The sequence below is a fragment of the Sorex araneus genome, chromosome 3 (assembly GCF_027595985.1).
Source record: "Sorex araneus isolate mSorAra2 chromosome 3, mSorAra2.pri, whole genome shotgun sequence".
NCBI classification, from domain to species: domain Eukaryota; kingdom Metazoa; phylum Chordata; class Mammalia; order Eulipotyphla; family Soricidae; genus Sorex; species Sorex araneus.
Genome location: NC_073304.1, coordinates 39,412,208 through 39,484,296, shown reverse-complemented (window position 1 = coordinate 39,484,296; position 72,089 = coordinate 39,412,208). Strand labels below are relative to the sequence as shown.

Below are 72,089 nucleotides of genomic sequence, written 5' to 3'. Positions count from 1 at the left end.
CAATTCCCAGCATCCCATTTGGTCCTGCAAGCGTAGAGCCAGGAGTAACCTCTGAGCATTGCCAGATATGAACCAAAAATTAAAAAAGTGACATTGAGCATAGAGCCTGAGTAGTTTCTGAACACTGCTAGGTATTACCCCAAAGTAAAAACAATGAAAATTATAAACATGTTTCTTAATTTTTGGTTTTCTGCTTATATTTCTGTGTTGATTTTTAGTAGCTAGTAAATATGCTATGTATGTTTTTAGCTTTTTAAAATTTAATAAGCCCTGCATTATGACCCAGCAGAAGACCTATCTTTGGTGTACATTTGAAAAGAAAGTGTATTCTGCAGTTGTTGGATAAAGTGTTCTATAAATATCAATTAGGTCACATTGCTTAATAGTGCTGTTTAAATATATCCTTATTGACTTTTTGGTTTTCTTGTTTCTAGTACTGGGAGGTGTGTGTTAAATCTTCCATTATGATTGTGATTTTTGTCTATTTCTTATCCACTTAATTTTTGTTTCATCTCTGTTAATGTAGTATTATGTTCACATAAACGTCGCCTTGTTGGGCCTTCCCATTGTCCTAACCCTTCTACTATTATGATGTGTTTTTATTTATAATGACACCTCTTGCCTGAAAATACATTTTGATGTCATTTAGTAATGCCAAGTTTATTTATTTAAAAAATGTATTGCATATCTGTGAGATAGACCATTACAAAGCTATTCATGATTGGGTTTCAGTTATACAATATTCCAACACCCATTCATGCACCAATGTACATTTCCCACTATCAATGTTCTCTATTTCCCTCCCAGCATCCCCCAATACCCCTCGATGCCACCCCCAGCCTGCCTCTATGGCAGACTCTTTTATTATCTCTCTCCTTTTCCTTTTATGCATTATGGTTTGCAATACAGATACTAAGAGGTCATCATGTTTGTTCAGGGTGTTGAGTATTTTTATCGGGAAAGTTAAGCTGGAGTAGCTTCTTAACTAGCTGGCATCTTTGGGGTATAGATGTGACTGTCAAGGCTTCTGGAAGTACAAGGAGATGGGAGGAGGTAGCCCATCAAGCTTCAAGAAAGCTTGGAGATGTCAGTCATAAAACCTGCGTACCTGAATTTTCAACAGGTTAATATCCCCGTGAGGTCCATCCTGAGATGGTGGAGACTGGCCAGAGGCATGTTGGCGATTTTGGATTGTGGAAGTAATCAGTTGCCCGGGGATCTGCTTGGGCACGTATCAGGCTCGCCCACCCCACCCTGATTTAGCCCAGTCTGTTCAGCCTTCCGCAGTTCTGAAATTAATTGCAACTTTTTTTTGGGTCACACCCGGCGATGCACAGGGGTCACTCCTGGCTCATGCACTCAGGAATCACCCCTGGCGGTGCTCAGGGGACCACATGGGATGCTGGGAATCGAACCCGTGCAAGGCAAATGCCCTACCTGCTGTGCTATCACTCCAGCCCTAATTGCAACTTTTGATCTTTATTTAGATCAACTTTTGAGATTTATTTATGGGCCTCTGAAGCAAGGCTGGTAGAAGAGCTTACATGGGAGCACTAGAGTTGGTTTGTGGGGGTGACTGCCAGTGCTTCCAGGAGTATAGGGAAGTGGGGGTTAACTCAACACGACCCCAAGAAAGCCTGGAGATCTGTCACAAAACTTGCGTACCAGAATTTTCAACAAGTTAGTATCTCCCTGAGGTCTGTCCTGAGATGGTGGAGTTTGGCGGTGATTTTGGGTTGTGGGAGCAAGAGGTTTCCTGGACTCTGCTTGGGTGGGCACCAGGTTCACCTGCCCCCTCCAATTTACCCTGATCTGTTCAGCCTTGCTACGTTGGAGATTAGTAGTGGCTTTTGATCTCTTTTGCTATTTATTTATGGGTTTCTGAAACAAGGGCAACAAATGAGCTTATATAGTTGAGCTGGAGCTGGTTTGTAGGCGTGGCTCTCACAAACCTAACTTCTGTTTAATTTCTTTGAAAACTTGGTCCCAAATTATTGAGGTCCAGTCAGAGGCAAAGCAGCAATTTTGGGGTATCGGAAAAACTGAAGGCAATCAGGCTGCTGATGCACTAGCCCTGTGTGTACAGGTTGACTTGCTGGCAGCACCGCACCCCCTGCCAGTTTTATCTTTATTAGTGTTTTCATGCTGTCTTTTTCCCATCCTTAAACTTTCAAGTTGTCTGCGTGATTTTTGTTTGTTTAAGGTATGTTACTGGGCTGGAGCCATAGCACAGCGGGTAGGGCGTTTGCCTTGAACGCGGCTGGCCCAGGTTCAATTCCTTCGTCCCTCTCGGAGAGCCTGGCAAGCTACCAAGAGAATCCCGCCTGCATGGCAGAGCCTGGCAAGCTACCCTTGGCGTATTCATATGCCAAAAACAGTAACAAGTCTCACTTGGAGACGTTACTGGTGCCCGCTCGAGTAAATCAATGAACAATGTAATGACAGTGATGACAGCGATGTTACTAATATACAGCATAGAATTCAGTCTTTTCTAAAGGACTGTCTATCCATGTACTTTTATTTGGAGGAGAGGTCATACCTGGCAGTGTTCAAGGCTTACTCCTGGCTCTGTCTTCAGGGATCACTTTTGGTGGTGTGCTGAAGACCATATGTGGTGCCAGGATTTGAATCCAGGTTGACCTGTTGTGAGACAAGCACATTAACCATTGTACTATTTTTCCAGACTCATGATGTTCTTTAAGAAATTGGGGCTAGGGGGCTGGAGCAATAGCACAGCGGGTAGGGCGTTTGCCTTGCAATGCAGCCGACCCGGGTTCGATTCCCAGCATCCCATATGGTCCCCTGAGCACCGCCAGGAGGGATTCCTGAGTGCAGAGCCAGGAGTAACCCCTGTGCATCGCCAGGTGTGACCCAAAAAAACAAAAACAACAACAACAAAAAGAAATTGGGGCCAAAGCCCGCTTTCCTTTCCTAAATAGCAAAGTGTAATTTGATATTTTGATTGCCCTGAGATTACTACTGTTTTTTTTTTTTTTTTTGCTTTTTTGGTCACACTTGGAGATGTATAGGGGTTACTCCTGGCTTATGCACTCAGGAGACCATATGGGATGCTGGGAATCGAACTCGGGTTGGCCGTGTGCAAGGCAAACGCTCCACCCACTGTGCTATCTCACCAGCCCCGAGATTGCTATTGTTGATATAGTTTTGATTATTTCAAAAAATTTTAGGGGTTTATACCCAGTGGAGCATAGGGCTTATTCCTGGCTCACAGATTACTCCTTATGGGCACAAGACAACCATAAGTGTTGCCAGAGATTGTATTAAGATTTGTCGCATGCAAGGCAAATATTCTAACCACTGTACTATTACTCTGACCCCTCTCATTTTGTGCAAAATCTCCTAGGTTGTTATTACATGGCTTTTAATACACTGGTATTCCAAATTTAAGCTCATTTGGAAATAGTTTTTCAGATATAATAAAAGAATTGGTATAAGCTCCTATGGTACTAGGATATTCTCTAAATGCACAGCATATCCTGATAAGGGACAGAAAAGGGTACACAGCACAGAGAGGAAGAAGATATAACAGAAGTGAAAGTAGAGATTGGAGGAATGATGCAGACAAGGGAGAGAGAAATAGTACAGCTACCAGTGACTAGGAGAGAGTGTGGACAGCATCTCCCTCAGAGTTTATATAACGGAACTAGCCCAACCAACACCTTTCTGTAAGACTAAGTCTTTGGAACTATAAGAGACAAAATTCTTATTTGTTTTGTCAGTTTCTGTACCACAACAGAGGACTGGTGGAGATACTCCTAGCTTGGTGCCCACAGGCCACTCCTAGAAGTGCCAGGGATTAGACTTTGGGGTCCCACGTGCAAAGGCTACACTCCAGCTATTTGAGTCAATTCTCCAGCTCAAATTCCTGTTGTTTTAAGCTATTCAATTTATGGTGATTTATTACAGTAGCCACAGGAAATGAGCAAAACCCTATAGGAAAGTGAAATAAATCACCACAAATTGAATGGCTTAATCTTGTAAAAGATTTTTGTTTGGTTTTTTTGTTTGTTTTTTTTATGTGACCTTGGCAGTGTTCAGGGCTTACTCCTGGCTCTGCATTCAGTGATCACTCCTGGTGGGCTTGATGAACCATATGGAGTGCTGGGGACCAAACTTAGGTAGACCGCATGCAAGGCAAGTGCCCTACCTGCTGTTTACTGCTCTAGCCCCAAATCTTTTAAAACTCCTTATTAAATTTATTCATAAACATTTCATAGATTTTATATATGTTTCATATTAACTTAAATTGTTATATTACTTATAAAATTTTATATTTAAAACATTACATATTTTATAATAAATTTGGGGGTCTTCTATGCAGTGGTTAGGGTGCCCAGGACCACTGCCAGTGAAACTCAATCCAATTATGTAGACTGTTGGGTTTGGTGCTCAGGCCCAACTATACTCTGCTGCTCTGGCTCTGTGTTACTGGGGGCAGTAGGGCTAGATCTGATGGTGCTCGGGAGTCATGCACAGCCAGGGATTAAACACAGGGTCTTGTGCATGCCAGGAATGTGTTCCAGTCCTCTGACCTCTCTCTCCCCCAGCCCCTGTATTAATATTTCTTATTATTATTCTTGAGGAGCTAGAAAGGCTGTCATCATGTCTTTGGGTAGAAGTTATTCCTTAGAGTCAGAAAGATAGTACAAGGGTTAAAGCACTTGCCTCTAAGTGACCCTGGTTCTAGCCCTGTTACTGCATGTCACCCTGAGCACTGCCAGGGAACACTCCTGAGCCCAGAGCCATGAGTATCTCCTGAGTACTTCTGAGTGTGAACCAAAACTACCTTCAATAAGTCAATTAATTAAAACGTGCTACTAGATTTTTCAGGTAGTCAGGCCATGCCTGGCTGTGTTCAGGGATTGAACTCTGGCTCTGATAAGCTTGGCAAGAGCGCTAGCCCTTTGGGTTGTATCCCAGCAGATCAGTTTCATAAGTTTTCTTTATTAAGGAAGAAAAACATAGTCAGTGAAGTAATCATCATCATCATCAGTGTCATTCCATTGCTCATCGATTTGCTCGAGCAGGAACCAGTAACGTCTCCATTGTGAGACTTGTTGAAGTCCTCTTTAGTGAAGTAAAATAAGATAAAATTTTTTGTTGGTTGTGGATTTTGAGTCACATCCGGCGATGTACAGGGACTACTCCTGGCTTGCACTCAGGAATTACTCCTGGCAATGCTGAGGGACAATATGTGATGCTGGGAATCGAACCCGGGTCGACTGTGTGCAAGGCAAACGCCCTACCCACTGTGCTATTGCTCCACCCCAGATGAAATATTTTTAAATAATAGGGATTACAGAGATAGTGCAGCAGACTTGTATTCAATCCCTGGCACCACATATAGTCCCCTGAACCCTGTAAGAAGTGATCCCCAAGGGGTGGAGGAGTGAAGAGACAGTACAGTGGGTAGGACACTTGTCTTGCATGCAGTTGACCCAGGTTTGACCCTTAGCATCTCATATGGTTCCCTGAACACTGTCAGGAGTGATTCCGGAGTGAGAGCCAGGAAGGAGTAACCTTTGAATATCTCTGACTATGGCTCCAAAACAAAACAAAACAAAATGTGATCCCCTGAACACAGTGCCAGGAGCAAGCCCTGACCACCCTCATCCCCAAATAACAAAGTATAGTTTGATACTGGTAGTCAAGCACCCTACTGTTGTACTATCTCTTCAGACTCTAGTCTTTTCCTTTTTCCTTTTTGGATTTTGGGCCACACTACTGCTCAGGGGCTAATCCTGTCTCTGTGCTCAAGAATGGAGGTAGCTCAGGGATTCAAACCAGGTTTAGCCAAGTGCAAGGCAAGTGTCTTACCTCCTGTATTATGTCTCTGACCCCTGTCATGATTCTTTTGGGCCACATTGGCGATGCTCAGAAGTTATGACTGTGCTCAGAAACTACTCCTGGCCATATTGGGGAACCATATGGGATGCTGGGGATTGAACCTGGGTTGGCCGCATGCAAGACAAGAGTCTTACCCACTGTACTATCACTAAGGCCCCATGTCATAATTCTTCTTTTTTCTCTTTCGGTCACACTGGGCGATTCACAGGGGTTACTCCTGGCTCATGCACTCAAGAATTATGCCTGGCGGTGCTTGGGGGACCATATGGGATGCTGGGAATCGAACCTGGGTCGGCCGCGTGCAAGGCAAACACCCTACCCGCTGTGCTATCACTCCAGCTCCTCTTTTTTTTTAATCCCTTTTGGATTACTCCTGGCTCTGCACTCAGGAATTACTCCTTCTGTTGCTTGGGGGACCATATGGAATGTTGGGGATAGAACCCAGGTCAGCAGTGTGCAAGGCAAACATCCTACCCTACCCGCTATATTATCGCTCCAGCTCCCCCTTTTTATTTTTTCGCTTTTTGGGTCACACCTGGCGATGCTCAGGGGTTATTCCTGGCTCTTTACTCAGGAATTACTCCTGGCGGTGCTCAGGGCACCATATGGGATGCTGGGATTCAAACCCATGTTGGCTGTGTGCAAGGCAAACGCCCTACCCGCTGTGTTATGGCTCCAGCCCCATCCAGCTCCTTATTTTTAAAGGCCATAGAGAAATTTAAAAATCTTATAAATCCTCTTACTTTTTTTCTGAATTAAAAGAAAGTTTCGTTATTTAAGTATATGTGTGTGTGAATTAGTATCATATACTGCCTATGATATATAGATAAATATTGAGATAGATCAAATTATCCATACAAGTGTATTGAATATCCATACAACTTTTGGTGGGAGTTTTGGGGCCATACCCAGAAGTGCTGGGGGACCATTTGTGATGCTTAGAATTGGAATTAGCTACATGTAAGGCAAAACTCCTTACTTCCTGTACTATCCCTCCAACTGTCATACCATTTCTTTCTATCTTAATTGTAGTTGTTGGGATGGCCAGGGTTTGCACACATGTCTGATTGTGGCACTTGCACTTTCTGTTGTGCTACTCCCGGTGTGAGATCAGGTCTCAGTGCTCTCATGCATTTTCACCAATCCTTACTGATGAGGATTGCACTCCTTTATTTGTGGTGCTTGCACATGTACTCACAGGGTCTTGCACTGTTAGCTTGTGGTGCTCATGCACATTCTGGTTAGAGAAATCACCAGGGGGCACTACAGTACTCACACAGGTGCTCGCCAAGAGTCACACTTCATGGCTGTGGTGCTCATATATCTTTAGTTAGCAGTGCTAGCCAGGAATTACATCTCCTTTGAACGGTAGTGCTCATACACACTTGATAGCCAGAAATTTCTGTGGTGCAGTTAAAATCAGTTGCAGTGGATCACAGATAGCAGAGCAGCTAGGCACTAAGTTTCCAGGATTGTGCTGGGAATTGAACTTAATACCTATAAGAGAGATATGCTAAGCCACTACACGATTCCTCTGGGCACTTTTTCTTAGAGTTTTAAGAATTTGTGGATCCTTTTTAGGTTTCATTAAGGTTATTCCAATGTTGAGGACTTTAAATTAAGAACCATGGTACAGGGGCCAGAGAGATAATACAACAGGTAGGGTATTTATCTTGCACTCAGAAGACCTGGGTTTGATTCCCCACTACCCCATATGGTCCCTCAAGCACCACAAGAGTTATCCCTGAGCACAGAGTCAGGAATAAGCCCTGAGAGCCATTACGTGTGGCCCCCAAACAAAATGAAACCCAAAAATTCCAATTCCTCAATGGAAACAAACCCTAAGTTATGATGAATAGAACTGTGATCTGAGGATGATAAACGAGAATAGAAGAGGTTTCAGGATAATGGAGGAGAGGTCTTGACACTCTGGTGGTAGGTCTGATAGCTCTACAGTATAAAACAATACTAATTAATACTATAGTTTTTTAAAAAAATATAATTAGAGCAATAGTACAGTGAGTTGGGCACTACCTTGCAAGTAGCCAACCTGGGTTCAATCCCCTGCATCCTCTATGGTCCCCCAAACACTGCCAGCAGTGATTCCTGGGTGCAGTGCCAGGAATAATCTCTGAGCATCTCTGGGTGTGGCCCAAACACCAAAAGTAAGAAAGAAATTAGATATTTTTAAATGCTAAATAATATGAGTACTTTTATTTCTATTTATTTGTTTTGGTTTGGGGGCCAGACAGCTGGTGGTGCTCAGGGCTTACTCCTGTTTCTGTGTCCAGGCATCATTCCTGGTCGGGTGTAGAGGACCTTATGGGTGCTGGGAATAGAACCTGGATTAGCCACAAGCAAAGCATGTACGCTACCCACTGTACTATCTCTCCAGTTCCTGCTTGAATAATTTTAAATAACTAAAGCTAACTTTAGATAACCTAAAATTAAAAAAAATAATAACCTAATGCACAATGCAGGAAAAAGTATCTGCATTCCTATATTCATTGACACGCTATTTAAAGTAACCCAAATCTGGAAACAACTCAAGTGACCAAGAACAGATAAATGGATAAAGCAGCTACGGTATATCTACATAATGGAATACTATGCAGCCATTAGGAAAAAACGGATTCATGGAATTTGCTGGTACATAGATGAACATGGACAGTATAATGCTGAATGAAATGCGTCAGAGGGAGGGGGACAGACAAAAATGCTACACTCATTTGCAAGATATAAAGAAACACAGTAGGAGAATAATACCCAAGGACAATAGAAATGAAGGCCAAGAGGATTGGTTCTTGGTGGAAAATTTGTCAAAATGTGAAGAGGGCAGTTAGGTCACAGAAGGGACCATTAGAACAATAATACTGAGTGATCATTCTAGACAAGAGTGCTGGAAGGAGGCAAAGTGATATGCATGATGGCCACTTAGTAACAGCATTTCGAACTACAATACCTAAAAGAAAAAATAAAATAGAAAAGTGTCTGCCATAGAGGCAGGCTGGGACATGGGAGAGAAACTCAGGAAATCGGTGACGGGAAATGGACACTGGTGAAGGGATAGGTGCTCAACATTGTATGACTGAAACTCAATCATAAACAATTTTAGTAATTTTCTATCCCATGGTGATTAAATAAATTAAAATTTTAAAAAAATAAATAAAAGGTATTAAAAAACATAATTTGATTATTTTTCAATATGTTCATTGTCAATTTTAGTGTTTGAACTATGCTAACACTGAAAACTCTTTTTTTCCCCTTTGGCTTTTCTTTCCTTGCAGATTTAAAAATACATGTATCTGAAGGATATCTTTTTTTTTTTTTTTTTTTGCTTTTTGGGTCACACCCGGCAATGCACAGGGGTTACTCCTGGCTCTGCACTCAGGAATTACTCCTGGTGGTGCTGGGGGACCCTATGGGATGCTGGAATCAAACCCCGGTCGGCTGCGTGCAAGGCAAATGTCTTACCCACTGTGCTATCACTCCAGCCCCCATCTTTTATCTTTTAAATATTTTAATTTATATATCTGTATTCAGGTTATATCTTTCTTTTGAGCACTAACACCCGGTAGCACTCAGGGGCTCCTCCCAGCTTGGTGCTCAATATTCTTCTCTGAGTGCTAGGAAGAACATGCAGTGCTGGAGAACAAACACAGGGCTCCCATTGCAAAGAACGTACTTTATCCCTTTGGACCGCCTTCTTAGTCCCTCAGTCTCATTTGGAGAGTTTGGGGATTAATCACATCTAGTAGTGCTCAGGGCTTACTTACTCCTGCCTCTGCACACAGGGATCAGTCCCAACAATGCTTGGGGGGATCATACGTGGTTCTGGAGTTTGAACCAGGGCCAATTATGGCAAGGCAGGTACCTTCACCACTGTGTCATCTCTCTGGTCCCTATTTTTTTTAAAATCAAGAAAGTGAGATTGAACTCAGCACCCACACACAGACAGGGATACTCTCTCTCTCTCTCTCTCTCTCTCTCTCTCTCTCTCTCTCTCTCTCTCTCTCTCTCTCTCTCCCTCTCTCTCTCTCTCAGGACTGGGCTGGGTAGCCTGTCCCTGAACACCTAGATGGCCCAGTAAGAGAGTTTGATGACTTAGATAATCTGAAGCAACTGTTTCTGGTGCCATTCAATAGATGGAGAAATAATGGTTCCTCCTTTAACTCAATGAAGAGAGGTTTATTTTCCTCAGGAACTATAGCTCTAAAAGTACTCAACTTCCTTCTCTTGGATGGATTTCATATCCCGGATATATGGGGAAGCAGCTAACTCTGTTTCTTGGCTTTTGACTTTTTGGGTCACATCCAGCGATGCTCAGGGGTTACTCCTGGCTCTGCACTCAGAAATTATCCCTGGTGGTACTCAGGGAACCATATGGGATGCTGGGGATCAAACCCAGGTCGGTCATGTGCAAGGCAAATCGCTCCAGTCTGAGAGCAGCAAACTCTTAACTGCCCACCAATACCTGCCCAAGCTAAGGGTTGATTACTACATTTGTTAGGGTTAAATGTCTGGTCTATGTTGAGGGACGATAGTTACTCTGCTTAGAAGAAAGGAAATGAATGATTCCATCAACATTTTGTTGATGGAATTTCCATCAACATTTTGTTGATTGAATCTCTTTGTTGTCTCTTTGTTGTCCAGTTTCTTTCAGAATCAGAAGCAACTTCAAAGTTAGTTTTGTGGGGGCTGGAGTGATAGCACAGCGTATACAGCATTTGCTTTGCACACAGCAGACCAGGGTTCGATTCCCAGTATCCCATATGGTTCTCTAAGCACCGCCAGGAGTAATTCCTGAGTTCAGAGCCAGGAGCAATCCCTGTGCATCGCTGGGTGTGACCCAAAAAGTTAAAAAAAGTTAGTTCTGTGTAAAGTTTGAAATATTCGGATGAAAAAGAATGTGTACTGGAGTGAAGGAACTCAGGCAATCAGGCAGGAGACTGGGATTCCTCCAGCCCAGGGTTTTCCCTAGACTTTGAGAAAGTGTACTTGCTCCCATGTACCCTAGCCCTGCTGCGCGATTCTTCTCGCCTCGAAGGGCAAGAGACCACCAGCAGTATTTTCTCGATAGCAGCTTGAGTTGGGTTTTCTTTATCTTTCCTTGATTAGGGCTAGGTTTTGTGTTGGTGGGTAGGAAAATGGATGGCAGGATTAATTTTGGAATACTGGTAAAGGTGATCAGGTTGGGTCTCTGGTCAAATGCAAAAGTAAAGTGGCTCTTCTCTGGTGCAAAGCCTGACTCTGAATTTCTAGTATGTCAATACACTTCAGACACTGGCTAAATTTCATCGCAGATTGTTTCCATATAGATAGACTTGGGAGCACAGGCCATTGTTACACTAGGGAGAGGCAGGGGGTCAAGGAACCAAGGACAGTAGAACTCCATGTTCAGATTCCATACATCCTGTGACACTGCCTGTCTTTGGGGTCGTGGGGTTGGTGACTTAACGGCAGAATTTGATTTTTTTCAGAAGAGAATCAAATGTTTTCATCTGAAGATTAAGACAAAATCATCAACTTTCCAATACAATAGGCACCTGTGATTCATCCCACTATATGAGTGCATTAGTAAAATATTATGAATGAAGCATGGATGTTAAAAACAAAGAACTGCTTGATGTAGCAAAGCAAACTACATAAAGATCAGTGCTGATCACTGTAGGGAGAACTGGAGGAATAGCCTAGAGATCCATCAGTTTAAACTTGGCCCAGTGCACACAATTTGAGGTTGGAGAGAAGAGGCTGAGAGAACTCTGCAAATCACTAACATCTTAAGCAGAGAAGCAGTAGACTTCATTAGAGACAACTTCCAGTTTCTGATTCACTTAATGTCTTTCCTTTAAAAATGAGCATGAAGCAAATCGTGGGAGGAGTATACTTTGGTGGAAAAAGCATTCAAATTTTATGAAATGTTTGGAGTCTTATTTACTCCATCTGTATCCTTCTCCCCTTGATTTTGTAAAGGTTCTATCCATTTCAAAGGATTTGCTGAGTGCTGACAGGGAAGAAAGTTCTGCCAAGCTGGAACCTTCTAAATAGATCAAGATTTTTCAACATATCCCAAGCATGGCTAGATTTGATGCAGATAACTCTCAACCACATCACAATGTTGATGGAATCATTCATTTCCTTTCTTCTAAGCAGAGTAACTATCATTCCTCAACACAGACCAGGCATTTAGCCCTAACAAATGTAGTAATCAAAATATAGGGTGATCAGCTTATCCAGTTTCCCATCTGCGCTTCAACTGTGATGTTTAATTTTCATTTCCTCCTTTCCACTGACATCCTAACCCAGTCAGGGAGGTCTGATGCTCTTGCCAGGGGATGTTGTTACTTCCTCATTCTCACATAAGAGCCGGAATTCCATTTGGAAAGAGAAATTACATTGGGTTTGATCAATACCCTCAAAGATTTAAGAGAAAAAAATGCCTTTTAGTTGAATTTAATATGTACTTGATGTCCATGATTTGTATTCTTATGTTAAGTGTAGGGTCACCAGAGATTAGATTAGCCATTGTTAATATCTAAAATTGATTTAAATGCAAAGAAGGATCAATACTTGAGTTAAATGTCTAAATGTAACATTAACAAGAGACTGAACCTTCCAAATGGAATTATTCTTTGCTTTCTTCATTTATCTGACACTGTGACTATCTAAGATGAAAAATACTATTGTAAAAGATAGAGTTAAAAGGCAGATATAAAGGCAGATATAAAGTCTGTACCTGGGTTCAATGCCCAGTATCACAAAAACAAACAAATAAAAAGAAGCAAGGAAGATAGCATAAAAGGGCTGAGCTTTGCACAAAGGAGGTCCAGGTTGGACTCCTGGCACTATATGGTTCCTTGAACACTGTTAGGGGCAATCTCTGAGCACACAGCTGGGAAGAGCCCCAGAGCATCATCCAGTGTGTACACACACACACACACACACACACACACACACACACACACACATGCACAAAGAAAAGAAAGATATTAAGTCAGAGGCACAGACGGGTGATGTAAGTATACTTTGCAAAATGCAAATATCTTACAACTAAATTTGACAAATGATGAGTAATTATATACTAGTAATTTTATGTATACACTGTAAGCTCCACATTGTAATATTTTCCCCCATTTAATCTTTTTTTTCTTTTTTTTTTGGGTCACACCTGGTGATACACAAGGGTCACCCCTGGCTCTGCACTCAGGAATTACCCCTGCTGGTGCTCAAGGGACCATATGGGATGCTGGGAATCGAACCTGGGTTGGCTGCATGCAAGGCAAATGCCCTACCCGTGTGCTGTTGCTCCAGCCCCCCCACTCATTTAATCTTTATAACAACCTTGTGAAGGAGAAATATCTGCCTACAGCAGCCCATAGGTTTTGGGTTTTGCTTTTTTTTTTTTTTTTTTTTTGACTTTTTGGGAAACTCTCGAGCTCATTCACCAGTGTGGTTTGGCATGAGCCTCAGGCAACCACAAGCTAATGTCCAAGCTCGCAAAGCTGTGCAGAGAAGGAATAAAGGAAGATCTCAAAGAGAGAAGAGCAGCAGTGTTGGCTGATGTGGCAGAAGCCAGGAAAAGTATTCGCAACACTCGCCTGTCCTTCGCCAACTACAAAACCAAGATGACTACCCTCCAACATCCTGATGGATCTATCACATCTTCCAGAACGGCAATGGAGAGGATTATTCACGACTTCTACTCAGATCTCTTCGACAGCCACGTCCACCTGTCCACATACCAAATTCCACAGGATGGATATGTCGTTCCCAACGTCCTCCCTTCTGAAATCTGACACGCCATTTCGTCAGTAGAGATGCATACAGCACCTGGTCCAGACAAGGTCAGACCCGAACACGGGAAGAATCTGCTGCCAGTATTCGTCAATACACTGGCTTGGCTCTTCACATGCTACCTGTCCGAATGCAAGGTTCCGTCCCAATGGAAAATCAGTAGGACCTTTCTGTTGTACAAGAAGGGAGACATCCACGACATCAGCAACTATTGCCCAATCTGCCTGTTGTCCGTTGTCTACAAGTTGTTCACTCGACTCATCCTGAATAGAATAGGCAGAACACTAGACTAAGGAAAACCATGCGAGCAAGTTGGGTTCCAAAAAGGATTCAGCACGATCAACCATATCCACACAGTGACCAAATTCATCAAAGTTTCACGAGAGTTTAAGATGCTACTCTGTCTAACGTTCATCAATTTAAAGAAGGTCTTTGGAATCACTAAGAAATGATGGCTGGAGAGGCTGGAGCGATAGTACAGCGGGTAGGGCTTTTGCCTTGCATGCGGCTGACCCGGGTTCGATTCCCAGCCTCCCATGTGGTCCCCTGAGCACCGCCAGGAGTGATTCCTGAGTGCAGAGCCAGGAGTCAGCCCTGAGTATCACCAGGTGTGACCCCCCCCAAAAAAAAAATGATGGCTGGAGGAGCCAGTTGGAATGGGAGATGCATGCTGAAAGTAGGTAATGGACCAAACATGATGACCTCTCAGTGTCTGTGTTGCAAGCCATAATGCCCAAAAGTAGAGAGAGAGTATGGGGAATATTGCCTGCCATAGAAGCAAGGGGAGGGTGGGAAGGGGGGGGGCATACCCGGGATATTGGTGGTGGGGAATGTACAGTGGTGGAGGGATGGGTGTTTGATCATTATGAGATTGTAACCCAAACATGAAAGCTTGTAACTATCTCACGGTGACTCAATAAAATTTTAAAAAAGACACAAATAAAGAAGGCCTTCGATTCTGTTGAGACTGAAGCGGTCATCGAAGCCCTAGCCAAACAGGGAGTTCAAACTCAGTATATCAAAATTCTCTGCGAGCTGTATTGTGGATTCACCACCAGGATCTCACCATTCTACAAGGAAGTGATCATTGATGTAAAGAGAGGGGTGCGGTAGGGTGATACCATTTCACCGAAATTCTTCAGTGCCACCCTCGAGAACATCATGCGATGACTGGAATGGGAAGGAATGGGAGTGAAGATAGAAGGTTGGCAATTACCACCTTCGCTTCGCTGATGACATCCTTCTCATAACTCCAAACATTAGTCAAGTGGCACAAATGCTGGCCGACTTCGACCGAGAGTGTGGAAAGGTTGGACTACAGCTGAATCTCAGCAAAACAATGTTCATGAACAATGAACTAGTCCCCTGACTTTCCATTTACTCTCAATGGAATGAACATCTTCGAATATAGCAGCTATGTGTACCTGAGTCAAGAACTCAACATGTGGAACGACTTGGCGCCAGAACTGCTCGGGAGGAAGAGAGCAGCATGGAAAGCCTTCAAGAGCATCGAAGAAGTGTTAAGAGGATGAAGAACCTCTGGCTCCGGGCACATCTTTTCAACTCCACTGTTTTTCCTGCACTAACATACGCCTCAGAGACTTGGGCCCTATGAAAACAGGATGAGACTGTTATTCGGGTATCCCAAGGAATTGAAAGAGCTATGCTTCGAGTATCACGTTTGTGATTGTAACCCAAACATGAAAGCTTGTAATTATCTCACGGTGTTTCAATAAAATAAAAAAAAAGAAAAAAGAAAGAAAAAGAAAAAAAAAGTGAGAGAAGAAATCCGGAGTTCCGACCTCAATCAAGAATTCCGACCTCCGTCAAGAATTAGGGATGCCAAAAGAAATCGCTGTTGGAGAGGATGTGGGGAGAGGGGGACCCTTCTATACTGCTGGTGGGAATGCCGAATGGTCCAGCCCCTTTGAAAAACAATATGGATACTTCTCAAAAAATTAGAAATTGAGCTTCCATTTGATCCAGCAACACCACTTCTGGGAATATATCCAGGAGAAACAAAAAAGTATAGTCGAAATGACATCTGCACTTATATATTCATTGCAGCACTATTTACAATAGCCAGAATCTGGAAAAAACCCGAGTGCCCGAGAACAGACGACTGGTTAAAGAAACTTTGGTAAATATATACAATGGAATACTATGCAGCTGTCAGAAAGGATGAAGTCATAAACTTTGCATATGAGTGGATCAACATGGAAAGTATCATGCTAAGTGAAATGAGCCATAAAGAGAGGGACAGACATAGAAAGATTGCACTGATCTGTGGAATATAGAACAACAAAGTAGGAGACTAATACCCAAGAATGGAAGTATATATTACCAGGATGTTGCCTCCATAGCTTGAAAGGTGGCCTCACATGCTGGGGGAAAGTCATCCCAGACAGAGAAGGGAACACCAAGTAATATGTGACTGGAGATCCTGCACGGGAAGGGAGATGCATGATGAAAGTAGACTAGAGACTGAACAGGATGACCACTCAATACCCCTATTTCAGGCCACAACACCCAAAAGGAAAGAGAGATATCAAATTGGAATGCCTCGCCGCAGAGGCTGGGTGGGGCGGGGGGATGGAAACGGGGGGTGGGAAGGATATTGGGTTCATTGGTGGTGGAGAATGGACACTGGTGGAGGGATGGGCTCTTAAACATTGCATGAGGGAAAAACAAGAACAAAAATGTGTGAATCTGTAACTGTACCTGAGCTGTGACTCACTAATTAAAAAATAAATTAATTAAAAAAAAAGAATTAGGGATGCTGGACTAGAGCAATAGCACAGCGGGTAGGGCGTTTGCCTTGTACCCGGCCGACCCGGGCTCAATTCCCAGCATCCCATATGGTCCCCTGAGCACCACCACGAATAATTCCTGAGTGCAGAGCCAGGAGTAATCCCTGTGTATCACCAGGTGTGACCCAAAAAGCAAAAAAAAAAAAAAAAAAAAAAAATTAGGGATGTTGTCTTGTTTTGCCAAGGCGTCAAAAATCAGATGGGCGGGACACATAATTTGATTCAGAGATGACCTCTGAGCTAGAGCTGTTACCAACTGGATTCCACAGGATGTCAAAAGACCACGTGGCCACCCACCAACGAGATGGTCAGACTTCTTCGTCAAAACCCTGAATTTTGAGGCTCTTCCTGTTCCTGGAGCGAGTAGATATCACTAGGCTACACTAGCATGCGACAAGGACGAATGGAGACGCTACTGGTGCCCGCTTGAGCAAATCGAGGATCAACGGGATAACAAGTGACAAGTGACTTTTTGGGTCACATCAGGGGTTACTCCTGGCTCTGCACTCAGGAGTTTCTTCTAGTAAGAGAAGTAACTTACTAGAGTTACGGAGAACCATGTAGGATGCTAGGGATTGAACTCAGGTTGGCCACATGCAAAGCAAACACCCCACCACCAGTGCTATCACTCTGTCCCCCAGTTTGGTTTGTTAAGTTTGCTAAAGGGGTTTGGAGAAGTAGCACAAGAGGTAAGGTGCTAGCCTTACACATTGCTGACATTGGTTTAAATGCAAGGTACCATATCTAAATCCCCAGTACCACATCTGGTCCTCTGAGCATCTGTGGGAGTGATCCCTGAGCACAGATGTTTGCATGGTGGAGGCCTAAGTTCCCCCAGCACCACATAGTTCCCTGAGTAATACTGGGAGTAGCTCCTTGAGCACTGAATTGGGTGTGGCCCAAAAGGTTTTTTTTTTAAAGTAATTTAAGAAACAATTTAGATGATTCAAGCAGTCTTTATTCAGCTCTTCATGAAGCAGGCAATGTTTATTACCAAGGGTTGAAAGAACTGAACTACAGAATGGGATGGAAGCCAGGAAGCCTTTTATAGGATGAAGAACAAGGAAGAAGAGAAAAATAGAAAATGAATAAGGAGCACAAAAATAAAATCCAGAGTTAGTTCGGTGTTTGGGATTGGCTGACTGGATTTCCTATGTTTTTGATCAAGCACAGAAGTTACAGGGACACAAAGGTTATCTAAGTTTAGATTTCTCATGTGACACTCAGGGCAGAAGCAGCTCTGTTTGGAAGCTAGAAAGCTATTTCAATGGGTTAAAGTTCAGGTTTGCTGACTGCAGATCTAGAACTCATGACTTGTAAACTGTGTTTCAGCGATTGTGATTCTAGATATGATTTTAAACAAATCACTTGTTTTTTTTGTTTTTTGTTTTTAGTTGTATTTTGCTTTGCTGGGGATAGAACCCATATCTCATGCAAACAAATCATGTGCTTTTCACAGAGCTGTATCATCAGCCTCCACATTTGAATTTTCCTTCCTTCCTTCCTTCCTTCCTTCCTTCCTTCCTTCCTTCCTTCCTTCCTTCCTTCCTTCCTTCCTTCCTTCCTTCCTTCCTTCCTTCCTTCCTTCCTTCTTTCCTTCCTTCCTTCTTTCCTCCCTCCATCCTGCCTCCATTTCTTTTTTCCTCTCACTTTTTCTTTCTCTCTTTCTCTGCTGCACTTTTCTTTTTACCTATATAGAAGCAGGGGTAAAATTTGAAGAGTGACAAGGCTGAAGTTTTTTGAGGTTTCTTCAGGAGACTAGATGTTGCCGAGAGGCAGACTAATGTGGAAAGTTGGAAGAACATAAGTATTTGATGGAACTAGAACTTCAGGAAAAGTTGGTATAATAAAATCTGTGCCATGGTGAAAAAGAAAATTGGTATTAAAAATATGTGCTGAATTTCAAAGGGTCCTTCACCAGTCTTCTGTGTATCTGATTATAAAAATGTCATTTTGGGTCAGTTGAATATACTGATAGATTATTTTTTTGGTGCCAAATGTGAATTTGCATTTGAGTTTTAGAGTAGAATGATCATAGCAGGGGGTCTAGGACAGTGAAGATGAATGGCATTAAGAAAGACAGCAGGATAGAAAACTAGCACCAGGGAGATGCATTAAGATGCAGGAAATATCTCCAGTAGTCAGGGCATCCTAAAGACTTTTTTTGTAGAGAAATCTAATTATTTTCTATTTCTCTGATAGCAAGTTACCCTCCCACCTCCATTCAAGTATGTAAGTATGTATACACATATACACATGGTGCAGGCATGCGTGTTTGCAGGAAGGCATTTCACTCTTGAGTTACTATAATTTATGGGTTAAGATTTATAGAAGCACAAGATTCATAAATGGAACAAATGGAGCAGATTTTTATCTTGCATCCCTTCAATTCTCCAAAAGGCCCTCTTACCTTTCAAAAAAGTCACTTATTTTTCCATAGTGCTTTCCTCTCTTACCTCTTCCCTTCCCTTCTCTATGGCATGTAAGTACCAAATTCTAAGAGCCCCTTTGGGTCCTTAGAATTATATATAATTCTTAGAATATATATATATTTCTTAGAATATATATATATTTCTTCTAAGGAAGAATATATATAATATAATATATATATAATTCTTAGAATATATATATATTTCTTCCTTAGAAGAAATATATATATTATAAATTTATGTATATATATATATGTCTTAAATCTTTTCTTTGAGAAAAGTATTTGAAAAATAATAACTTAGGTTTTTGGTTGCTTGAAACCTTTTTCTTTTTCTGGTTCCCAAGGTTTATTCAAAAACTCATGCAAGGGGCTGGACCAATAGCACAGCAGGTAGGGCATTTGCCTTACACGCAGCCAAACCAGGTTCAATTCCCAGCATCCCATATGGTCCCCTGAGCACCGCCAGGGGTGATTCCTGAGTAGAGAGCAAAGAGTAACCCTTGTGCATCTCCAGGTGTGACCCAAAAAGAAAAAAAAAAACTCATGCAAAACATTTTAGTTAACCTGAAACTGCAAAGAGAGTTATGAACTGTGTCACTTTCAGGTTAACTGTGGCCTCTCCCACCCAACGGTTAAACAGGGTGAAAAAGAGGAGGAAGATAAGTATTGACACTCATTTGTCTAAAATGTTTTGCATGAGGTTTTTTTTTTTTCTTTTTGGGTCACACCTGGAGATGCACAAGGGTTACTCTTTGCTCTCTACTCAGGAATCACCCCTGGCGGTGCTCAGGGGACCATATGGGATGCTGGGAATTGAACCTGGTTTGGCTGCATGTAAGGCAAATGCCCTACCTGCTGTGCTATTGGTCCAGCCCCTTGCATGAGTTTTTGAATAAACCTTGGGAACCAGAAAAAGAAAAAGGGTGTGTATGTGTGTGGGGGGGTGGATTATGGGTAGAAGGAGACCGATGGATGGTGTTTCTTATTTGTAATTAAAAAAAATTGGAGCTGGAGATATAGTACAGATAGCACATTTGCTTTGCTAGGGTTCCACCCCAGCATTTTATATTGTCCCCTGAACACTGCCAGGAGTAATCCCTGAGTGCAGAGCCAGGAAAAAAGCCTTAGCACCACCAGGTGTGACCCTAAAACAAAAACAAAAGAAATCTGTCAGTTAAATGAGATGGAAAGAACTTTCCTCAACATAGTTAAAGCCACTTTCTACCAACCCACAAAGAAGTCCTAGCCATAGCAATTAATCAAGGAAGAAATACTGAGGATATCCAGACTGAAAGGAAGACAAGCTATACTTTTTGCAGGTGACATACTATACGGAGAAACCCCCAGGACTCCACAAAAAAACTCCCAGAAACAATAAACTTGTACAGTAAAGTGTCAGGCTACATGCACAGATATCCATGGCTTTCTACAAGCAAACAATGAAATGGAAGAGAGAGAAACTAAAAAGCAATTCCAGCCACTATTGTGCCTCCAAAAACTCAAGTACTTGGGAATCAGCTTAACAAAAGAAGTGAAAGACCATACAAGGACCATACATAACAAAGACCATAAATAACTACTCTAAAAGAAATGAAAGAAGACACAAGGAAATGGAAACCCACCCCTTCTTCAAGGATTGGAAGGATTAATATTGTCAAAATGACAATCCCGCCCAAAGCAGATCCTTACTCTTTTTTGTTATTGTTGTTGTTAACAAGCATCACTAGAGGAACAAACATAGTTATGCAAATATATGTCAAGTAGGCCCCCTGGGTGCTAGGGAAAGTGTATAACAGTGCCTTTTGTGTTTTGACAAAGCCTCCACCAGCCCTGAAAGCCCTTGGGTCAAGCAGAGCCCAGGAGAGGAAAAGGGGGGGGCGGGGAGGGAGGGTCAAAGAAATTCTTCAGAATTCGTATTTTCTCTTCAATGTTTCAACATTGTTCAAATATCTCTGGAAGACTGAGATCCTCTTGGAAGGTGCAATTGGTAGGAAAGGACACCCACATCCCCTAAATGAAGGTTACCGCCACATAAGGAGAGTCTGGCCTGGTGATCTGGGTTAGAAATAACACCCCTGGGGCTGGAGCTATAGTACAGTGGGTATGGCGTTTGCCTTGCACGCAGCTGACCCAGGTTCGATTCCCAGCATCCCATATGGTCCCCCGAGCACCGCCAGGAGTGATTCCTGAGTGCAGAGCAAGGAGTCAGCCCTGACCATTGCTGGGTGTGACCCAAAAAGCCAAAAAACAAACAAAACAAAACAAAACACCCTTGGTACTATGCACTAGAAGCCCCTCTTGATATTTCACCTAGACATAAAGGACTTGCTTAAAAGTGGCTGAACATATGAGGGTAAAACAACATAATTGGGTAACTCAACCTACAATATTTTGTTTTTTGGGGGCAACACCGTGTAGTATTTGAGGCTACTCCTGGATTTGTGCTCAAGAATTACTAGTGGAGGTGCTCGAGGGACCATATGCAGTGTTGGGGATCAAATTCAGGTGAGTGTTATACAAGGCCAGTACATCAATCCTGGGCTATCTTTCCAGCCTCTTGCAATATTTTAGACTGAAAATTGCAGTGAAAGTTTATCAGTAATCTTTTTTAAAAATAATTTTTGACTTCTGATTTATCCAATTCAATCAGTTAATTTTTGATTTGCACTCACATCTGGGGTGGGGGTGGGGAGATGGGTAGTCGTATGGTACTGGGGAATCCAACCTGAGCTCCTATGCAAAGAATGTTCTCCAACCCATTGAGTTATCTCTCCAGCTTCTTTAGTGATTTTTGCTTTGTTTTATTTTGATTTGCGGCTGCATGCAGCAGTGTTCAAGGCTTACTTCTGGCTCTGCACTCAGGGATCACTCCTGGAGAACTCAGAGATCATATGGATTAAACCTAGTTTGGTCACATGGAAGGCAAGCCTTCTACACACTGTATTATCTCTCTCAGCCTAGGTATAGTGAATTTTAAAACAAGTTATTTGTACCCCAAGTTTCTAGAGTATAAATCACTGTATCACTGTCATCCCATTGCTCATTGATTTGCTCGAGCGGGCACCAGCAACGTCTCTCTCCATTGTGAGACTTGTTGTTACTGTTTTTGGCATATCAAATACTCCACAGGTAGCCTGCCAGGTTCTGTCATGTGGGTGAGATACTCTCGGTAGCTTGCCAGGCTCTCTGATAGGGACGGAGGAATCGAACCTGAGTCGGCCACATGCAAGGCAAACGCCCTACCCACTGTGCTATCACTTTAGCCTATACAGTGTAAATAGCAGCAATATTTTACAAGTAGTCCAACTTTATCAAATCTAATATTCAGATATTCCAAATACTCAATTTACATGAATATACGCTGTTTGGATAAAATGGCAACATTTATGACTTTTAACCCAATCTGCTTTACTAAAAATTTTTTTTCAACTTTGGATTCACAAATTCCTACCGTTTTGTAAAAACATTTGTGTTGGGAGATGGGAATATGGCTGAGGGGCAAAGCACATTTTCATGAGGCCCTAGGTTCAATCATCTGCATGGAAAAAAGTTGCATTTCCCCCCATCTTCTTAGAACCTAAAAAACTTACCTAGTTTTTCTCTTTCTGCAGCAGTGTATTTGCATAAATGTTCAGCTTGAATAGCCTAAGAATCACCTAAACCCTAGCTTCTTAAACTTTGGTCCAAAACTCCATAAGGGGCTGCAAAACTGAATGTGTAGGTTAGTTTGAAATCAGTTTCTTTTTTTTTTTTTTTGCAATGCCTTTTATTTTATTATTTTTTTAAAATTTTATCACCATGTGGAAAGTTACAGAGTTCTCAGGTTTATGTCTCATTTATACCATATTCAAACACCATCCCTTCACCAGTGCCCATATTCCACCACCAAAATCCCCGGTATACCCCCCGCCCTCCACCCCAACTGTATAACTGATGAACCTCACTTTATTTTCTCTTCACCTTGATTACGTTCCATATTTCAACAGAAAACTCACTATTGTTGTGGAAGTTATATCCCCAAACAAGATAAACCTAATAAGGAGGCATTTGATAATTAGTTTTCCATTCAAAGATTGTATGTTTACAGGTGTTAGAAAAGGTCACGCGGCCGCGTTAGCGGCCGCGCGGCTCGGATCTGTCCCAGTCCCGAATCCTGGAGCCGTGTTAGTTGCTGCTCAGTGGCGCCAGGGTTCCATCTGGAGAAGGTGTGGTGGCGGCACCTCCTCCTTCCGGCCCCCCGGTGTTGCTGACCCCGATTCGGGTCCGGAGCATTGTCCGGGCCGCGTTGCTCACCAGAATGCCTGCCGCTTCTCTGTGGATTGTGGCATGAAGATGGCGCCGAGGGTGGGTCCTGAAATCAATTTCTTTAGGATTTATAATCAGTTAATGTTTGACTTCTATATTTATTTGTATATTTATTTTGCCTACCTATATACTCAGGGTCACATAAAAAAATTTCAAGGTGTTTGGTTCACAACTAACAGTGCTCAGGGCTTATTCCTGGTTCTGCACTCAGGCATCACTCCTGGTCTCACTCCTGGTCTACCTCTCAGAACCATATGGGATTGCCAGGGATTGGACCCAGGTCAGCTATGTGCAAGGCAAGCACCTTACCCACTGTACTATCTCTCCAGACCCTCATGTAAAAAGTTCTTGAGTGGGTGGGAGCGATAGTACAGTGGGTAGGGCATTTGCCTTGCATGTGGTCGACCCAGGTTCAATCCCTGGCATCTCATATGGTCCCTCAAGCACTGCCAGGAGTAATTCCTGAGTGCAGAGCCAGGAGTAACCCCTGAGCATCGCTGGGTGTGACCCAAAAATAAAAAAAAAAGTTCTTGAGTGAAAGGTTTGTGATCTTTAAAAATATAAGAAGATCTGACCTAAATCATACAGTGAGGGAGACAGTAGAGGGATTCTTCTTGGGGAGTCTCAGAGCCACAGCACTTCAACAAGCTATTCCAGACTGATAAAGCAGCAGGACATTCTCACCCAATGTCATGTTCTGATGATCATTGTAGTTTTCTTCTTCCATTTTTTTTTTTTTTGGTTTTGGGGCCACACCTGGTGATGCTCAGCGATTACTCCCGGCTCTGCACTCAGGGATCACACCTGGTGATGCTCAGGGGATCATATGGAATGTTGGGCAATGAAACTTGGGTCAGTCACAAGCAACATGCTGTATTATCTTTTCATCCTTCATAGTTTAATGAAAAATGTTCCTCAAATAAGAAGCATATCTGAGTTTAAATCCTGAAGATTTTCTTCCTTGGTTGTGTAAGATACTAAACTTTTTAAGCCTTGATGTCTTTTTTTTTTGCTTTTTGGGTCACACCTGGCGATGTACAGGGGTCACTCCTGGCTTTGCACTCAGAAATTACTCCTGGCGGTGCTTGGGGGACCATATGGGATGCCGGGAATCGAACCCGGGTCGGCCGCGTGCAAGGCAAACGCCCTACCCGCTGTGCTATCGCTCCGGCCCCAACCCTTGATGTCTTTATGTGGAGAATGGAAGAAAATGATAGAAAGTTTGCAGGGTTGATTAATGCAGCAAGTTTCTAGTGCCATGCACTATAATATTAGAATCAGAAACATGAACTTTCCTGTAACAACCTCAGGAGCAATAAAGAAAATGATGAGCAGCTGTTAGATCATTAAGCAGTAATAGCAAATACACTGATCAACAGATTGATTCTGACGCTTATCAACCACTAATAGAACTGAGAACTTAATTGCCATTCATTTAACAAATATTGATTGAACATCTATTATATTCTGGCCTTTGCTCTAAGTTCTGGAGAAATAAAAATGGAGGAATAGGACCAAAATTCCTGCCTTTAGAAAGCTTACATTCTGGGACACTCATCTGATACTAGTCATTTGTTTGACTGGTGAATGCTGTGTAATTCAATACCAAAATTAATTATGCATAAATAATACTTGGGGAAAACTCAGCTGGCAGTTGTCTTGCATGCTGCAGTATTGTCGATGAGCACTCATTCCTATTCAGCTGTAGCTGATCAGGTTTGGAAATTTCAAATAGCTTCACTCCTATGCATCCTCATCAGGAGGACAGGAAAGCTGGCTCCCCAGAACCCCTGTCCCCCCTCTGAGAAGTTAGTCTCAGGATCTCTCCATGAAGTTTCTCCTGTAGGACAGTCATAGGCTTCTGAATTCCTGCAGAGAAAATACTCCTGGACCCTAAAACAGAGACGGAAAGACACAAACAACATTACTTCAGCTGCATTTTACTAGTGACGAATTACTATCTGTGGCCAGTGTGGATTCAAGAGTAAAGGAAAAGATAGCAATATCTTTTCATGGGAGGAATGTCAAAAATATCGGCAGCTGCTTTAAGCCATACTTGACATGGATTATCTTTTTTGTCCTTAACAAAGAATCTGTGTGGAAGGTAGCTTTATGTCACAATCATTTTGCAGACTGGGATCTGGCAAACAGCAGTAATTTGTTTGACTTTACCTTGCCAGTAAGTGGTAAAGACAGGATTTTAAAAATAGAACTGAAACAAACAAAAAATACCACCATTACCCCCTCCACCCCCCCCCCCAAAAAAAAAAGACCCAAACAGAATTCTAGGTCCAGAGATCTATTTTTTGTTTGTTTGGGGCCACACCTGATGCTGCTAGGGTGTTACTTCTTATTCTTCTTCTTTTTTTTTTCTTTTTGTGTTACACCTGGAGATGCACAGGGGTTACTCCTGGCTTTTCACTCAGGAATTACTCCTGGTGGTGCTCAGGGGACCATATTTGTGATGCTGGGAATCAAACCCTGGTCGGCTGCATGCAAGGCAAACACCCTACCCGCTGTGCTATTGCTCCAGCCCCTAGGCTGTTACTTCTGGTTTAGTACTCTAGGGCCCGTATGGTGCCAGGAATTGAACCCAGGCCTCCTGCAGGAAAAGTCTGTGTTCCAGGCCTTTGAGCTATCTCCCTGACCCCAGAGACCAGTTGTTAATAACTACACTTTATTCCCAAAATTATATGCATCACCATAGATAGCTAATTTTAAATGACTGGGTCTTGGTATCTTTGCTCAAAAATCAGAAACTAAGAATACCCATTAACTTTCAAACACACACACACACACACACACACACACACACAAGAATAGCAACTATGAGTGAGGATATGGTGCTTCTATGGCACTATTAGTTGGAACCCTTAGGCACCACTGGTGCAGTTGATCTAGGAAAAATATGGTGCTTCCACTTTGGGATATTTATCCAAGAGAATCTAAAGCAGTCTTAGATCATCTGTACGCTCGTTTTCACAGCATCATTATTTACAATCATCAAAAGATAGAAGCTATTCAGGTATTTATTAACATGTGAATGGATCAGCAAAATGCAGTATCTGTATTCAATGGAACATTATTAGGGCTTAAAAAGAAATGACATTCTGACACTACTACAATGTGGATGAAGCTAGAGGACGTTATACTTAGTGAATGAGTTCATTACCAGGAACAAATATTGTACGATTCCACTTATATGAAGTACCTAGAGTTGTCAAACCCAGAGAGCCAGAAAGTAAAAGGTGGTTGCTAGGAGCTATGGGAAGGAAGAATGGGCAATTGTTGTTTAATGGGTGTCGAGTTTCTGTTTTGCAAGATGAAAAGAATTCTAGAGATTGGTTTCACAATGATGTGAGTATACTTAACACTGCTGAATGGTATGCTTAGACATTTATATTGTATGTAGTAAACCTCAATTAAAAATTTAAAAGAACGGATGAGTTTCAGCTTCAACTTTTAAAAATGCTTAGTCATTTTTATCTATCTTCAGTGTAGCAGTAGTTACTGTTGGACTTAAATACAGTTATAATGAGAATTCTCCATTTATGCCTGATCTTAAGACTTTATAGAAAGAAGTAAATTGGAAGCCTGGAGCTAGTATAAGAGTTAGGGTGCCCAGGGGCTGGAGAGATAGCACAGTGGGTAGGGCGTTTCCTTGCACGCGGCAGACCTGGGTTCCATTCCCAGCATCCCACATGGTCCCTTGAGCACCGCCGGGAGTAATTCCTGAGCGCATGAGCCAGGAGTAACCTCTGGGCATCGCCAGGTGTGACCCAAAAAGAAAAAAAGAGAGTTAGGGTGCCTGCCTTTGACCTTTTGTGTACCTACCAAAGATTTGATTCTGGCACCTCACCTACAGCACTGCTGGATATGACCCTGGTGGTCTGGTACCCCAGGGGCCAAACAGCTTCGAATCCTTGGTCTCTACTGTTTAATCATTTGATAACATTGGTGAGAGTCCTTGGGAGTGGACCCCAGCTCCCTGAGCACTGCTTAGGAGGTAGCCTCAAAAAGAAAATTTATAAAAAACAAGAAAGAGAAAAGTGAATTAAGCCATAAGAAAGTAGAACACATTATATAAGCTTTCTTTTTCTCAAAACATTGAAGCAATGAGTCATTAAGAAAGGTGTCTAGCAATGTATACAGAAAGTGACTAAAATACACAATAGAATTAGCAAATCAAACAGTGAAAGGCAAACTCAGACAGAATTCCTTGCCCATCAGGACAGGCCAAATCAAATAAGGGTATTTTGTATTATGCTGTGAGGGTCAATAAACTCAAACTTAGCCAGTTCAGGAGAGGCAGATATGTAGAAATCAGGGCTTTTGCACTCCAGCCTCACCCCAGAGTGAAAAACCACAGTGTAAGACTCAGCTGCAGGCTGTGTTTCCGTTGCCTGGAAAGTGACTTGGGAAAGAAACAAACAACCATATGCTGGATTCCAGAAAACGATTTTACCAGACCACAAAGAATAAGCAAGTTTGATTCTAAATTCTAACTAGAAGGTGAATACAAGTGTTTTCCCAAGCGACTGCAAGGCAAGTAAGGAATTATTCCAAAAGCACCACTAAACCCCAGGGCAAGGGAGAAAAGGAAGATGCCTTCTATGCTGGGGTGTGTAGCGTAGTGGCAGAGCCCTTATCTTGCATTTGTGAGGTTCTGAGTTCAATCCCTGGCAGAAGGAACTATAACTTTACTTTCCTTATTAAAAAAAAAACTTTTTTTGGTTTAGTTCTTGGTTCACAGCTGGCACTGTCAGGCTCTGCACTGAGGGATCACTGCTTCAGAGCTCAGGGCACCATATGGCGTGCCAGGGGTTGAACCCAGGTTGGCTATATACAAGGCAAGCGCCTTGCCTACTATAGTATCTCTCCAGTTTATATGATTCTACATTCACATAATTTTCCCTTGATTATTCAAAGAAAATATCCAATTGAAAATGTTGAGAATGCACTACAATGGACAGTTATTACTTTGAAGGCCCTGCCATTCGGTATTCCTCCTCTCCCTCTCCCTGTGATTGGGCAATGGCTGATCATGTGACTTAGTGGGTCGTTGTAAAATTTTCATTTGGACTATTTCTCCTGCATCTATTCCCTGTCCCAAAGAATGGGGTGACTAGCGTCAAAGTTAGAAAATGTGAATTCAAGGTGCTGCTGACATCATAGATCTCAGTCTGGTGGAGAAGTCAGATCTGTCGTGGGAGACGCTGACCCAAAGCAGAGAGTGGAGCCGAAAGACCTAGACACAGTTCATGGCTGCAGTCTGTCCCACAACGGGCTCCAGGAGCTGACAAGTTTCTTTTTAATTAGGATCAATTTAGGATCTTGTCACTTATAACTAGGAGAGCCCTGTCTAATACTAAAGAAAAAAAATGTATAAGGAGAATAGAGGCCAGGGCATGGATCAGTGGTAGAGCACTTGCTTTGCACATGTGAGTTGAAGCACTTGTTTCAACTCCCAGAACTGCAGGGTATTCCTGAGCACTACTGGGAGTGCCCCCAGAACAAAGAAACAGGGGTAAATTGCTCAGCACTGCTGGGAAAGAAAGAAAGAAAGAAAGAAAGAAAGAAAGAAAGAAAGAAAGAAAGAAAGAAAGAAAGAAAGAAAGAAAGAAAGAAAGAAAGAAAGAAAGAAAGAAAGAAAGAAAGAAAGAAAGAAAGGAAGGAAGGAAGGAAGGAAGGAAGGAAGGAAGGAAGGGAAAGAAAGAAAGAAAGAGGAAGGCAGACAGAAAGAAAGAAAGAGGAAGGCAGACAGAAAGAAAGAAAGAAAGAAAGAAAGAAAGAAAGAAAGAAAGAAAGAAAGAAAGAAAGAAAGAAAGAAAGAAAGAAAGAAAGAAAAGAAAGAGAAAGAAAGAAAGAAAGAAAGAGCTTTGTGGACCCGGCTGTGGAAGGAGCATGATGGAGGGGCCCGAGGGAGCGCCCTCGGACCCCAAGCAGCCCACTGAACTAATTCCGTCCATGGGACCAGAGACCCCACGGCGTGCTGAAGCTGTGGGACCCGGGCATCCCCCTATTCTTTTAAACCTGTCTCTCTCTCAACTCCTCCCTCCTGAGCACAGCGCAGGGGCCGCGGTTTTCCTGAGCGCAAAACGGAGTCGCAGATTCAGCCAAAACAGGACGTGAGCGCGCTTGCGGGAGTCCCCAGGGGGCGGGGGCGGCGACCCCCGCCCACCGCAGTTAGATACTTAAACCCACCTCCCCCACGTGTGCTTCCTTTTGGACCCGGCTGTGGAAGGAGCATGATGGAGGGGCCCGAGGGAGCGCCCTCGGACCCCAAGCAGCCCACTGAACCAATTCCGGCATGGGACCAGAGACCCCACGGCATGCTGAAGCTGTGGACCCGGGCATCCCCCCTATTCTTTTAACCTGTCTCTCTCTCAACTCCTCCCTCCTGAGCACAGCGCAGGGGCCGCGGTTTTCCTGAGCGCAAAACGGAGAGACGCCGAGCCCTCTCTCTAGGTTTCTCCATCTTATGAGCACCATAAAAGGGTAAAAGTTTATAGTGATGTTATTTCTGGTTGTACTTTCCCTGGACTTTATACAGAAACCCAAAACCGCGCGGCCGCTGCCGCGGCCGCGCGACTTAATGTCATCTTAGTATGAGCAATATGTAATGGTTCCTTTCTAATGGGGCGGACTTTTGTGGGAGATCCTAATAGTAAGTCTGTTGCTGAAATATTGAAGGCAATCAAAGTGGTAGTCATCTCACTAGACTGAACTAAGGTATATCCCCACGCCGGCTGAGAAGAAATTTTCTTCTTTCTCGGGAAGAAACGCGGTGTGTCATCAACTACAGTGTGATGTCCATTAAGCAAACAGACTCTGGTGGCGTGGGAATGGGGATATAAGGGGAAAAATTATGTACAAGGAACAGCGGGACGCTGGTGGAATCTCGAGCCGGAGCCGACACCAGCTCAAGACCGTCGGTTCCAGAGACTGCTTGCAGATACTCTACAAGTCTATCAACTAAGCCAGAGCCCCACGCCTGCTGATGACGGGAAATAACCATCCTTTTCGGTTTTTTTCCCTTGTCAGGCAGTCGTGGCGATTACTAAAACAGGCGTGAACTCGGTGGCGCGGGGCAAGGGGGGAAAAAGAAAAACTATGTAACAAACAGCGGGACTTAATATCTCTATATTCTTAGCAATGGAGAACTATCAAATGCCTCCTTGGCAATAGGACTGCTTTTCTTTTTTGGGGGAAACCCCAACAACGGTAGTGAGTTGTGTGTTGAAACATGGAATGTAATCGAAATAAGGGCGTAAACGAAGTGAAACATATCATGGGCAAGGGTTGGGACTGGGGAGGTGGGAGGGGGCGGCAGGTATACTGGGGGGGTTGGTGATGGAAGATGGGCACTGGTGAAGTGAAGGGTGTTTGAGAACTGTATAACCGACATAATCCTGAGAACTATGTAACCCTCCACATGGTGATTCAATAAAATTTAAAAATAAATAAATAAATAAATAAATAAATAAATAAATATCTGTGAGATAAACCATACCATTCAAAATTATTCTCAGTAAAAATAAACAACTACTACTGGTAAAAAAAAAAAAAAAAAAGAAAGAAAGAAAAGAAAGAAAGAAAGAAAGAAAGAAGAAAAGAAAGAAAGAAAGAAAGAAAGAAAGAAAGAAAGAAAGAAAGAAAAGAAAGAGAAAAAGAAAGAAAGAAAGAAAGAAAGAAAGAAAGAAAGAAAGAAAGAAAGAAAGAAAGAAAGAAAGGAAGGAAGGAAGGAAGGAAGGAAGAAAGAAAGAGAGGAAGGAGAGAAGGAGAGAGAGGGAGGGAGGAAGGAAGGAAGGAAGGAAGGAAGGAAGGAAGGAAGGAAGGAAGGAAGGAAGGAAGGAAGGAAGGAAGGAAGGTTGTTGTGCTAATAGGGTCACATACATTAGTTGTGGTGCTTGCACATGTGTTCACTGAGGATTGCACTCCTTTAGTTGTGGCACTCACATATTCTGGCTGTGTTGCTCACCAGGGGTCACTATAATGTTCACATGGGGGCTTGGCTTGATAAGTGGGGTTTTGGTTTTTAGTGGAGTTTACATATCTTTGTTTTTGGTTCATATCCGGTGGTGCTAAGAGCCTATTCCTGGCTCTGTGGTGCTGGGGATTGAACTAGGTATGACCACATGCAAAGCAAGCACCTTAGCTCTCCGAACCCAGGTCCAACTCATGAAAAGGCAAGCACCTAATCTACTATACTACCTCTCTGCAACTTTCTCTATCCTTTTGTTGTGATATTTGCACATATTTAGTAGCTCTGCTACATCAAAGATTGCACACTGTTTTGGTGTCAGTCTTAGATAGACAGCATAGACATGGTGATGAGCATGAAGTCAGCACGAGGTGGCACTGGGGATCCAACTCTTGACCGAATGCATACAAAGCAGGTGTTTTTGGACACTGACATACAATTTAGGCTATCCCTCATTGAATAATTTTCTAGATCATTAAATTTTTTTTAAAGAATCATAGCTTTTTACAACTGTTTCTAAAACATTGGACATTTAAATTATTTTCAATGTTCTGATTCATTTGGGGCATAATTTTTTGGTTATATTCAAATTATTTCTTTGGAACATAGTAATTCAAAGAGAACTAAAGAGTCAGAATACGAAAAGTAACTTTCATGCTTTTTACATTTGGGACTGGCGCGATAGCACAGCAGTTAGGGCATTTGCCTTGCATGCAGCCAACACGGGCTCGATTCCTTCGTTCCTCTCGGAGAGGCTGGCAAGCTCCGCGTGGTGTATTTGATATGCCAAAAACAGTAACAAGTCTCACAATGGAGGTGTTACTGGTGCCTGCTCGAGCAAATTGATGAACAGTGGGACAACAGCGCTACAGTGTTTCTTTTGTTTTATAAAGCGATGTAGTGGGGTTCGAGTGATAGTAAGTGAGTAGAATACTTGTCTTGCACACAGCTAACCTAGGTTCGATCCCTGCCATCCTATATGGTCTCCTGAAACTGTCAGGAGTGATCCTTTAGTACAGAGCGAGGAATAAGGCCTGAACAACCCTGGGTGTGGCTCCCAGACAAATAAACAACAACAAAAAAGTGGTATACTTATGTAATGAAAAGGATGAAACAATCAACTTTATTATTTTTATTTATTTTGAGCCACACACAGCAGTGCTCTGTGGCTACTCCAAGCTCTGTGCTCAGGTGTCCATAACGTTCCTCAGATCAAACCCAGGCCTCCTACATACAAGCCCATATGCTCAACCACTAATCTCTTCTACACAAGAACTACTTTTTTTTTTTTTTTGGCTTTTTGGGTCACACCCAGTGATGCTCAGGGATTATGCCTAACTTTGCACTCAGGAATTACTCCTGGTGTTGCTCCGGGGACCATATGGGATGCTAGGGATCGAACCCTGGTCAGCTCGTGCAGAGCAAGCAAACACCCTACCTGCTGTACTATTGCTCTGGCCCCATATCTTTACTTTTTAAAAAGTACTTGAAGTTATAGTATTACAGAAATTCTGCTATGTACTTTGATTTTCATAATCTTAATATATATTTTAACAGCTGCATGGCATTTTATTGTCTTTACCATTGATGAATATCTAGGCATTTTCTAATTTTTTATCTTTTTTTTTTTTTTTACAAACAGGTCTTCACTGAAAATGTGCAAGTATATTTGTAGACAAATCTCTGATAGGAAGACAGGGATGTAATTCAGTGGTAGAGTACAAACTTTGCTCTTTTGAACCCCTGGATTTGATTCCAGCATGGGAAAATAGCTGAATGACAACAACAAGGATCAGGATGTGAATCAATGATAAAAACATTTGCTTTGCATGTATGAGGTCCTGGGTTTGAATCCTAGAACCTTCAAAAGACAACAACAACAAAGTTCCTTATATATCTAGAGGAAAAGTTATTGAGTTAGGAGACCAGAGCAATGGTACGGTGGGTATGGCTTTTGCCTTGCACGTGGCTGACCCAAGTTCAATCCCCTTCATCCCATAAGGTCCCCCAAGCACCACCAGGAGTAATTCTTGAGTGCAGAGCAAGGAGTAACCCCTGAGCATCGCTGAGTGTGATCCAAAAAGAAAAAAAATATTGAATTAGAATATTTTCATTTTTCAGGAAGGAAAAATTAGATATGCTGGCAGTGCTCAGGGCTTACTCCTGGCTCTGAACTTGGAGATCACTCCACTCCTGGCAGGGGGGTCAAGGTACCATATAAGATGCCAGGGGTTGAACCTGAGTCAGCTGCACGCAAGGCAAAAACCCTGTCTGTTGTACTATTGATCCAGCCTCTTATTTTTGGTGTTTCTTTTTCCAGGAGTTCAATCTGCTTTCTTCTTTGGATGACTTTCTCTGTTTTATCTCTCAGTTAATTTTTTTCTTCAAACTGCCTCTGGTTTAGATTTTTGTTTTGTGATTCCCTTAATATTTGAATCTTTCTATCTGTATCTGAGATGGTCTTTTAATTTTGGTGCTAGTACCAACTTGTCCTTTTAAATTTAAACAGATTATATTCTATTCTTCCTTCTTTTTGATGTAGAGTTCTTGTTCTAATTTTTAAAAATTTTTTTTTGGTAGTTGGTGGGGCCATGGTTCAGGACACATCCAGTGGTATTGGGGCTATTCCTGGCTCTGTGCTTAGGAATGACCCCTTAAGGTGCTCAGGGGACTATACATAAGCTGTGTCAGGAATCAAATCAGGGTCAAGGCATGCAATACAAGTGCCTTACTTCCTGTACTACCTCTCTTGCTCATATTCAAGATTTTATGTCCTTTTGATTTTTCCTTTCCTATAAAACAATGAACATTTTCCAGCAATTCTTGCAGTATAGCAATTCTTGCAGTATAGGTCTACAATTCTTGCAGTATAGGTAAACAACATTACTCTTTGCCAGGAAAATAATTTCTCTATAATACTGGAATGATAATTTTTCAGTATTTCTTAACTGATTTTTTTTTTATCTTTTAAAGTTGTGAATATGTTGCCCCATTTTCTCTTAACCTGAAAATTTTTATTTTTTTGGCTTTTTGGGTCACACCCGGCGATGCACAGGGGTTACTCCTGGCTCTGCACTCAGGAATTACCCCTGGCGGTGCTCAGGGGACCATATGGGATACTGGGAATCGAACCCGGGTCGGCCGCGTGCAAGGCAAACGCCCTGCCCGCTGTGCTACCGCTCCAGCCCCCTGAAAATTTTCTGATGGAGAAATATGATCTAGTCTGATTGGGATACCTTTATCTGTTACATATTTTTCCTAATAGTCTTTAATATTTTTATTTTTATTATTGACTTAGTTTAATAACAATGTGGTCTTAGTTTTAAAGTTTGGGTGTTCCTCAGCTTTCTGTATCCTTGTTTGTTTTCCTTTTTTGGGGGGTGGTGGTATTGAACAACACCAGTAGTACCAAGGGATTTTTTTTTTTTTTGCTTTTTGGGTCACACCTGGCGATGCACAGGGTTACTCCTGGGTCTGCACTCAGGAATTACTCCTGGCAGTGCTCAGGGGACCATATGGGATGCTGGGAATCAAACCTAGGTCGGCCACATGCAATACAAATGCAAACGCCCTACCTGCTGTGCTATCGTTCCAGCCCCACTAAGGGAGTATTTTCACCATGCTGCTTGGAGGTCCCTTCTGGCAGTGCTTGTGACTGACCCAAGTTTCATTGCCCAACATTCCATATGATCCCCTGAGCACTGCCAGGGGTGATTCCTGAGTGCAGAGCCAGGAGTAACCCCTGTGCATCACCAGGTGTGACCCCCCCAAAAAAAACTCAAGAGCAAAAAGTTTTTTCATGAAACTCTTTTTTTTCCTTTGTCTTTTTGGGCCACACCCAGTGATGCTCAGGGTTTACTCCTAGTTCTGTACTCAGGAATTACTGCTGGTGATGTTGGGAAATCACATGGGATGCTGTGAATCGAACTCAGGTCAGACCTGTGAAAGGCAAATACCTTGCCCGCTGTACTATCGATCTGTCCCCTCTGCATGAAACTTATTTTTTGCTTTGTGGCCACACCCAGCAGTGGGGCCTACTCCTGGCTCTGCTCAGGAGTCACTTCTGGTATTCCTCAGGGAACCATATATGATGACAAGAATCAAACCTATGTCAGTCACATGAAAGGCAAACTGACTAAGCACTGAACTATCCCTCTGCCTCTGTATGAGATTTTTTTTTTAAATAGCTTCAGTCTCTGGTGAAGAACTTTTTATGCTCCTATATTTTTCCCTTTATTCATTAATATTTTATTCTTCATTTGTGTAAATTGATGTATTTCATTGATTTTCTTCAAAACAGTTATTTAAAATTCATTATCTATTAAACTCATCATTTTCCAAGTCATCAAGATTGATTTCTAAGGAATGTTCTTTCTCATTCATTCTATCACCAACCAGATATAACTTTTGTTTTTGCTTTTAGTTTGTTTTTCCAGTAGAAAACACTGATCATTGGTTTTGTTTGTTTGTTTGTTTATTTCTTGCATCATACTCAGTGATGCTCAGGGTTTAGTCCTGGCTCTGCCTCAGGAATTACTTCTTTCTGTGCTCCGGGGACCATATGGGATGCTGGGGATTGAATCTGAGTTGGTCTCATGAAAGATAAGTGCCCTACCCACTGTAATATCACTCTGACCCAATTTTAAACCTTGGTTTTAAGATTGCTTAAATTTCAAAACTTTTGAGTGTACTGGAGAGAGCGGTTGATATGTTCAGGTTTTTTTGGGGGGGTTTTGATCTTGGCAGGACCAGCCTAGTATGATATTCTTCACTGTCCCGTCTCCTTTATAATCAGAGACATCCCTACCTGAGTTCAATGATTCTTGGTTCCTGGTCCATCTTGTAGGTCCAATCATGGGTATACCATTAGTGGCTTACCCTGGAGATGGACTTACCTGGGTTTCCAGTGCAACGGAGTGGTTTCAGCCTTCTACACTGTGCCAGTTCTTCCTCTCTAGGACAGGGTTTTGTAGCCTGAGACTAGGGATTTTAAAGGTCTTACTGCACAGTGTTAAGTGGGAGTATGGAAAGGGAGAATGAGGGAGGAGCCCCCCTCCTCCCCCCCCCCCCCCCCCCCCGCCCCGCCATTCTATGTGTGCTAAAATCACTGGGAATTTTGTTTAGCCACAGTTTCCTGCCTTGGCTCTGCAGATGCTTTACTCCTCCACAGAGGGATTTGCTGTTGTTTTGCATATTCTCAAAGTCCAGGCATTTTCTCTCAGGTTGCAAGCCACTCAAATGGGCGGAGCTACAGGGCAGGCTGCAGGGCAGGATTTATAGCCATGGGTTCTGATAGTTATGGAAATTCAACACAAATGGGAAAAGGAGAAGGGTTCTGTCTGTCATCAGCGCACTATGTTAAAATTGCCAATGTATAGGGGCTGGAGCGATAGCACAGTGGGTAGGACGTTAGCCTTGCACGTGGCCCACCTGGGTTCGATTCCCAGCATCCCATATGGTCCCCCAGAGCACCGCCAGGAGTAATTCCTGAGTACATCGCCAGGTGTGACCCAAAAAGCAAAAATAGTAATAATGATAATAATAATAAAAATTAAAAATTTAAAAAATTGGGGCTGCAGCAATAGCACAGCGGGTAGGGCATTTGCCTTGCACGCAGCCAACCCGGGCTCACAATGTTCAGACTAGTGATAGCATGAGTGACTTACACTTGAAGACCTGGTCCCTCAGGGGTTCTGAATTGTCTGCTCTCAAGTTTTGCCCCTACAGCTGAAGGGATAGCACAGTGGGTAGGGTGTTTGCCTTGCACGTGACCGGGCTGGGTTCGATTCCCAGCATCCCATATGGTCCCTGAGAACCGCCAAGAGTAATTCCTCAGTGCAGAGCCAGTAATTCTTGAGTGTATTCCGGAGTAACACGTGTGCATTGCCGGGTGTGACCCAAAAATTAAAAAAAATCAAGTTTTGCCCCTCCATTTCCAAACTTTAATTGGAGATTGCCAAAATTTAATTAATTTTTGTGAATTCTGCAAACATTGCTCAAAGGACTAGTAACACACCCTCATAAGGTACTAATTAAATCTTTAGATTTTTTTTTAAAGGATTCTTCAGGTAGGACTAAATATTACATAGTTTTCATTATGAACATGTTCTCTTAATAGATTTGAAATATTTTGATTTGGGCAGTAGCCTGGAAGATGGAGTGAGGACTGGGCAGATAGTACAGGCATCAAAGCATTTGCCTTGAAAGCAACTGACTCTGATTTGATAACCTGTACTGCATATGGTCCCCCGAGCACCTCCACGAATGATCTCTGAGCATATAACTAGGAATAAGCTTTGAGAATGTCCAGGTGTGGTCCAAGTCTCCCAAAAGGAAAATTAAAGGTAGAGTGAGCTAATGTTGGATTCAATGATTTTGTGTGGGGATGGAGATAGAGGAAGGATGGTCACAGGCTTAGAACTCTGGGTTTACTACAGTCAATATAGGTCACTGGGATATGCCCTACAAGTCTGGCTGTCTTCTTTCTCTGTATACTATTTATTGCTGTAAAAACTCTACATAATAATTGTATCACAATGTCACTGTCATCCCGTTGCTCATCGATTTGCTTGAGCAGGCACCAGTAGCATCTCCATTGTGAGACTTGTTGTTACTGTTTTTGGCATATTGAATACACAATGAGTAGCTTGCCAGGCTCTGCCATGCAGGCACGATCTTCTCGATAGCTTGCTGTGCTCACTGAGAGGGATGGAGAAATCGAACCCGGGTCACCTGCATGCAAGGCAAATGCCCTACCTTCTGTGCTATCGTTCCAGACTATATATATATAATACATTATTATATCACATAATAATAATTATTATATAACAATAGTATAGTGATTACATAAGTTTTTTTCATCCATGGATCTGGGGTTCACCTAGATTGGCTTGTGAATTCTGCAAGTCTTTCATTCTGTAGCCAACAAGAGTGTTATTAGCATCACGAAAGTGCAAAAACGTAGGGACTAGGGGGATAGTTCAAAGGTTGGAGTGCATACTGAAGCCACAGGTTTGATCCTCAGCACCGCATGGTCCCCTCATGGTCCCCTGAGCATCTCTAAAGAGAAACCCCTTAGCTCCAAACTAGAAGAGTACCTGAGCAGTAGCCCAAATCCCAAACTAACAAAACAATGTAAAGTGTAGAATCTCTAATATTACAAGTCAAATCTTTTTTGGGTATAATATCTATTTATTTTCTATTGGCCAAAGCAAATTGGACAATCAAGCCCCATATCTGTAAAATATACAATCACTTCAAGAACAAGGCATTGCAAGAACATCGATAAACAATGGTAAATGAAAACAAACCCTTGGAGGAGGGACCAAGGAACTGAGGCTACCATACAGAGGATAGGATTAGGAGCCTGGAAGGATGGAATGGGCAACATTTAACACTACTATTAAAAAATGAAAAAAAACTGAAAAGAAAAGGGAGATCTTGATTAAAGGAACAACTTATTCCCATCCCTGCTGTCCTGCCCAGGATCTTGCAACCCAGGGATCTATTCGTGGCACTAGATATGGTCCCCTGAGCACTGCCAACAGTGATCCCTGATCACAGAGCCAGGATTAAGATCTGAGCATCACTGGGCATGCATGTCCAAACGGAAACAAAACAAAATGAGAATAACCCCTTTAAAAAAAAAAAAAAGCAACCCAAAAGCAAAAACCAACCTATTCACAGACCAGAGAGATAGTGCAGGGGTTATGTTACTTGCCTTTTACACAGTAATTTGATGCCTGGGACTGAGGAGTGATCCTTGAGCATATAGCCAGGACTAAACCCTGAGCATCACCAGGTGTGGCACAAAAACTAGGGGAAAATAGTTATAATAGTAATAGACTCTGTGTATGTGTATGTATGTATGTATGTGGTCAGATATAAAAAAAATCTCAGTGCTTCCACATACCACTTTACTATTGATCCACATATCTGACCAAAAGGTTAATATTAATAATGATGTGTTATTATTATTATTATTATGTACTTATCATTTTGTGTTTTGTCAAGTACTTTGTGTGCTTAGTTTTGTATATTCTTATAAAAAGTCTATGGGGTGGCTACTCTACCTCTTCCCTATCTACAGATGAGGACACAGATTCACAGGGAAATAAAGTCATCTGTTCAGGGTCTCTGAACTAGCAGGTGGCAGATTGAGATATATAATTTTATTTCACCTTGACTGAGTCCTGGGTGTCCAGTTGTTAATCATTATTCTCTGTGATTCTGTGAGGGTGTTTTTAAATTTTATTTATTTGTTTTTTCTTTTCTTTTGCAGTGCCAAAGATCAAACCCAGGATCCCACACATACAAGGCAAGCATTCTACCACTGAGTCATATGCCCAACTCTTTACTCATTCATTTATTATGGGAGCCATACCCAGTAGTGCTAGATAGGGTAGGTATATGTAAAGATTTGGGTGGGTAGGGATATGGTACTAGAGATTAGATCTTTTCTATTTTTTGCTTTTTGGATCACACCCAGCAATGCACAGGGGTTACTCCTGGCTCTGTGCTCAGGAATTACTCCTGGTGGTGCTTGGGGGACCATATGGGATGCCGGGAATTGAACCCATGTCAGCTGCATGCAAGGCAAACTCTCTCCCCTCTGTCCTATCACTCTAGTCCCTAGAGATTAAATCTATGGCCTTTCTCATATGCTAGGCATGTGCTCTGCTTCTTCAGCCATATATCAGGCTATAAGAGTATTTTTAAATGAATTAACTTTGAAATGAGTAGGGTCAAGATGGGTAGACCTCATCCAATCAGATAAAGGTCTTAAGGGAACCAAAAGAGAGAGAATTCTTAACTGATAGCCTTTTTAACTTGAACTTTGATCTTACTTTTTTTTTTAACTACTGTTTTTGACTCATTCAAATATCAGTTCTTACTGGGTCCAATCAGCCAGCCTACAGATTGAATCTACACAGTACACAGACTTTTTGGCTAGAGTTGGAACTAAATCATTGGTTCCTTTGCCTTTCCAACGTCCTGACTTCACTCTACCAACTTTCATAATTTTAAGTAAGTCCATTTTTTTATAAGTTGCTTTGTTTATACTATAGATACATTATAAATAATAAAACAATATATAATATAAAATATAACAAAATATATAACAATATATAAAACAATATATAAACATATATTCTACTGGTTCTGTATTTTCTGGAAATCCTAACCAAATGTCTGGATATAAACTTATACCTGATTTATTTTGTTGTTGTTAGTTATTGTATTATTTATGGTTGTTAGTTATTGTATTATTTATGGTTATTTCATTAGTTATTGAAGGGTAGGGGAATAAATACATTTTAAAATGAAGAACAGGAGAAAATAAAAGAACACTAAAAAAGAATAGTAGTTTCCTAACATGGCAGAGGAAAAGGATGTTCCATGGGGACATAAAGGATTTTATTTGTTCAGTTAGTTGGCTCTGGGCCACTCCCTGAACCAACGTGTCTTTCTCCTGGCTCTGCACTCAGAAGTTACTCCAAGGAGTGCTCAGGGACCATACGTGGTACTGGGGATTAAACTCAACTTGTTTGCATGCAAGACAAGTGTCGTACCTGCTGTACTATCTGTCCAGTCTGGAGATAAAGCTTTCATAACAGAAAATTTAAACTTTATAGACAATAGATAATCATTAATTTTTTAAATTTAGACCCTACACATGGCTGACATACACGTGGCTGATCTTCAGCATCCCATAGGGTCCTCTGAGCACTGCCAGGAGTAATTCCTGAGTGCAGAGTCAGGATTAATCCCTGAGAATTTCCAGGAGTGGCCCAAACAAAAACAAAAACAAAAATTTTCTGTTAGGGACCAGAGAGATACTACAGGGGTGCTTGTCTTGCACACAGCAGACTTCACTTTGAATTCTAGTACGGTCCTCCAAGCACGCCAGTAGTGACCCTTAGTCACAGAGACAGGAGAACCCCTGAACATGCAAGGTATGACCCCAAGCTCCCACACTCCAATTTTTACTTCTTTTTTTTTTTTGCTTTTTGGGTCACATCCGGCTATGTTCTGGGGTTACTCCTGGCTCTATACTCAGGAATTACTCCTGGCGGTGCTTGGGGGACCATATGGGATGCTGGGAATCAACCTAGGTCAGCCATGTGCAAGGCAAACGCCCTAACCACTGTGAACACTCATTTACTATTGGCGGAAATGACATCTGGTTTACACTCTATGGAAAACATAGAGGACTCCTTAAAAAATTAAGAATACAGCTTTCATATACTCTTAGGAATCTACCCCAGGAGTTCAAAAATATTTATTCAAAAAGATATTTGCATGCCTATGTTCAATGCAGTGCTATTCTCAATAGTCAAGATCTGGAAACAACTAAAGTGTTAATGGTGAGTGGATAAAAAATGGTGATAGGTATAGTTATATAATATCTATGCATCTAAGATGCTATCTACATACACACACAACTGAATGATTGTACTCAGCTATAAGAAAAAAAGTCCTTCACTTTCTTAGTTGGACAGAATTGGAGGGTACCATGCTTAGTGAAGTGAGTCAAAAAGAGGAGGACAAATACTGGATGAACTCTCTCACATGTGAAGTATAAAGAAAAATGGCAAAGGCATATGACAATGGCCAATGATAACATACCTTGGAGTGACCTATAGAACTGAATTCGCTTAAGTTTGGGTGAGGGGGAGATAAGAGGAGGCCTAGAGACACAGATAGAAGGGTGCTGGTATTTTGGTGTGGATGTGATGTAGTAACATTGTATTCCTAAAACATTAATATTAACAGTACTGTAAATCACAGTGCTTAATTTTTAAAAATCTTATTATCTTTCAGTTTCCTTTAAAAACACAACAAAAGAAAAAAAACACACAACAATCCCCCACCTACAGATAAAACAATAGCTAACATTTACTATTTGCTAAGTACTCTTTTATATGTTCTTACATATAGTCTTTCTTCATTCATTAGAACTAAATTATTGGAACTTTATTCATTAGAATCAAATATCCCTGTGAGGGATATTTAATTATAATACCCGCTTTCTGGATAAAGCCCAGAGGATATCATTATCATCACCATGATATTATTTTCCATAACAGTTATACAAGTCTGCCAACAGCACAATAAACATGCCAGTTTCTTTCTGCAACATTTGTCATCCTTCCTTTTTTTTTTTTTTTTTTTGCTTTTTGGGTCACACCCAGTGATGCTCAGAGGTTACTCCTGGCTCTTCACTCAGGATTTACTCCTGGCGGTGCTCGGGGACCATATGGGATGCCGGGGATCGAACCTGGATTGGCTGTGTGCAAGGCAAACGCCCTACCTGCTGTGCTGTCGCTCCGGCCCCATGTCATCCTTCCTTCCTTCCTTCCTTCCTTCCTTCCTTCCTTCCTTCCTTCCTTCCTTCCTTCCTTCCTTCCTTCCTTCCTTCCTTCCTTCCTTCCTTCCTTCCTTCCTTCCTTCCTTCCTTCCTTCCTTCCTTCCTTCCTTCCTTCCTTCCTTCCTTCCTTCCATCCTAATAGGTATGAGGAGTAGCTCACAGCAATTTTAATTGCAGTTCTCTAATGATTAGTGATGAACAGCTGTTCATATATGCTGGCCAATTGTATGTTATTTTTGGAGAAATGTCTATTCAAGTCTTTTGCCCATACCCTTTTGATTTTGGGCCACACCTGCTGATGCTTAGGGGTTATTTCTGGCTCTGCACTCCTAGTGGTGCTCAGGGGACCATATGGGATGCCATGGATCGAAACTAGGTCAGTCATGTGCAAGCCCAATGCTCTACCTGCTGTACTATCACTGAGGTTCCCTTAACCCCTTTTGAAATCTGGTTATTTCCTACTGGAGGTACTTCGCATGCAGGAGACCCTGGTTTGATTCCTAGAGCTGCCAGGAGAAATCCCCAAGACCAATACTTCTGGGTACAGCCCCAAGCCAAACCAAATAAAAGAAATAAAATCTGGTTATTTTATTTTTTTTGTGATTGATCTGAAGATCTTTATTCTGAATAGTAACCTCCTTTCAAGAATATGTTTTGCCAATATTTTCTTGCATTCTTGTCTTTTTCATACTATTAATTTTGTTTTTTGTTGAGCAAAAGGTTTTAACTTTCATAGAGTCCTGCATTTATTTTTGTTGGTGGGGAGCATACCTGATGGTGCTCAGGGCTTACTCCTGGCTCTGTGCTCAGGGATCATTCCTGGTGGTGCGCGGGGGACCATATGGAGCGCTGGGGATTGAACCAGGGCTGGCTTATGCAAGGCAAGTGCCTTACCCTCTGTACTCACTCCGGCCCCTAAAGTCCTGTTTTAAAAAGTGTATTTTTTTTTAGCCACTGTGACATCTAATACTGTTAATTGTAGGATTTCATGCATGTTGTGTTCCAGTACTAGATCCTCCATCAGAGTCCCCTACCCAAACCTAACCCCTAGATAAGCTCAGTTCTGTAGTTCTAGTTCTCAGGTTTTATTGCATTTGACCATTTTTTAATTCCCATACTACGTTTATTAATATCCCACATATGATCACTCTCTATCGGTCCCTCTCCTTCTGTCTTACTTCACTGAGCATAATATTCTCCAAATCTATTCACATAGCAGCAAAGTGCATGGTTTCATCTTTTCTTTTTTTTTTTTCTTTTTCTTTTTTTTTTTAAATTTATTTATTTTTAATTAGAGAATCACCGTGAGGGTACAGTTACAGATTTATACACTTTTGTGCTTATACTTCCCTCATACAAAGTTTGGGAACCCATCCCTTCACCAGTGCCCATTCTCCACCACCCGTAAACCCAGTGTCCCTCCCACCCTCCCCAATCCCATCTCCCCCCCACCCCACCCTGCCACTGTGGCAAGGCATTCCCTTCTGTTTTCTCTCTCTAATTAGCTGTTGTGGTTTGCAATAAAGGTGTTGAGTGGCCGCTGTGCTCAGTCTCTAGCCCTCATTCAGCCCGCAACTCCCTTCCCCCACATGGCCTTCGACTACAATGTAGTTGGTGATCGCTTCTCTGAGTTGACCTTTCCCCGGAACGTGAGGCCAGCCTCGAAGCCATGGAGTCAACCTCCTGGTACTTATTTCTACAGTTCTTGGGTGTTAGTCTCCCACTCTGTTATTCTATATACCATAGATGAGTGCAATCTTTCTATGTCTGTCTCTCTCTTTCTGACTCATTTCACTCAGCATGAAACTTTTCATGCCCATCCACTTGACTACAAAATTCTTGACCTCCTTTTTTCTAACAGCTGCATAGTATTCCATTGTATAGATGTACCAAAGTTTCCTCAACCAGTCATCCGTTCTGGGGCATTCGGGTTTTTTCCAGATTCTGGCTATTGTAAACAGTGCTGCGAGGTTTCATCTTTTCTTATAGTTGAGTAGTATTTCATTGTATATAGGTACTACAGTTTCTTTATCCAGTTTTCTGTTCTTGGATATTTGGGTTGTTTCCATATGCTGGCTATTGAAAATAGTGCTGCAATGGATAAAGGAATACAAATGTCTTCTTTGAATAGAGTGTTTGGGTCCTGGGGTAGATGCCAAGAAGTGAAATTGTTGGATCTTATTAAAACTCAATTCCTAGTTTTTTGAAAACTGTCCATACTGTTTTCAAAAAAAGGTTGAATTAGTCAACATTCTCAACAGCAGTGATGAAGGTTCCTTTCTTTCCCCACATCCCAGTCAACACCGATTGTTTTTGTTCTCTGTACTGTCTGCTTCTAGTGTGAGTTGCTTTGATTTTTATTTCCCTAATGATAAGAAATATGGGATGGGGCATGAGAGTTAATACAGTGGGTAAGGCACTTCAGAGAAGTGTCCACCCCGAATGGGACACTGAAAAAATATATATATTTATTTATATGTTTATATATGTACATGTATATATATAAAACCAGTGTGAATTACAAAGTTATTCGTGATTGAGGTATTGAGTTTACTTGCCTTGCATGTGGCTGACTTGGGTTTGATCCCTGCCTTCCCATAAAGTCCTCCGAGGACCACCAGGAGTGATTCCTGAGTGGAGAGCCTGGAGTAACCCCTGAGCACCACTGGATGTGGCCCCAAGATAAAACAAACAAAACAAAAGATGCAGGTTATATTTTTTCATATATTTATTGGCTGTATATATGTCCTGTTTGAGGAAGTTTCTGTCATTTTTTTCTCCCCTCCCCCCCTTTTTTTGGCTTTTTGGGTCATACCCAATAATGCTCAGGGGTTACTCCTGGCTCATGCACTCAGGAGTTATTCCTGGCGGTGCTTGGGGGACCATATGAGATGCCAGGGATTGAACCTGGGTCGGCCACATGCAAGGCAAACACCCTACCCACTGCACTATCACTCCAGCCCCACAGTGTTGAGCTTCTTAATTCAATATTGTCTCATTTGTTCATATATATTTTTTGTTTGATCAATGACATTGAATCATTGGAGATGCCTCTAGATTCAATGTCATGAAAGATTTTGTCTGTGTTTTCCTCAATGTAATTTATGGATTTGAATCTGATATCAAACTCTTTAATCCATTTTGATTGTTTTCTTTTGGGGTCACCCTGGTGATACCCAGGCCTTACTCCTAGTACTCTTGATAGGCTTGGGCTTGAGACACTGTATGTGGTACTGGGGATTGAATCTTGGTTGGGTAAATGCAAAGCAGCTCCCTACCTACTACAATATCTCTCCAGCACCTCTTTAATTGAATTGACTCTTGTGCATGTTGTGAGATGAAGGTGGAGTGGAAGGAGAGTGAGAAAGTGGGGGAGTATAAATTCATTTCTTTTCTTTTACAAATGACTGATTTGTTTTCCCAAGCCCTGTTTGTGGAGGCTTACCTAACTTCATGCTCTTAGTTTCTTTGTTGAAGGTTAGCTCTCCATATATCTGAGGATCCGACTCTGGACTCTCAATTCTATTCCTTTGGTCTGAGACTTTGTCTTTATTTCTGTGCCACACTGTTTTGATTAATGAGACTTAACAGTATAATTTAAAGTTGGAAAAAGAGAAGTCCCTCATTTCCTTTTTTTCCTAGCCAATTGCTTTGGCTATTTGGAGGTTTTATTACATTATATGAATTTCAACAGTATTTGTTCTGTGTTTTTTAAAAAGGTTTTGGGGCTGGGACTGGAGAGATAGTACAGTGGATAAGGTGCTTGCCTTGAATGTCTGACCTGGTTTCCTGGAGCACTGCCAGCAGTGACCCCTGAGCACTGAGCCAGGAGTAATCCCTGAGCATCACTGACTGTGACCAAAAAACAAAGGTATTTTTATCCAAAAGTCATAAGATGATATAGAAGACATTTATTGTAGGCTTCATATAGGGTCTCTACTATGATAAAGTAAAGAGAAATAGTATTTGCCATTTCAATGATTGTTACAGTTGAGTGTTTACAGTTGAGAGGGTTTTTCAGGGTTTCAAAGGGCTTGAGAGCTTTTTTACTTTAAATACTAGACATTTAAAGTAGTAAAGGAGCCAATCTTTACCACATATTTAAGTTCCTTTTAATATGCACTATTTAAAATAAGGATACTTAAACTAATTTCCCCCTCTTCAAAAACACACAAATTTTGTATTAAAATGGCTTTACTATCATGTTGGGAACTCAGTATTATAACATTATAACTTTGTTACCTGATACCAAAATCATGCAAAACATGTATACTATTTGAGCTATCTCCCAAGCCACCTTTTTTTTATGGTTTAATTATAGCTAATAACTTTCAACACATAAATGCTCTAGAAGGAAAATTTTTCAGGCTCTAGTTAAGACTACTATGGAGGAAACTGCTATAAATTGCTTTCAGAAAATCCAGCAATTCAATTTCTTTTTCTGGGCTGGACAGATAGCTCAATGGGCTGGGTGTATGTTTTGCATGCAGGAGCGTTGGGTTCAATCTCCAGTACCATATCCTCTCTAAATATGACCAGGAGAGATTCCAGAGCACAGAGATAAGTGGGGTTTCAAAATCGAAAACAAACTCTGTATTTGGTTCTTAATAACCAACAGGGGGAAAGGCAGTGTTGTCTTTTCCTCAGATAGACCGTTCTTCTCTTCCCATTTGCCAAATATTCTCTTTCTCCACCACCACCTCCACCCCCTCCACCTCTTCTCTGCTCTCTTTCAATCCTGCTACTTATAGAAATTCCGGAACACTTTGCTCAAGGTTGTTAATCTGCTCTTTTATCATCTATTGTTAAAACTTGCTTCTTCTGCAACTTTCCTTAAAATGCAAAGTCCCTAGGGATGGGAAGTTGGACTCAACATATCTTAAACTGTTAACTGCCAATTCTGGGATTATCACTTTAGGCTATTGAGGAGGTAAGGAAGTGCCTGAGGGAAAGGCATATCCATTAGGGAGCAAAGCAAAGACCATAAAAAAAAAAAAAAGGCTGAAGATGGCAACCAGACCCGCTTCTCTGAGCTTGCCTCTAAATTAGTCAGAGGTTCACAGAAGTTGTTTCAGTATCATTTTATCAGAGTGAGAGATTGTAGAGAGGTTAAGGTGCTTGCTTGCCTTACTTGTAACCTGCTTGTTGGAGAGAAGTAATAGAATCACTGGCACCACCTCAGATTCCCTAAGCACTGTCAGGAGTGATCTCTTAACAAAGAGCCAGGAGCAAGCCCTGAGCACCACTCCTCCAAAAAAGATGATATAACCTAATGTTAGTAGCTTTTGGAAGGGTATAGTGCACTTTCAGCCTAGAGTTGATTTGATTAATCGTGTTTTCTTTTTCCCTAACTAGCTGGATCTTGGGGCTGGAGCAGGGCACTTGCCTTGCATGCAGATGACCTGGGTTCAGACACTGGCATCAAATCTGGTCCTCTGAGCTCCCCCTTCCCCAAGTGATCCCTGAGCACATAGCCAAGAGTAAGCCCTGAGTACTGTTGAGTATGACCTACAAAACAAAAGCAAAAACAAAAACAAAAACCATAACTATAGGGGTGGGCTGGAGCAATAGTGCAGTGGGAAGGGCGCTGTCTTGCATGCTGTTGACCTAGGTTTGATTCAGGCAGGAGTGACCTCTGCATGCTGAGCCAAAAATAAGCCCTCAACAACACTGGGTGTGGCAAAAAAAAAAAGATTAGAAAACAGCAACTCCATAACTACATGGATCTCAAGTATTCAACATACCCTTTTCACTCAGAGGGGTGAAGTAATATTTCTGAAGCCTCAGCCTAGTCAGAATCCAGATTTCCAGTGCCAAAACTCTATGTTCCATTTACTATTCCTCATAGATTCTTTAGATATCTGGTCAGCTCACATCAAGTAACAGAAATTTATCCACAGAGGGGATATTTTTAGAAAGTATATCTATACATAAGTATAAATAGCTTTTCTGTACATCACCACTATTTTGAAACATTGATCTAGAAAGACTTAGTGAGTACATTTTTGCTAATGTCCCACTTGTCCATCAAACTTTAGCCAACTTCTATCATCTGGAACCCAGCCTCGATTTGGAGTAAGTGGAAAAAACCTTGGAGCAGTAAGGAAAATAATGGCCATAAAGAGGAGCCACTAATGTAAAAAGAGTCAAAGAACCACTTTCAGACTCTACCCCAAAATGTATTGATTTATTTTTATGCTCTAAATAGGGATAATACTTTAACCAATTTAGCCATAAAGCTCTCTAATCCATAGCAAGTGGAAATAATTTAACGGGATGAATGATGGAGTCATTCTTTATTCAACAAATTATGATGATTATTATTTTTACCAGGGCAACACCCAAAAGTGCCAGGGTTAGACCCAATGGTGCTGTCATGGGGGCTGGAGGATGGGATATGGTGCTGGGAGCCAGGTATGTGCTTTGCTGCTTTTTTTATTTTTTGAGACCACATCTCTCAGTGGTTCCCCAGGGCTACTCCTGTTGTGATGGAGCGAGCATGTGGTATTGGAACTCAAATTGGGCCTCCTGCATGCAAAGCATGTGCTCCAGTCCTCTATCTCTCTGACCCTCAATAACTACTTTTCAAGTATCTATTAAGCTCTATTATACTGAGTACCAGAGAAATAAAAGATCAATATGTAGGCTAGAGAGATTACACAGTGGGGAGGGTGATTGCCTTGCTTGTGGCAGATCCAGGTTCAATCCCCCTCACTGTGACTGATTCTCTAAGCACCACCAGGAGTGATTCCTTAAGCACAGAGTCAGGAATAATCCCTGAGCACTACTGAGTGTGGCCCAAAGAAACCAAAGTAAACAAACAAAAGATGAATGTGTAGAACAACAAATACATAATTGCAATGGTGTGGTAAACGCCATACTTAAGGAAGGTCTAAATCCTTGCCGGATCCTACCAACAGTGGGCTATGTAGTCTTACGAGAATGGAGCAGAACTACTAGATGATGTGACATCGAGTGAGTCATGGAGATTGAATAGGTTGAGAAAGATCTTGCTCCCTTTGGGGGAAGTATTTTTATGGGAGTAGAGATGTGACTAAAGGTGGGGTCAGGGTCTTGGGAGTTCTGTAGATTGAATTATAAATGGTATTTCTTAGGCAGTGGAGAGCCACTCCAAGTTTTGCTGGAAAGTGAGCTAGGATACATCTTGAATTCTATAAATTTGGGGCTGGAGCGATAGCGCAGCGGGTAGGGCATTTGCCTTGCATGAGGCCAACCCGGGTTCGATCCCCAGCATCCCGTATGGTCCCCCTGAGCACCGCCAAGATTTAATTCCTGAGTGCATGAGCCAGGAGTAACCCCTGTGCATTGCCAGGTGTGACCCAAAAAGCCCCCCCCCAAAAATTCTATAAATTTAACTGAACATAGTTGTAATGTAGCCTGGAATGAGGACCAGATCATGCGGATACCATGGAGGTTGGAGGAGGTTGCAATAATTCAGTTGAAAAAAGACAGGTGTCTTTAAAGTATCGTAATAACCTTAGAAAGGGAGTGGAAGGAATTGAGCAGAGGGACAGTGAGAGAATGTTTTTGTGCATTACTCAGAACTTGCACCTGACTCTGTGTTCAGGGATCACTGCTGGCATGGACTGAGGACCATTTGTGGTGCCAGGGAGTAAACTCAGGTTGTCTGGGTGCAAGGCAAATACCTTTTTGGCTGTACTCTACGTCCTCCGTCCTTATGACTGAATCAGTCATAAGGTGAATGAATACAAAAATCGGAAGCAGAGAGCGGGGAATGGGCTTGGGTTGATGATAATATTTTACACTCTCATAGACAGATCCACAAAGGACATTCTTTTAATGTCCCCTGGGGAGCTGGATCCACCAGCTTGAAATCCTGAACTGTGGTAGGTTCAGACTATTTCATCTGTCTCTCTTGGGTTTGGGAGGCTGACAGCAGGAGGCAGAGTAGGCAGAGAGCCCAAAATTAGGGTGATATTTGGGACTATACTGCCAAATATGCCTCAAGAGCTCCAGAAAGGTTCCTTGTGGGACAACATAACCAAGTCTCTGAGCTCTGCCCCCTAGGTCATGCTGCAGAGGAGGCATGGCAATATTTGAAAGTACAAACCATGTTCTAGTCCTCTTTGCTGCTCAGACTCTGCTCTCAACTTTTTGACACAATCAAATGGGTTCTATCTGTGATCTGGCCGCACCCGTCTCCCTGACTAGACCTGTCACATGTGCCTCCTTCAGGCCCTTTATTCCTGCTGTTCTCTATCTCTGGAATGTTCTTGCTGGCAGGCTTGCTTTCATCATTCTAGCCTCTTTGAAGAAATGTTTTTCCCTCAGTCCTTCCTTGACCACTCTAAGTCCCTACCAACCCTATTCTAAAATTTTATTTTGTATCTGACTTTATAACTCTGATCTTAACTTGACTGTGTATTATATACTGACTTCCTACTATATTGAAAATTGTGACATGCAAAGGTAAATTTCCATAGTCACTTTTTTTTTTTTAAGATTTCCTCTTTTGCTTTGTTTTTTCTTCCCTTCCCTTTGTTGTGATGAGTAGGGCTTGCACTCACTTGATTGTGATGCTTGCCAGGGGTCACAGTGAGATACTTGACTTTAGTGCTCACTGGGGTTGCACATTTTAGTTTTAGTGCTTGCATATAGGCTAATGGGAGGGTTGCACTCATTTAATTGTGGCAATCTAGAACATTCTGGATGTTCTAGAAAATAATAAGCACACCTTATTTTCTAGAAAAAAATAAGCACACTTTTTTTTTTTTTTTTGGTTTTGGAGTCACACCTGGAAGTGCTCAAGCCTTACTCCTGGCTCTGCTCTCAGGGATCACTCTTTATGGGGCTTAGGAGACAATATGCAGTGCCAGGATAGAACTTATGTTAAACGTGTGCAAGGCAAGTGCATTATCCCCCTATACTTTCTTTTTGGCTTGATTAAGGGAAATTGGAAAAGTGGGAAGGAATTATATAACTGTAGGCTTTGTACTCCCACTGAGAGTTTTAAAATTTGATTTGCTAGTCCTGGGGAGTCACACACAAAAATTATGTATTCAGGGGCTGGAGCCCTTGAATAGAAAGAAAAAAAAAGAAAAAAAAAAGATGGTGATTGGGGCTGGAGCGATAGCACAGCGGGTAGGGCATTTGCCTTGCACATGGCCGACCCGGGTTCGATTCCCAGCATCCCATATGGTCCCCTGAGCACCGCCTGGAGTAATTCCTGAGTGCAGAGCCAGGAGTAACCCCTGTGCATCTCCAGGTGTGACCCAAAAAGCAAAAAAAAAAAAATGGTGATAGTCGGTGCCAAAGTGATAGCACAGCGGGTAGGGGAGTTTGCCTTGCATGCAGCTGACCTGAGTTTGATCCCCGGCATCCCATATAGTCCCCCGAGCACCGCCAGGAGTAATTCCTGAGCAGAGAGCCAGGAGTAAACCCCTGAGCATTGCTGGGTATAATCCAAAAAAGCAAAAAAGAAAAAAAATTATGTATTCAGTAAGTCAAACCTTGTCAAATATTTAAAAATGTTTGATCATGATTCTCTGGAAGGGGGGTAGAAATAATACTTCAAAAAAGTGGAGTGTTTACCTTGCATGCATAAGCACTTTATAAGACCGCCAAACCACATGACTTCCCTGGGACCTCAGTTATGGCCTGGGTGGCTTCTAGAACCACTGGGTCTGAGCAACACCACATTATCTTGTCTGCACCCTGAACCATCAGGCCAAATATTGCCAAGGTGGTCGCAGGGCCCCATGCACTGCTGATGAGCACCCCTCTCCCCTGCCAAAGGTGTTTTAGAATGTGCTGGGATGCGCTTTAATGGTTGAGTTTACACTGCATTGTGACATCCTGGCTTTCACCCTTGTCATAGGCAAAATATGTTCTAGAATATAATGCTCCAAAATACTTTGATCTTGTTATTGAAAAGTGTCACTATTCACCTTAACTGGTTTAACTATACAGAAAACATAAATGACAAGCATATGAAAAAGACATAGCTGAAATGATTTTGATCGATTTAATTAGCTTTGTAATAGAATCACAGTTGGGGGGCCAAAGCAATAATACAGTGGTTAGGACATTGGCCTTGCACTTGGCTGACCTGGGTTCCATCCATGGCATCCCATATAGTCCCCACCTCCCCTGCCCCTTCAACAGTAATTCCGGAGTGCAGACCCAGGAGTAACCACTGAGTACTGCTGGGTGTAACCCAAAAAGCCAAAAAACAAAAATAATCACACAGTTGGTCCCACTCTATTACCTAATTTCTTAATTTCACTGTGGGAGGCACAGAAACTTAATGTAATGCTATTTTTAAATTAGGATCAATCTACACCAAAGCTGCATCTTCTGTACACAGTTCTATCCATTTTATTTTTTAACTTTTTTTTGCCATACTTGGTGATACTCAGATCTCCTGGCTTTGCACTCAGATATTCCTTTTGGCGCCTCAGGCCATAAGCAATGCATGGGTCAGAATCAGGTTCAGTCTTTTACAACCTTATTAACAGTCTTTAACCTTATTAACTCCTACATTCTCACACCTGTTCTGTCCATAATTCCATAACTTTAAAGTCAGAGTACTGGAACCAAACGAGTAAACGGACTGCTAAGGTTGTGCTTTAAAGATGGTGATAGTGGGTGCCAAAGCGATAGTGCAGCAGGTAGAACCTGCATGCACCGTACTCAGGTTATATGCCCTGTATCCCGCATGATCCCCTGAGCACCACAGGAATGATCCCTAAGCAGAGCCAGAAATAAGTCTTGAGTACCATGAGTGTGCCTTCCCCCCAACACAAAGCAAAAATTTTAAATAAAGAAGATAGTACAAGCACCACAAACAGGTGCTCGCACAATTCTCAGTTACCACAACGAGAATAGAAAGATACATTTCCTTCTTGTGAGGATGAAAATTAAATCACTTAGATTTGATGATATAATAGTTAAACTTTTTTTTTTTCACAAAACCCAGATTTTCCTCCCAAATCATTCCTATTTTCCAGTTTATAAAGTGTGTGGCTTTTGTTATTTTTTTTTGCTCTTTCCCACTATCCTAGGGATAATTAACTCTTTCAACACAAGATATGTATAAATATAAAGTTTATTTAGCATAGTGTTTAGAAAAATAAGTTCACATCATTTCAGAAAACAAATACAACACTTAATTGTCCAGGCATAAACCCCTATTACAGTACAACATACATACTTTAGATCTCTTTGGTTGGGTAATTAAGCACAGAAATGTTCTGGGACATGCTCTGTGTGCCATCACCGAACAGTGCAGTAAAGACTCTGTTACCCCACCCCATGATATACATTCTGTATAGATTTTCTTTGTGTAAGGCACAGTAAAACCATATTGAGTATATATAACTGGTTGCCTCTAAACATACAGTACATGCAACAAAAGAATAAAAATAATTTTGAGAACCCTGAAAGCCAAAAGTTACATGCGATATAATTTTGATTAATAAAATGTTTCATGGTAATATTAACATGAAATGTATCATTTAACTTAAAAAAATGTTAAGCTCTATCCTCTTAAGTTCTAGGAAGAGTTTGAAGGGATTTTGTAAAATTATTTTCCCCGGTTTTCCTGAATTATTCATTATTTTTATGATGAGACCTGTCAAAACCATTTTAAAGAATGAATGTCTAGCTATGTTTTAATGCACACTTGTCTAACATGTAGCAGGGCAGGCTGCAACACATGCCCGATAATCCATCCTTCAACATGCAAGATGCAGGGGCACATACAAGGAGATTTAATGTCAGTGTGCAATTTAGCTATGGAGTTTTAATCTATGGCTATAAAGTCATCTGCCTTTCATAACTATGAATTTTTAATCTATGGCTATAAAGTCTGCCTGCCTTTTGTAACACAAGAAAGGCATGGAAATGTGTACAATGTAGTCTTTTTATTACTATAAATATACATGATATATAAAACAGTACGTCACAGGTGCTCTTGCTTGATTGAGGAACAAATGCACCTTCTTTAAATAAGACTGTCTTTTACTAGATGTAACTAAGAGCTAAATGCCAATTTTGGCTGATTGAGTGCATAGATAGTCTCACATCAAAAATCCCACAGCCAGCAGCAGGGGTTGGGGCTTGCAGGAGAGATATTATATACCCCAATTCTGATTCCTCTGAGGGGATCAATAGAGGGTTATTTGCAGCATCTTCAAGCATTGGTTTCTGTAAGAGAGAAATTCTGCCACATGAACTCTAAGGGTTCAGATTCTGGCCCTTTACTGGAAAAAAAAAACATTTGCAATTCTGTGCAAGGAGATCATGGGGGTTTATCTTAATGTATTCACATATATCTGGGCTATATACCAACTGGCCCTTATTTTACTGAAAGAAAAGAACAGTAAGTTCTTTATAATGTGCATTGATTCTTACCTGGTATATTGTGTAGCTACCTAGATAATTGTAGGGGCATAATTACATGATGTTGAGAGTATGCATGAATGTGCTAGGTATGTCTTAATGTTTTGTGCCATCCTTTTCTTAAGAGAGAAAAAAGAGGAAGAACTTTGAATTAGACTTAAATTTTTGGAAGACATGTAAAACATTTCCAGATTTTATACATATTTATCTATATAAAATCTTTAACTTTTACACTTTCCCCTTACTAAATGGTCACTTAAAAATAATCATCAGACTTTTGATACCTGCAGCAATCAAGCAGAGAACATCATTGCCATGTAAATTACACTATAGAACCATGTCATTCATTTCAGTACTATGATCAGCACACACCGAAACTGGTGGGGGAGAAGCTGTATAAATGGACTGGAACTCTAAAACATGTGATTTTTTTGTAAAAACAAAGGAAAAGAAACAAACAAAAAAAATAGTTCAGCAGTTTAGAAACATTCACTAATTCCATTAAAAATGGGATCTAAGTTATCAAAATGATGGAAAGGAATTCTTCATAGGCCTCTTCTTTATCTATGCCTGCAAGTTCAATTTATACTAACAAAAGTTAAATCCTCTGTGGCTCTTATTCAACATGGGTATGTAGACATCCAGAATGCAAGCTTTGCTCTGATCCTCAAGAAAGCAAAAAAAAAAAAATTTTTTTTGGGTTTTCTTTTTGAGCCATACCTAGGGTGGTGCTCAGGGATCATTCCTGGCAGCGCTCAGAGGATCATATGGGATGCTGGGGATCGAACCCGAGTGGGCTGTGTGCAAAGCAGATCTTACCTTACTGCTGTACTATCTCTCTGACACTAAGAAAACAAAATTTAGTAACATTTTGTTCAACTTAAAAATTTCTGAAGACATCACTGTCACCTTTCTTGCTTTTCAGAGACCAGAGATTTCACTACACAAATCTATCTGAATTATTATACCTGTGTCCAGAGGCCTAATAAAAACTATAATCACAGCTCATTATACTATTTAAAAAAAAAAAGCTTCGTAAGAGAAACCCTAATGATTTACCTTTAAAGACATGAGAATATAGTGCAAACAACAGTCTTATGTCAGAATGTAACAACTAATTAAAACATTTAGAACTAGACTTATGAGGATGGGCTTTTGCTCCATAGAATTTACATATTCGTTCTTTAAAATAGTTGCATTCTAGCCTACAGAATTGATTCTACATGGTGGTTTAAAACTGTTATTTTCACTGTAACGAAAACATCGGCAATAATTATTGTTCATCCATTGCATCATAACATTATACATAAAAGAGAACTCAAGTTCTTCAGATTTAAAGCAATTCTGTGGTGAAATTAACCCTGTTAGATAAGTAGAAAAGAGCCATCAGTGCTTCTGTTGACACTCTATACCTTAAGAATAAAAAGGCCACAAGGTAAAAAGGCACATAGAATTCTATAGAAAACATATTTAAATGAATCAGAGTTGCTAACTAAGAACACGGATGCAAAAAAAAAGTACCAAATTCCAATAAAGTTCCTATTTCAGTGTTAATATTGACAATAGACTCCTGATAAAAATCATTACTTTTAAAATCCTACAAAAATGAAAACTTCATTGGAACTGGACACCTTGTTGGAAAACTTCCTGTTCAAACAATAAAAATAAATTAAACAGTAAGAAAACATTTTTCTTTTTAGTTCATAGTATCTGAAGTATGAGAAACATATACAGCATAAATAAAAATTCACTGTAATTATTGAAATCCTTGCTTGTAGGACTAGTATATTTACACCCATAATGAATATTGATATTTCAGAGTTTTTAGTGGAGTTGCAAACTTTTTCAGCCACACTGAACTATTAGCAATCACATTTGGAAATTTGTACAGACAAACAAGACTTTCACAAAAATGCTGAAAAACAGAAAAGCACATACTCGAAAAAAAAAATTAACTTAGAATAGGTGGAGTACCATTTATATTTCTTAACCTTGTCAATGCCCATGGAGTAAAAAGTAAACAAAAACTGTATTGTTTCTAGAGAGCTCTGTAATGACATATAATTTGCTACATTAGGTGTATCTATTTTTTAATTTAAGAAATCATTTATCATGTTCCATTTGACCTTAGAATTCTATTGTCAGTTATATTATACACTTTGACTTAATATATTTCATCTCATTCATTTGTTTCCATCTAGTTAAGAGAACAAATGTGAATAAAAGGTTGTAGTAATGCAGTTCTATTCCCGTATATTTGTGATCTTCAATTGCAGATCAATCCAGAGTCTCTTGAATGCATCTACTTGCAAAACTAATGTTTCTCTTTAAACTGGAAAACGCTTTATGTCCTCTGGGCTTCATGAAAACATTTATCCCTTGATGCCAGGAAGAAAAGAGAAATAAAGTTCATAAGTCTTGCATATCTTCATCCAACTGAACAGTCTGGAGCTTGGCAAGTTCTTTTTTGTCTGTTTCTAGATCTTCACAGACAGTCTCAACCATGCCCTCTAGGACATACTTGGATTTTGAGTCCAGCATCATTAAGTTGTCTGTTGCTTTGCTTTCAGAATTTGTTAAGAAATTATCTTTTATGTTAGCAACTGATTGCAGAACCAAGCGATGTTCTCTGACAAAGTCCTGGTGAACCGTGGGGGAAGGGTGACCCACCTGGTCTTCCGCTGTAGGAACTATTTCCCCAAGGGCAGCCTGAGTCATAGGGACTGACAACAGATCTTGACCAGTAATAAGCGGGCAGTTCTGAAGAGTTGCATAGTTAGCGTTGCTGACAGAGGTCACAGTAGATTTGCTTGCCACAGGTGTAGACATTGGTTGGCTATCAGCAATGTCAGGGTTTAGCTCCGTAGGATTTAATAGGGTTGGGGGAGTCAGGGGGAAGTTGTGAGTTGGGGATACGTTTACTAATGAGGAGGCCAGTGGATGAAGGCCACTCGCTGAGATATTTTCAGAGGGTAGGTTTGCATTTACTTGTGCATTCTGATTGACAGGCATCAACTGAGAAAACACCAGGCTCCTTTCCAAGCACTCCTGTTTAACAGATCCTATAGTCTGGCCTGAATTAGGAACAGTATATACCACTGCACTGGGAGCAAGTGAGCTTAAGAAAACCTTTCCTTGCTGAACCGTGGCGGACTCACTTGTAAATGTGCTGCCATCAGAAGTGCTTGAATTTACTGAAATGTTACCTTAAAAAAAAAAAAGCACACAGTGTCATTCACGGAAATGATAAAGAAAAAAACTATTTCTAAACACATGATTTTCCTTCAAGTTCAATAGAATTACTTTGAGCACTTAAAACTAGAGTCTCAGGTTCTGCTTCTGAGACTTTGAATCAGTGAATCCTAGAACGGTGTACTTTTAAACAATCAAAAAACAAAAACAAAAAAGAAACAAAAGAAAAAAAATAAACGGGTTTAGAAAATAAGTATGAAACCTTATTCTACAAGATTTAATAATTCCAGCCACGTTTCCAGATTACTACTGCTGATTTATCTCTCTCTCTCTCTCTCTCTCTCTCTCTCTCTCTCTCTATTGCTTTTGGGTCATATCCGGCTTTGCACTCAGAAATTACTCCTGGCAGTACTCAGGGGCCATATGGGATGCTGGGGTTCGAACCCGGGTTGGCTACGTGCAAGGCAAACGCCCTACCCGCTGTACTATCGCTCAGCCCCTGGTTTGATACCTCTTAATCAGTTGATAACTATTGCTAGCTGATAGTTATACAATGCATAAATGCAAAATGACTTGTTTTTGTGTCACAACTTTGGCAGAAGTTATGCAGTGCCAGGGATCAAGGCAAACACCTGACCTGCTGCACTCTCTTAGGCCCCAGTGACTTTGTTTAAGGACAAGTTCAGTAGCAGATGTAAAATATAAATAGAAATGTAGACAATACCACATAAAATAAGTTACCCTGGGGCTTATATAACCATATACACTTGTAAGAACAAGCTTCAAACTTTCACCAAACTGAAGTAATGTCAAGTCAACAATTTATTTAATAGTTTTGTTTTTCTTCACGTTGTACCAGTTCTGACTGTTCATTGTTGTAGAGAAAGAAAGAAATAATAAAATGTGCTTTTTAAAAAGAAACATTGGGGCCAAAGAGAAAGTACTGGGATAAAGGCACTTGCTTTGGATATAGAGAGGGGAAACAAGACATTCAGGTCAGCAGATGACACAGTCCCCCAGCACAGAAAGTGACCCTCAAGCACTGTCGGGTGTGGTTCAACAATACCCCCACCCCATATCAGAGCTAGTGCTTCTCTTAAAGTTTATATCTTTTGAGACTCTCAATGACCTCTATAATGATCTGCAGAGACCAGAAGTTGAGTCAAAAGCTGAGAAGCTCAAATGAGGTTAACTCAAGACAACAGATGAATCAGAATCTCAAATTTAATTTGTCTTTACATAGGCACAGTGAAATAACCAATACCAATCATCTTCCTATTGAAGGAAAATATATTTGGGGAAGAATTATCAGAATAATTCAGATCCACTGTTAATTTTGTAAATGTTACTATTTGTTAAACTTTACCCATTGTTAAAGGTAATTCATTGAAACTTTCCCTTCTTAATGATCATAACTGTGATTATAATACCACCTATATAAATTAATAAATGATATAGACTGCTATGTCTTTCAAGTTTTCTTGTTTTGGGGCCATACCTGGGATGTATACTGGGTATACATTCCTGGGATGTACTGGGAGTAACATTCTCAAGGGTTACTCCTGGCCCTGCACTCAGGAATTATTCCTTGGTGGTGCAGGGGGAACTATATGGAATGCTGGGTTCCCCAGGTCAATAGCGTGCAAGGCAAGTGCCTTACCCAGTGAACTATCACTCCAACCCACTCAAGTATTTTTAAACAAGGCAATATTTTTAAATGAAAACCAGGTGGGCATGTAGTTCAATGGTGGAGAATATGTATGAAGTCCTAGTTCTATTTTTTGATTCCCAGCACCCAAAAAAAAAAAGCAATGAAAAGAAGAGAAATAAAAGCACTGTATTTGAACTTTTAAAAGATTATTTTTAGATAAAGCTATAAAAGCTGACATTTCCCCCAGCTATTAGAGAACATAAACAACATTTCTCCATGTGTAGAAATTGTAACATATATTGTGGGGTGGGGTGTGGGAGAGAAACTGGGGACATTGGTGGTGGGAAATGTACTGTGGTGAAGGGATGGGTGTTGGAACATTGTATGACTGAAACTCAGTCATGAACAGACAGCTTTAACTGTTCATTTAAATGGTATATCTCATGGTGATTCAATTAAAAAATTTTTTTTAAAGGGAAAATATATATTAATGAAAGGGGAACACAGATGTGCACAGATGTGATCTATAATTTGACTTTGAAGCTTAAATTTGGGGCCAGGGAGAAAGTATAGAGGTTAAACGTGTGCCTTGCAAGTGGCCAACCTCAGTTAGGTCCCCAGTACCACAAATGGTTCCTGAACACCACCAGGAGTGACCCCAGAGCAGAGTGAAGAAGTCTCTAAGCACAATGAAATGTGGCCCCCAAAACAAAAACAAACAAAAAGTAATCAAACTATAAACTAAAAATTTCTAAATCGTAAAAATATTTCTAATTGAAAAGATGATTTAGATTCAAATTATAACTTTATAATGATAAGAGAAACTTTTATTCCAGATATTGAATATTGAAGTGAGTAAATGATGTACATATTCTGCTTTTCCAACTATGTTGTTAAAACATTTTTTTTTCTTTTTGGGTCACACCCAGCAATGCACAGGGGTCATTCCTGGCTCATGCACTCAGGAATTACCCCTGGCGGTGCTCAGGGGACCATATGGGATGCTGGGATTCGAACCCGGGTTGGCCGCGTGCAAGGCAAATGCCCTACCCGCTGTGCTATCACTCCAGCCCCATGTTAAAACATTTTTAAAAAAGGCTCAATCAAGAAGGAAAGTGCTGGGACTGGAGTGATAGCACAGCGGAGAAGGTGTTTGCCTTGCACATGACTGACCCAGGTTTGATTCCCAGCATCCCGTATGGTCCCCAGAGCACCGCCAGGAGTAATTCCTGAGTGCATGAGCCAAGAGTAACCCCTGTGCAATGCCGGGTGTGACCCAAAAAGAAAAAAAAACAAAAGAAAAGAAGGAAAGTGCCTCCCAGAGAGGAAGCCTGGGGGTGGGGTGGGGTGTGGTGTTGGAGAATGGAGGTAAATAGGGGACATTGGAGGTGGGAAATGTACACTGGTGGAGGGATGGGTGCTGGGTCATTGTATGGCTAAAATCCAATTATGAACAGCTTTGTAATGGTCTATCTCATGGATATTCAATTTTAAAAAATCAAAAAGAAAAGTAATGTGGAGTTCATGCCTAATTCAATCAGTTTAATCAATGGCTGAATAAATAGCAGTACTCCAACATTTAAAATATAAAGGTCTCAGTATCTGTTTTTGAGAAGGGTTTTGAGAAGGGTACTCTGTTTTGAGTACCTAAACACTATAAAGAGACATGCAATACACAATTACTATAAAGGCACATTGCTTCCTGAATCCATCTGGTTAAATTTACACATTCAATTCACCCAGTCTAAGGATTGACTTTATCATTTGATCTTAGCTCTTAAACTGAAATTACTTATCTTAAATTCCTATTAAGTGTTCCATTAAAAATTTTAGCGACAAGTTCCTAATGATTTCTTAAAGTAGCACTTTTTAAAATTACATACAAAAAGGATTTCTGCTTCTCTCTCAGTATACACAGTATGTTTTTTGCTTTTGTTTATCTTTAGAGAAACATCAACTACTGCTTGAAAATTCTCCTGATGAGAGAAAAGGAGTTAAATTTCTATAAAACTAAGCATTCTGGCTTTCCCTGTGGTTTGCATATTTTTTGTCTTATGCTGTATAGTGACTTGGCTTAATTCTCTCAGTAACCTGGAACAATAAAGACATTAATAGTACGCTGCGAGACTGTTGTGGTGTACTACCATTTTACCTAAAACAAAACAAAACAAAACAACAACAACAACAAAACAAAATCACAAATACAAAGAACGGAATTCTCTTCCTAACAACCTTTCTCTTAAGGCTTCACATTAGCAGAAACAGACCAGTTTCAGAAATGAGTTGTGAATCAATGGCTCGTTTTTTACAAGATAAAAAATTTGCAGAATATTACCTTTAAGGCAAACAATGATTTATTTTGCTTCTATGAAAACCTAACCTTTCAAATAGGCTGGACAAGCCTGCACTAAGATCTCCCACTCCCGAATTCAAGGGGCTCTGCACCCTTGACTGCCATTCTAGCCATTCCTGTTTCTATATAGAGAAAATGACAGCACAATCCAGACTTGTTTAAAGTAGTGAGGAACTGGCATATCAGTTTCAGGTTCCCTGAATGCCAGATGAGTTCTTACTCTATTATATTGCCTTTAATAAAGATATAAGCATGCAAGATAATGCTTAGGTTTGTTTTCACACGATATAGGTATAGAGCAATATAGATCCGATTTCTTTTCTGATACTTCCTTTAAGTCTGTTAAATAATACAATGGAATACAAGTTTAGCTTTATCTTCCAAAATATTATTTTTGGTCAAATAATAATGCTGAGGTGAAGTGCATACACTCTACCAACTGCTCGACCAATTTTTTGTGTTCTCAGCCATATTATTAATTTTTAATCTTAAAATGTCAAGCAATGGGTTATTCTGTAAGCACCAACTGACTTCTCATATTTCTATAATTGTAGAACTGGCAAGACTTGCTACAAACTGTATTTTTCCATTCAGTTGTTAGGAAAATAAAAGCTCATCCCCATGGTACAGGGACTCAAGCAGGCTGGATATTACATGGTGCTGCAGAGGACAAAGAATTCACAGCTATTCTGCAGCTGTGGCAGTCAATAAGGTACCTGACCAGTGACATCAATCTATAGCTCTTACCAAAAGCGTCATGTGCAGCAACTGACTAAAATAGTCACTGGTGCATTGTGGTAGCAAGGGAAACTTTTACCTTGTGAAGCTGACACTGAAACAGGAGGCAGCTGCAGTGGAGAGAATCCAAGGCTCCCGTTAAGGAACTGGCCATTTGCTCCGGAATTGGGGATCTGGACAATGCCGTATTGGTTAATTTGCACTGGTGTAGTAAAAGTTACCACAGAGCCTCCATCCTGGGAGGCCACTGTTTGAATGCCTTCTCTCTTCACCTCTGTGCTGGGTATCAGCCCTGGGAATGAGACAGGGGCACTTGGGTTGTAGGAGGAGGTGACTGCCGAGTTAGGTGAAGAATTCTGGAGGACTTTGAATTCCTTCACATCCTGGGAGGTAGACCCCAGAATGTCAGTCATGGATATACCATTGCTCACAATATTTGATGCCATTTTTGGTGGGTTCAGTGACACTGTCTGTGTGTTTCCCACATTTAATCCATTAAGTATAACTCCACTGGGTCCCTGAATGAAAGAATTACCATTAAGGAAGACCGGTGAAGTACTTGCAGGTACCAAGCTTCCGTTCAACAAAACTCCGGAAGAGCTTAATGAAATCTTAGCATTTCCAATTTGCTGCATATACACTGGCTCCATGTGACTGGAAAGGCTGAGGTTGGTGACACCGTCAGATGGACTGGAGAGAGGATGAGGAGACAAATCCTCATGCCCCTTGCTGGATTCATCTTCAGTGCTGGGATTGCCATCTGACTCACTGGAGGGGGGAAACAAGACATTCAGAAGGTCAGCAGATGACATTCTCCACAGGGCCATTTGTTTGGAGAACCAGCCTCTAAACTCATTAAAGGCAGTTTTTAAGGAAAGCACAGCAGGGTGTCTTTCAGTCCTGTTTAAGCCCGATTCTGACCGGACTGAGAATCTGGGAATATATACTTTCACATCGCAATCATTTTTACTAATACATTCAGGGCAAGTCCATAGATCTGGAAGACAGAGTAGTTTACAGGAGAACTATGAAATTATGGAGGGGAAGGGCACTAGAGTGTAACTCCTTACTGCTACCTTCTACCACAGGGAAAAAACTCATTAAACAAGGCTATCAGTCTTTCCAGTTTAGGAAAGTCTTCCCCTCCCCTCAAACCAATTCTGATTAGTGTGCTTTTGGAAGTGGGTGGAATTGCCAAAGGAGCAAGAGATGGGGAAAGTGTTGGGTTCTGCTGCCAGTTAGTTAGCAAGGGATCATTTTCTCACCTGCTCCCAAACTTCTACTCTCTCAACAAAGTGGCTGTCCTTGTTGTAGGAAAGGCACTTTCAACCCCAAGAACAGTAATGTGCAGTCGCCTTTCAATCCAAAGGAAGCCATAAGGGCCTATTTAACACCATCCAGTGCCCTGGTGAGGTGGGAGGGAAAGGATGTGGTCATTCAGGGCCAGGGAACTGTCAGACTCCCTTCCCCAGCCTCAGGTCCTTCCTTCCTTCTGGGGCTGGATTCCCCCGGTGGGGAGAAACACCTAATCCGGGGAAGGCCTAGGGTGTGAGGTTCCCATTTGGTCAGAGTCCGGGTGGGTGGAGAAGGGAAGGGCACCATAGTGAGTTAGACACTTCGTGGACCAGGCGGGACCTGGTCCTGCAGAGGATCCAGTATCCCCGCAGTCTCCGGGCGGTCAGTTTGCTTTTATGCTGCTGCTGGCCTGGAGGGTTGGAGGCTACAGGGCCAGGAGTGCAAAAAGCGCTTTGATTTACGAGCTGAGGTTGCGCCGCCTTCGCCTTCGCCGCCTGCCTTCGCTGTCTGAGGGTGACTCACTAGGGGTGCGGGGTGGGGGGTGAGGGGGGTTGAGGCAGATCGCGTGAGGGGCCCAAACCAGGCAACTGGGCCGGGGGTGTGGCGTAGATGGGGGGTGGGGGGGATAAAGGTGGCCCCGAGAGAGTGGAGGCAGTGGGGCAGCTGGCCTGCGCGACTAACGTGCTCTCTCCCCGTCCACTGTCCCCAGCCCCGTTGGGGCGCGCCCGCCGACGGGATCCCCGGCCTGGCCTCTCGTAGGCAACCCGGGCAGGTGGCGGGAGCCGCACGCACGCTTTCCCGCAAGTCTGGGGGGCGCATTTTGCTTTGGTTAGCGGCGGGGCTGGGCAGGCACAGGGGCAGGCACAGGACCTCCCTCGCCGCCTCTCGGGGCCCCCGCAGGGGCGCAGGGGGCGAGCGGCAGGGGCGGGCCGAGGCGGGCCCTGGAATGCAGGGTGATCACCTCCGCCAGGCTCGGGCGGGCTCCTTGGTGGTTCCTAGATGCCTTCTTCCCCGAGCAAACCCTTTTGGAGAGGCTTTTGGAGTCCTTCTGTCCCGCCCGGGCGGGGCGGCGGACACCGTTTCTTTCCAGGCGACCTTCACCTTACTTTAACTTGTCCCCACAACAGACACACCAGGTGTTCGCCTCCAGAGGACAAGCTCAAAAGATGGGAAACCGGCATTTTCTACCAACTGGGAAGGGGAGTGGAGGGGAGGGGGTGGAGTGGGGAGTGGAGGGGGGGGGTCCTGCCAGTCAAAAAGTTCCAACGCGCGGCGGCCGGCGCCCTGGAGGGCCAGCGCAGACTGGGTCCCCGCGGACTCCGCCTCCGGCCGCGTCGCCGCCGCCACCCGCGACCACCGTCCCGGGCAGGGCCCGAGGCGAGCATCCCCGCAGCCCCGCTGCCCGGGCAGGCGCTGAAACCCGATCCGAAAGAGTTCAGAATCAGGTTTCAAAACACTGCCGAGTCGAGCCGTCCCTACACCCCACGTTGCCGCGGCCGCGAAGGGAAACGGAGCGGGCCGGGTGAATGATTAACTCTGTCATGTAAAAACCTCGACGTCCCCCAAACGCTTATTTATTTATTTATTTTTTTGCGTCGCCAAGTCCCTCACCGGCCCTCCCCCCCCAGCCCCCAGCCCGGCCCACACGGCGATCTCCTCCAGCACCGGCCCGGAGAGACGGGTGGGGGGTGGGGAGGGGAAAGCCGAACCTCGGCAGCCACGGAACGCGCTCGCGGGTGCGGGGTGCCGAGACCCCCGGGCGGGCGGCGCGGGCCAACCTCGGCGGGCTCCGGGCGGCGGCGGCGGCCAGAGCCGCTTCGCCGGCGCCTACACGCCCTCCCGCAGCCCCGCCACAAGCCCGGGGAGAGTGGCGACTTCAAAGCGGGCGGGATCGGGGTGGGAAACCGGGCAGCAGTGACCAGCCGAGGTGGGGGCGGGGACTGAGACCCAGGCGGGCGACGAGAAACTTCTGGGGGGAAGAGGGGGAGGGGAGGGAGGGAGGTTCCCCCGCCCCTCGCCACCGCCGCCTCCCCCCACCCCCCTCGCCGGGTCCGGGAGAGAAGTGGGGGGCGGGGAGAGGTGGGCAGCCGGACCAGACTGGTGGGGAAGGTAAGCGCCATGTTTGCGAGCACTTGGAGGAAAAGAAAGCTGGGAAAGGGGGTGGGGGGGGAGGAAGGGGGAGGAGGAGGAAAGTTGGCGCTCACCTTTTCGACTGGGTCTCCGAGGGGTTCCGATCGCGCTGCCGGCGGTTCTTGAACCAGTTGCTGACCTGGGTGAGGGAGAGGCCGGTGATCTTGGCCAGGTGCCGCTTCTCGGCGGGCGAAGGGTAGCGATTCTGCTTGTAGAGCTCCTTGAGCGCGTTGCGCGACTTCTCCTTGAAACAATACACCGTCTCCTCGCCGTCCCAGATGGTGCGGGGCAGGGGGAATTTCCTGCGCAGCCGGTACTTGTCCACGGCGCCCAGCGGCCGGCCGCGGGCGCGCTCGGCCTCGGTGTAGCGCGCCTTGTACCAGAGCTGCTGCAGCAGAGGGTGGTTGGCCGACTCGAAGCTGTGGCTCTCGAGGATGCTGTAGAGCTCGGGGTAGATGCCCTGGTGGAAGGCCACCAGCGCCCGCGCCTTCAGCAGGCTCTCGTTGCCACGTAGCAGGTCGCTCTGGGGCAGGGACCACAGGAACCGGGCCAGGCGGTCCAGGTTGCCCCCCTGCTGCAGCGCCTCGCACACACAGGCGACGTGGTCGGGCGAGAAGGCCAGGGGGGTCTGCGAGGCGGCGGCGGCGGCGGCGGCGGCGGCGGCCGCGGCGTGGTGGTGCCTGCCCAGAAGTTCCGAGTGGAGTTGTACCTGATCCGCCGCTCCGGCCGCCGCCACTGCCCTCTCCTCGCCGCTCACCCTGGCGGCGGCGTCCGCGGCGTCCCCCGGCTCCAGGGGGAAAGGGGCTGGAGCCGAGGGGCTCAGCCTCGCCGCCGCGCCCCCCACCACTTCTCGTGGCGCCTCCTGCCCTTCCGAGGCGCTTTCCATCCCATTCTCCTGCTTGATGTCCGCCGCACTTGCAATCTGCCCGGTGGGGGAGGAAGAGGACATTTTTTGTTGTTTATTTTCCTCCCTCCCTCACTCCCTCGCACTCTTTTTCCTCTTTCTTTTCCCCCTCTCTTACTCCTCCTTCTTCGTCTCCCTCCCCCCTCCCCCCCTCCGGAAAGCCCACTCCCTCCCTCCGGGTTTCGGCTGGATCTGGCCGATCAGGTTTCCCCCCGGCCACGCAGTCACCATTAAGATAGCTGCTAGAGCAAAGTAGTGTAAAAGGATAGCTGCTTTCTGCCGTTCCCCCAACGTGACTCCTCGGGTCGCTGCATACTATATGGCACTGGCGGCCCGGCCGGCCCGGCCGCGCTACCTCATTGGCTATTTCGCATTCAGGGGGAGGAGGAGACGCCGTTTCTATCCCTGTCGATCACCCGCCTTCCACTCCACCCCTTGCCTTTCCCTCTACCCCTGACCCCCAGGCACCTATACCTGAAGGGAAACACCGACATTCTTTTCAGGCTTTGCTCCTGGGCGGGAAATTACCTACTGTGGCCCGGACACTGGACGGCCAGTTTCTCTCCAAGAGAGTTTCTACGATTCCAGCGGGAATATTAATTGTGTGGCCTTAAGGTTCGGATACTAAACTCGAGACAAAAGAGGCCACCCCCAGCACCCAGATAACAAAAATTTAAAGCCGACAGTTCCGAAGCTTCCCAACTATCTACTTATCGGCCCCCCCAGCCCCCCACCTCCACACACACACACACACACACTCACACACACACACACACACACACCCCTACACCCCTTTCCCATGTCTTTATCTTGGAGTTCTGATGGAAAAGGGCCAAGAATAGAATGACATCAGGGAATGTACAGAGGTAGAAACTTTCATCATAAAAATTCCAAAAGGAAGAATACTTGAAAACCTTACTCTAAACCTCATAAATAGGTCACTGAGAAGACAAAAACAGGAAGTTTCAGAAATGTGTTTTAAGTTACCTGGAGGACCAGGCCACCCAACTGAGCTGAACACCAATTAACTAAGCATATAGAATATTAACCGTAAGCTTATGGATGAATGGGGTGGAAGAGATGTAGTCTTTAGATTATAATGACAGTACGGAGATATGAGCCTTTTATAAAGGGATTTTTAGTGCAAATGGGTGGACAGCAATTTGAAGATCAGATTCGTGGGAGGCAACACCATCACCATGTGCCTGCGAGAGATCAGTGCAGGATCAGCAACCCTTCCTGCAGCACTGACAGATGGAAGACTGCCCTCTGGGTTGAGGTGAAGGGCCTGGGGCTAGAGACTGCTGCTCTTAGCAGTTCTCTACCTTTCCTTCACTCAGACCCAAAATCAAAACAAAAAAACATCAAACCATCTCTGTTTCTTGGATTGTGGTGCATCAATTGGGTCCACTTGCTGTTGCTCAAAATTCAGCATTTTAATTGTGTCCTAACCATTACTTCAGAGTGGCGGTAGATTGTTCCTGCTTTCTCATTGCCCATAACTGTATATATCAGCATATTACAAAGCAGCTGTTTAGGTCACCTGCTACCACAATCAGTGTGGCGAGGTTTTCTTTTTCAAGTACAAGTTGCATTTTATTGCTAGTCAACCAAGATTTTGTCACTTGAGTTTGCACTTTACTGCTTTTTATACCCTACTGAACCCAGGAAGGATGTTTTTGGTAGATGTAAAATTCAGAATCATAAAAAAGACCATGTGTTTCCATCCCATTGGAAATATCTGTTTAAGTATCGAGATTTAAGATAAAACATGAGATTAATAATCTTCTTTGAAGTTTTAAAGAGACACATTCTTCTTATTTTGCATAATACCCCTTAATAACAGTATTGCAAACCACAGTGCCTAAAAACAAAAAAAGGATAAAAAAATAGAAGAAAAGTGCCTGACATAGAGACTGGCTGGATATAGAGGAGAAGGTGTCAGGAGGGAAACAGGGGACATTGGTGGTGGGAAATGTACACTGTGAAGGGATGGGTGTTGGAGTATTGTGTGACTGAAAGTCAATCATGAACAACTTTGTATGTTCATTAAATTTTCTACTGCATGGTGATTCAATTAAAAAATTAAAAATACACTTACTTGAGAGTAAATTTGAATTATATAAAAGTCATAAAAGGAGTAAAGCTTCCCTCTACTTTTTTTTGTTTATTTGTTTTTGGGTCACCCTTGGTGGTGCTCAGGGTTTGCTTCTGGCTCTGTATTCAGGAATCATTCCTGGTGGTGCGTGGGTGACAATATGAGGTGCTAGGGTTTGTTTGGGTGCTGGGGATTGAACCTGGGTTGGCCTTGTGCAAGGCAAGGACCTTCCTCACTGTTCTATCACTCTGGCTCCTACCCATCTGCTTTTCAAAAAAACCTACTTTTTCACAGTTAACATTTAACAGAATGGTCCATTGGTCCAGACAATTTGACATTGGTACCTACTATTAAGTGTAAACTCTAGACTTTACTTGTTTTACCAGGTTTCTTTGTTTGTGCTCCACAGGGATGGTACTAAGGTGTTAATTCCTGGCTTTGTACTCAAGGATGACTCCTGGGTGTGCAGGGGGAACCATTTGGAGTGTCAGGATTGAGTCTGGGTCAGTTGCGTGCAAGCTAATGCTTTCCTCCTTGTACTATCTCTCTGGCCCCTGTACAAAGTTTGTTTTTTTATTTTACTGATGTCATCTTCTGGTCCACTAAGGTTCAGTGAACATCCATCCAGAAGGTGGATGTCCACTGACATTCATCTTTTGGTCAGTAAAGTATATTTGTACATTAGTTTCAAGCTTTCAGTTTTTTTAAAATTTCAAAGCTTATTTATCAGAGCAAACAGGAGGTAGTGTGTTCGAGTGGAGGGATGTGGATTTGAGGATCAGCTAGCTAGACATAGGTTTAATCTTAGCTCTGCTGTTTATTAGCTACTTCACTATAAAAAGTGCACAGGATTATTGTGAGGATTAAATGAGATAAGATGTACTTAAAAGCACCTGGCACATAATTAGTCTTTGGTAAATCAAAGTAGCAACCTTCATAGTTGTATTACATGGAATAAAAATTCATTTGGTTTTATTATGAAACTATCCAATTTCAGGTCGTATGAACTTTATTCAAACTTATTATCCAGCAAATGCATGCTTAATTTAGGAAAACCGCATATTGAGCTTCTGCATGTCTTCTGAATGGACATGTTCTCCAAAGCAATGACTTTTTATGATTCCTCTTGTCCTCTATACTGATGTTTCATAGTTCCAGGGGATTCCTGGACAACCAAAGGCCAAGTCCCACATTAGGCTTTAGATTCCTCAGCAGACGGAGCCTTAGAGCTTATTCTGACATGGAGTGCACTGAACGCCCTTGATTTAAAAATAAGGTCAGTCACATTGGAAGGAAACATCAGTCTTGAGGATGTGTGAAGTTAATCTCCAAATGCTGGTTTTGCCAAATAATTTATACAATTAGTAAATGCTTGCTTTTATTTTCTGTCTGCCATGCCTTAAACATTGAATCTGCTATGCTCATAAACAGCTTTAAGCTGTGTTGTGATTTGAGAAAAGTGTTGAGGATGGAATTATGAGTGAAGAGCAGCAGAAAAATTCGACCATTTATTTATGTAACTTTGGGTGGTTTGGGTGGTGATGGGGTAGGGGCGAAGGGAACCTTTTAAAGATATCTTTGCCATTTTAGTGTATTGGCGAAATTCTAGTTCAGCACAAAGTGTTAAATTTTAAATATACCTGGTGATGCTGTGTTCAACATTCAAAAATTTCTTTTTCAAATTTGTCTTTGCTTCTGGGAGAAAGTGAGACAATTTAATGGTCTCTTTGTGGTTTTTGTCTATTTCATAAAGTTCTTGGGGCTGGAGCAATAATAGCACAGCAGGTAGGGCGTTTGCCTTGCACGCAGCCAAACCAGCTTCAATTCCCAGCATCCCATATGGTCTCCTGAGCTTAGGGGTAATTCCTGAGTGCAGAGCCAGGAGTAACCCCTCTGCATTGCCAGGTGTAACCCAAAAAGCAAAAAAAAAGTTCTTGAACAGGTGTCTCTAAAGAGAAAGTGTCGAAAATAATCTTACCTGGTGCCAGAGAGATAGCCCAAAGAGTGGATGTTTTGCATGCAAGGTACCTCGGTTAGATTCCACACAGCCTGTTAGCCCAGGTACCACCAGAAGTAACTGCTGGGTATAGTCCAAAACCTTAAAAAACAAACAAACAAAAAACAACCCAAGTGAAGGGATTGTTATTTAGTAACCAGTGGTTGAAAGATCTGATAAAAAATATTTAATTAGAAAGATTTAATCAGAAAGATCTGATTAAATACAAGGTATTACATTATGATAGAAATGATAGAAAGATGAATATATTAGAATTTCTAACCCAATAAATACTGGAGGACAGGAGACTCACAATTATGCACAACACGGGCGTTGGGAGTGATGAAGATAAACACACTAATTTTGAGAGGAAATGAATTTTCAGTTGGATTTTTAGGAGGACACAGATAGAGTTTGTTAGATGCAGAGAGGACAGAATGAGCAAAACATGGAACCATGAAGGCGTGCAGTATATTCTGAACTAGTGAATAATTGTGTCTGTTGTGAAGGTTTATGTCAGCAGTGGGAGGTTAGCTTAAATGGCATATTGAGAATTATTTCATTTGAATTTGAAAATTATGAAGGATTTTTGAATGAAATGCTTTCTATGGTGTTTTAGCCGTACGACTTTATCATGGCCACTGCAGACTGGTCCACAGATAATAGGTGCTTACCCCAAACCCAAATAATCAGAATCCTTTTTTTGATGCCTTTGTAACTGGCATGAGGAAAGGAGTTAAGACTGGCAGAGGGAGGGGGCTGGAGTGATAATACGGCTGGCAGT

At 42.4% G+C, this 72,089-nt stretch overlaps 1 protein-coding gene across 1 annotated transcript; it reads right to left on the bottom strand.

Annotated features, from left to right (window-relative positions):
* Positions 1-56,730: 56,730 nt before the first annotated feature.
* Positions 56,731-67,287, bottom strand: SIX4 (SIX homeobox 4). The gene is made up of 3 exons (XM_055133172.1): positions 66,382-67,287; positions 62,961-63,649; positions 56,731-58,153 (listed from the first exon to the last, which is right to left on the bottom strand). The coding sequence occupies exons 1-3, from the start codon at positions 67,254-67,256 to the stop codon at positions 57,357-57,359; spliced, it is 2,361 nt and encodes a 786-aa protein (XP_054989147.1). The 5' UTR covers positions 67,257-67,287; the 3' UTR covers positions 56,731-57,356.
* Positions 67,288-72,089: the final 4,802 nt, after the last annotated feature.

Excerpts from the sequence above, each read along its gene's own strand:
- SIX4 (XM_055133172.1), bottom strand. The coding sequence starts at position 67,256 with ATGTCCTCTTCCTCCCCCACCGGGCAGATTGCAAGTGCGGCGGACATC. Across the intron at positions 63,650-66,381 it reads TCGGAGACCCAGTCGAAAAG|TGAGTCAGATGGCAATCCCA; the intron begins GTGAGCGCCAAC and ends TCCCCCCTCCAG. Across the intron at positions 58,154-62,960 it reads TTCAGTGTCAGCTTCACAAG|GTAACATTTCAGTAAATTCA; the intron begins GTAAAAGTTTCC and ends TTTTTTTTTAAG.